The sequence below is a fragment of the Theobroma cacao genome, chromosome 2 (genome assembly GCF_053813885.1).
Source record: "Theobroma cacao isolate CCN51 chromosome 2, ASM5381388v1, whole genome shotgun sequence".
Taxonomy (NCBI): domain Eukaryota; kingdom Viridiplantae; phylum Streptophyta; class Magnoliopsida; order Malvales; family Malvaceae; genus Theobroma; species Theobroma cacao.
Genome location: NC_142640.1, coordinates 22,383,283 through 22,455,371, shown reverse-complemented (window position 1 = coordinate 22,455,371; position 72,089 = coordinate 22,383,283). Strand labels below are relative to the sequence as shown.

Here is a 72,089-nt window from a genome sequence, read left to right as displayed (position 1 = left end):
TGATTTCAACTGGAATTTTTTTACATCTTGTGTTAAAACAGATTATAATTGAATGTTTACCTCGGGAAACGTTGGGCTAAAGCCTTCATTTGACATAAAAAGATCATTTATAGTCATTCATGCGTTTAAAATCCTTATTACTCGCTTTCAATGGTTTTATAGTCTCATTATTGATTTCAAGTGGAATTTTTTTACATCTTGTGTTAAAATAGATTATAATTGAATGTGTACCTCGGGAAACGTTAAGCTAAAACCCTCTATTAATAGGAAAAGTCCATTTATTATCGCTCATACGTTCAAAAGCCTTATTACACGCTTTAAATGGTTTCCTAATCTCATTATTGATTTTGGGTTGAATTTTTTTACATTTTTTAAAACTAATTATAATTGAATGTTTACCTCGAGAAACGTGGGGCTAAAGCCCTCATTTGACATAAAAAGAGCAGTTATAGTTACTCATGCCTTCAAAATCCTTATTACTCATTTTCAATGGTTTTATAGTCTCATTATTGATTTCAAGTCGAATGTTTTTATTTTTAGTTAAAACATATTATGATTGAATGTTTACCATTCGAAACGTTAAGCTAAAACCCTCTATTAAAAGGAAATGTCCATTTATTGTCGCTCATACCTTCAAAAGCGATATTACTCGCTTTAAATGGGTTTATAATCTCATTATTGATTTCAAGCTGAATGTTTTTGAATTTTTGTTAAAACAGATTATAATTGAATGCTTACCAAGGCAAACGTGAAGCTAAAACCCTCTATTGACAAGAAAAGACCATTTACTGTCGCTCATGCCTACAAAAGCCTTATTACTCTCTTTAAATGGTTTTATAATCTCATTATTGATTTTAAATTGAATTTTTTTACAATTTAATTTAAAACAGATTATAATTGAATGTTTACCTCGATAAACGTTAAGCTAAAACCCTCTATTAATAGGAAAAGTCCATTTATTGTCACTCAAGCCTTCAAAAGCCTTATTACTCGCATTAAATGGTTTTATAATCTCATTATCGATTTCAAGTTGAATTTTTTTATATTTTTTGTTAAAGCAGATTATAATTGAATGCTTGCCTTGGGTAACATGAAGTGAAAACCCTCTATTGACAAGAAAAGTCCATTTATTGTCGCTAATGCCTTCAAAAGCCTTATTACTCGCTTTAAATGGTTTTATAATCTCATTATTGATTTTAAGGTGAACTTTTTTACATTTATTCTTAAAACAGAATATAATTGAATGTTTACCTCGGGAAACGTTAAGCTAAAACCCTCTATTAATAGGAAAAGTTTATTTATTGTCGCTCATGCCTTCAAAAGCCTTATTACACGCTTTAAATGGTTTCTAAATCTCATTGTTGATTTTAAGTTGAATTTTTTTTCATTTCTTTTAAAACTGATTATAATTGATTGTTTACCTCGGGAAACATGGGGCTAAAGCCTTCATTTGACATAAAAAGAGCATTTATAGTCACTCATGCCTTCAAAATCCTTATTACTCGCTTTCAATGGTTTTATAGTCTCATTATTGATTTCAAGTGGAATTTTTTTACATCTTGTGTGAAAACAGATTATAATTGAATTTTTACCTCGGGAAACGATAAGCTAAAACCCTCTATTAATAGGAAATGTCCATTTATTGTCGCTCATGACTTCAAAAGCCTTATTACACGCTTTAAATGGTTTCCTAATCTCATTATTGATTTTGAGTTGAATTGTTTTATATATTTTTTTAAATTTAATTATAATTGAATGTTTACCTCAGGAAACGTGGGGCTAAAGCCCTCATTTGACATAAAAAGAGCATTTATAGTCACTCATGCCTTGAAAATCCTTATTACTCGCTTTCAATGGTTTTATAGTCTCATTATTGATTTCAAGTTGAATTTTTTTATTTTTAGTTAAAACATATTATGATTGAATGTTTACCATGGGAAACGTTAAGCTAAAACCCTCTATTAACAGGAAAAGTCCATTTATTGTCGCTCATACCTTGAAAAGCCTTATTACTCGCTTTAAATGGTTTTATAATCTCATTATTGATTTCAAGTTGAATTTTTTGACATTTATGTTAAAACAGATTATAATTGAATGCTTACCTTTGGAAACTTGAAGCTAAAACCCTCTATTGATATAAAAAGAGCATTTATAGTCACTTACGCCTTCGAAAGCCTTATTACTCACTTTCAATGGTGTTATGGTCTCATTATTGATTTCAAGTTGAATTTTTTTATTTTTAGTTAAAACAAATTATGATTGAATGTTTACCATGGGAAACGTTAAGCTAAAACCCTCTATTAACAGGAAAAGTCCATTTATTGTCGCTCATACCTTGAAAAGCCTTATTACTCGCTTTAAATGGTTTTATAATCTCATTATTGATTTCAAGTTGAATTTTTTTACATTTAAGGTAAAATAGATTATAATTGAATGCTTACCTTTGGAAACTTGAAGCTAAAACCCTCTATTGATAAGAAAAGTCCATTTATCGTCACTTATGCCTTCGAAAGCCTTATTACTCGCTTTAAATGGTTTCATAATTTCATTATTAATTTTAAGTTTAATTTTTTTACTTTTTTTTAAAAATGATTATAATTGAATATTTACTTCGGGAAACGTTAAGCTAAAACCCTCTATTAATAGGAAAAGTCCATTTATTATTGCTCATGCCTTCAAAAGCCTTATTACTCGCTTTAAATGGTTTCATGATCTCATTATTGATTTTAAGTTGAATTTTTTTATATATTTTTTAAAACTGATAATAATTGAATGTTTACCTCGAGAAACTTGGGGCTAAAGCCTTCATTTGACATAAAAAGAGCATTTATAGTCATTCATGCCTTCAAAATCCTTCTTACTCGCTTTCAATGGTTTTATAGTCTCATTATTGATTTCAAGTAGAATTGTTTTACATCTTGTGTTAAAACAGATTATAATTGAATGTTTACCTCGAGAAACGTAGGGCTAAAGCCTTCATTTGACATAAAAAGAGCATTTATAGTCATTCATCCGTTCAAAATCCTTGTTACTCGCATTCAATGGTTTTATAGTCTCATTATTGATTTCAAGTGGAATTTTTTTACATCTTGTGTGAAAACAGATTATAGTTGAATGTTTACCTCAGGAAACGTTAGGCTAAAACCCTCTATTAATAGGAAATGTCCATTTATTGTCGCTCATGACTTCAAAAGCCTTATTACACGCTTTAAATGGTTTCCAAATCTCATTATTGATTTTGAGTTGAATTTTTTAATATTTTTTTTAAAACTAATTATAATTGAATGTTTACCTCGGGAAACGTGGGGTAAAGCTCTCATTTGACATAAAAAGAGCATTTATAGTCACCCATGCCTTCAAAATCCTTATAACTCGCTTTCAATGGTTTTATAGTCTCATTATTGATTTCAAGTTGAATTTTTTTATTTTTAGTTAAAACAGATTATGATTGAATGTTTACCATGGGAAACGTTAAGCTAAAACCATATATTAACAGGAAAAGTCCATTTATTGTCGCTCATACCTTGAAAAGCCTTATTACTCGCTTTAAATGGTTTTATAATCTCATTATTGATTTCAAGTTGAATTTTTTTACATTTATGTTAAAACAGATTATAATTGAATGCTTACCTTTGGAAACTTGAAGCTAAAACCCTCTATTGATAAGAAAAGTCCATTTATCGTCACTTACGCCTTCGAAAGTCTTATTACTCGCTTTAAATGGTTTCATAATTTCATTATTAATTTCAAGTTTAATTTTTTTATATTTTTTTTAAAACTAATTATAATTGAATAATTACCTTGCGAAACGTTAAGCTAAAACCCTCTATTAAAAGGAAAAGTCCATTTATTGTTGCTCATGCCTTCAAAAGCCTTATTACTCGCTTTAAATGATTTCATGATCTCATTATTGATTTTAAGTTGAATTTTTTTATATATTTTTTAAAACTGATAGTAATTGAATGTTTACCTCGAGAAACATGGGGCTAAAGCCTTCATTTGATATAAGAAGAGCATTTATAGTCATTCATGCCTTCAAAATCCTTATTACTCGCTTTCAATGGTTTTATAGTCTCATTATTGATTTCAAGTAGAATTGTTTTACATCTTGTGTTAAAACAGATTATAATTGAATGTTTACCTCGGGAAACGTAGGGCTAAAGCCTTCATTTGACATAAAAAGAGCATTTATAGTCATTCATGCGTTCAAAATCCTTGTTACTCGCATTCAATGGTTTTATAGTCTCATTATTGATTTCAAGTGGAATTTTTTTACATCTTGTGTGAAAACAGATTATAATTGAATGTTTACCTCGGGAAACGTTAAGCTAAAACCCTCTATTGATAGGAAATGTTCATTTATTGTCGCTCAAGACTTCAAAAGCCTTATTACACGATTTAAATAGTTTCCTAATCTCATTATTGATTTTGAGTTGAATTTTTTTATATTTCTTTTACAACTAATTATAATTGAATGTTTACCTCAGGAAACGTGGGGCTAAAGCCCTCATTTGATATAAAAAGAGCATTTATAGTCACTCATGCCTTCAAAATCCTTATTACTCGCTTTCAATGGTTTTATAGTCTCATTATTGATTTCAAGTTGAATTTTTTTATTTTTAGTGAAAACAAATTATGATTGAATGTTTACCATGGGAAACGTTAAGCTAAAACCCTCTATTAACAGGAAAAGTCCATTTATTGTCGCTCATACCTTGAAAAGCTTTATTACTCGCTTTAAATGGTTTTTTAATCTCATTATTGATTTCAAGTTGAATTTTTTTACATTTATGTTAAAACAGATTATAATTGAATGCTTACCTTTGGAAACTTGAAGCTAAAACCCTCTATTGATAAGAAAAGTCCATTTATCGTCACTTATGCCTTCGAAAGCCTTATTACTCGCTTTAAATGGTTTCATAATTTCATTATTAATTTTAAGTTTAATTTTTTTATATTTTTTTAAAACTGATTATAATTGAATATTTATCTCGAGAAACGTTAAGCTAAAACCCTCTATTAACAGGAAAAGTCCATTTATTATCGCTCATGCCTTCAAAAGCCTTATTACTCGCTTTAAATGGTTTCATGATCTCATTATTGATTTTAAGTTGAATTTTTTTATATATTTTTTAAAACTGATAATAATTGAATGTTTACCTCGAGAAACGTGGGACTAAAGCCTTCATTTGACATAAAAAGGGCATTTATAGTCTTTCATGCCTTCAAAATCCTTATTACTCGCTTTCAATGGTTTTATAGTCTCATTATTGATTTCAAGTAGAATTGTTTTACATCTTGTGTTAAAACAGATTATAATTGAATGTTCACCTCGAGAAACGTAGGGCTAAAGCCTTCATTTGACATAAAAAGAGCATTTATAGTCATTCATGCGTTCAAAATCCTTGTTACTCGCATTCAATGGTTTTATAGTCTCATTATTGATTTCAAGTGGAATTTTTTTACATCTTGTGTTAAAACAGATTATAATTGAATGTTTACCTCGGGAAACGTTAAGCTAAAACCCACTATTAATAGGAAATGTCCATTTATTGTCGCCCATGACTTCAAAGGCCTTATTACACGCTTTAAATGGTTTCCTAATCTCATTATTGATTTTGAGTTGAATTTTTTTATATGTTTTTTAAAACTAATTTTAATTGAATGTTTACCTCGGGAAACGTGGGGCTAAAGCCCTCATTTGACATAAAAAGAGCATTTATAGTCACTCATGCCTTCAAAATCCTTATTACTCGCTTTCAATGGTTTTATAGTCTCATTATTGATTTCAAGTTGAATTTTTTTATTTTTAGTTAAAACATATTATGAATGAATGTTTACCATGGGAAACGTTAAGCTAAAACCCTCTATTAACAGGAAAAGTCCATTTATTGTCGCTCATACCTTCAAAAGCCTTATTACTCGCTTTAAATAGTTTTATAATCTCATTATTGATTTCAAGTTGAATTTTTTTACATTTATGTTAAACATATTATAATTGAATGCTTACCTTTGGAAACTTGAAGCTAAAACCCTCGATTGATAAGAAAAGTCCATTTATCTTCACTTATGCCTTTGAAAGCCTTATTACTCGCTTTAAATGGTTTCATAATTTCATTATTAATTTTAAGTTTAATTTTTTTACGTTTTTTTAAAACTGATTATAATTGAATATTTACCTCGGGAAACGTTAGGCTAAAACCCTCTATCAATAGGAAAAGTCCATTTATTATCGCTCATTCCTTCAAAAGCCTTATTACTCGCTTTAAATGGTTTCATGATCTCATTATTGATTTTAAGTTGAATTTTTTTATATATTTTTTAAAACTGATAATAATTGAATGTTTACCTCGAGAAACGTGAGGCTAAAGACTTCATTTGACATAAAAAGAGCATTTATAGTCATTCATGCCTTCAAAATCCTTATTACTCGCTTTCAATGATTTTATAGTCTCATTGTTGATTTCAAGTAGAATTGTTTTACATCTTGTGTTAAAACAGATTTTAATTGAATGTTTACCTCGGGAAACGTGGGGCTAAAGCCTTCATTTGACATAAAAAGAGCATTATATAGTCATTCACGCGTTCAAAATCCTTATTACTCGCTTTCAATGGTTTTATAGTCTCATTATTGATTTCAAGTGGAATTTTTTTACATGTTGTGTTAAAACAGATTATAATTGAATGTTTACCTCGGGAAACGTTAAGCTAAAACCCTCTATTAATAGGAAAAGTCCATTTACTATCGCTCATACGTTCGAAAGCCTTATTACACGCTTTAAATGGTTTCCTAATCTCATTATTGATTTTGAGTTGAATTTTTTTACATTTTTTTAAAGCAATTATAATTGAATGTTTACCTTGAGAAACGTGGGGCTAAAGCCCTCATTTGACATAAAATGAGCATTTATAGTTACTCATGCCTTCAAAATCCTTATTACTCACTTTCAATGGTTTTATAGTCTCATTATTGCTTTCAAGTTGAATTTTTTTATTTTTAGTTAAAACAGATTAGGATTGAATGTTTACCATTCGAAACGTTAAGCTAAAACCCTCTATTAACAGGAAAAGTCCATTTATTGTCGCTCATACCTTCAAAAGCGATATTACTCGCTTTAAATGGGTTTATAATCTCATTATTGATTTCAAGCTGAATTTTTTTGAATTTTTGTTAAAACAGATTATAATTGAATGCTTACCAAGGCAAACGTGAAGCTAAAACCCTCTATTGACAAGAAAAGACCATTTATTGTCGCTCATGCCTACAAAAGCCTTATTGCTCGCTTTAAATGGTTTTATAATCTCATTATTGATTTTAAGTTGAATTTTTTTACAATTTTATATAAAACAGATTATAATTGAATGTTTACCTCGATAAACGTTAAGCTAAAACCCTCTATTAATAGGAAAAATCCATTTATTGTCACTCATGCCTTCAAAAGCCTTATTACTCGCATTAAATGGTTTTATAATCTCATTATCGATTTCAAGTTTAATTTTTTATATTTTTTTTAAAACTGATAATAATTGAATGTTTACCTCGAGAAACGTGGGGCTAAAGCATTCATTTGACATAAAAAGAGCATTTATAGTCATTCATGCCTTCAAAATCCTTATTACTCGCTTTCAATGGTTTTATAGTCTCATTATTGATTTCAAGTAGAATTGTTTTACATCTTGTGTTAAAACAGATTATAATTGAATGTTTACCTCGGGAAACGTGGGGCTAAAGCCTTCATTTGACATAAAAAGAGCATTATATAGTCATTCATGCGTTCAAAATCCTTATTACTCGCTTTCAATGGTTTTATAGTCTCATTATTGATTTCAAGTGGAATTTTTTTACATCTTGTGTTAAAACAGATTATAATTAAATGTTTACCTCGGGAAACGTTAAGCTAAAACCCTCTATTACTAGGAAAAGTCGATTTACTATCGCTCATACGTTTGAAAGCCTTATTACACGCTTTAAATGGTTTCCTAATCTCATTATTGATTTTGAGTTGAATTTTTTTCCATTTTTTTAAACTAATTATAATTGAATGTTTACCTCGAGAAACGTGGGGCTAAAGCCCTCATTTGACATAAAATGAGCATTTATAGTTACTCATGCCTTCAAAATCCTTATTACTCACTTTCAATCAAAAGCCTTATTACTCGCTTTCAATGGTTTCATGATCTCATTATTGATTTTAAATTGAATTTTTTTAAATTTTTTTAAAACTGATTATAATTGAATGTTTACCTCGGGAAACGTGGGGCTAAAGCCTTCATTTGACATAAAAAGAGCATTTATAGTCACTCATACCTTCAAAATCCTTATTACTCACTTTCAATGGTTTTATAGTCTCATTATTGATTTCAAGTTGAATTTTTTGATTTTTAGTTAAAACAGATTATGATTGAATGTTTACCGATGGAAACGTTAAGCTAAAACCCTCTATTAACAGGAAAAGTCTCTTTATTGTCGCTCATGCCATCAAAAGCCATATTACTCGCTTTAAATGGTTTTATAATCTCATTATTGATTTCAAGTTGAATTTTTTTGAATTTCTGTTAAAACAGATTATAATTGAATGCTTACCTTGGGAAATGTGAAGTTAAAACCTTTTATTGACAAGAAAAGTACATTTACTGTCGCTCATGCCTACCAAAGCCTTATTACTCGCTTTAAATGGTTTTATAATCTCATTATTGATTTTAAGTTTAATTTTTGTATATTTTTATTTAAAACAGATTATAATTGAATGTTTACCTCGGGAAACGTTAAGTTAAAACCCTCTATTAATAGGAAAAGTCTATTTATTGTCGCTGATGCCTTCAAAAACCTTATTACACGCTTTAAATGGTTTCCTAATCTCATTATCGATTTGAAGTTGAATTTTTGTTCATTTCTTTTAAAACTGATTATATTTGAATGTTTATCTCGGGAAACGTGGGGCTAAAGGCTTCATTTGACATAAAAAGAGCATTTATAGTCACTCATCCCTTCAAAATCCTTATTACTCGCTTTCAACAGTTTCATAGTCTCATTATTGATTTCCAGTGGAATTTTTTTACAGCTTTTGTTAAAACAGATTATAATTGAATGTTTACCTCGGGAAACGTGAAGCTAAAACCCTCTATTAATAGAAAAAGTCCATCTATTGCCGTTCATGCCTTCAAAAGGCTTATTACACGCTTTAAATGGTTTCCTAATCTCATTCTTGATTTTGAGTCGAATTCTTTTATATATTTTTTAAAACTAATTATAATTGAATGTTTACCTCGAGAAACGTGGGCCTAAAGCCCTCATTTGACATAAAAAGAGCATTTATAGTCACTCTTGCCTTCAAAATCCTTATTACTCGCTTTCAATGGTTTTATAGTCTCATTATTGATTTCAAGTTGAATTTTTTTATTTTCAGTTAAAACATATTATGAATGAATGTTTACCATGGGAAACGTTAAGCTAAAACCCTCTATTAACAAGAAAAGTCCATTTAGTGTCGCTCATACCTTCAAAAGCCTTATTACTCGCTTTAAATGGTTTTATAATCTCATTATTGATTTGAAGTTGAATTTTTTTACATTTATGTTAAAACAGATTATAATTGAATGCTTACCTTTGGAAACTTGAAGCTAAAACCCTCTATTGATAAGAAAAGTCCATTTATCGTCACTTATGCCTTCGAAAGCCTTATTACTCGCTTTCAATGGTTTCACAATTTCATTATTAATTTTAAGTTTAATTTTTTTACATTTTTTTTAAAACTGATTATAATTGAATATTTACCTCGGGAAACGTTAAGCTAAAACCCTCTATTAACAGGAAAAGTCCATTTATTATCGCTCATGCCTTCAAAAGCCTTATTACTCGCTTTAAAAGGTTTCATGATCTCATTATACATTTTAAGCTGAATTTTTTTATATATTTTTTAAAACTGATAATAATTGAATGTTTACCTCGAGAAACGTGAGGCTAAAGCCTTCATTTGACATAAAAAGAGCATTTATTGGCATTCATGCCTTCAAAATCCTTATTACTCGCTTTCAATGGTTTTATAGTCTCATTATTGATTTCAAGTGGAATTGTTTTACATCTTGTGTTAAAACAGATTATAATTGAATGTTTACCTCGGGAAACGTTAAGCTAAAGCCCTCTATTAATACGAAAAGTCCATTTACTATCGCTCATACGTTCGAAAGCCTTATTACACGATTTAAATGGTTTCCTAATCTCATTATTGATTTTGAGTTGAATTTTTTCAAATTTTTTTAAACTAATTAGAATTGAATGTTTACCTCGAGAAACGTGGGGCTAAAGCCCTCATTTGACATAAAATGAGCATTTATGGTTACTCATGCCTTCAAAATCCTTATTACTCACTTTCAATGGTTTTATGATCTCATTATTGCTTTCAAGTTGAATTTTTTTATTTTTAGTTAAAACAGATTATGATTGAATGTTTACCATTCGAAACGTTAAGCTAAAACCCTCTATTAACAGGAAAAGTCCATTCATTGTCGCTCATACCTTCAAAAGCGATATTACTCGCTTTAAATGGGTTTATAATCTCATTATTGATTTCAAGCTGAATTTTTTTGAATTTTTGTGAAAACAGATTATAATTGAATGCTTACCAAGGCAAACGTGAAGCTAAAACCCTCTATTGACAAGAAAAGACCATTTACTGTCGCTCATGCCTACAAAAGCCTTATTACTCGCTTTAAATGGTTTTATAATCTCATTATTGATTTTAAGTTGAATTTTTTTATAATCTTATTTAAAACAGATTATAATTGAATGTTTACCTCGATAAACGTTAAGCTAAAACCCTCTATTAATAGAAAAAGTCCATTTATTGTCACCCATGCCTTCAAAAACCTTATTACTCGCATTAAATGGTTTTATAATCTCATTATCGATTTCAAGTTGAATTTTTTTATATATTTTTTAAAACTGATAATAATTGAATGTTTACCTCGAGAAACGTGGGGCTAAAGCCTTCATTTGACAGAAAAAGAGCATTTATAGTCATTCATGCCTTCAAAATCCTTATTACTCGCTTTCAATGGTTTTATAGTCTCATTATTGATTTCAAGTAGAATTGTTTTACATCTTGTGTTAAAACAGATTATAATTGAATGTTTACTTCGGGAAACGTGGGGCTAAAGCCTTCATTTCACATAAAAAGAGCATTATATAGTCATTCATGCGTTCAAAATCCTTATTACTCGCTTTCAATGGTTTTATAGTCTCATTAATGATTTCAAGTGGAATTTTTTTACATCTTGTGTTAAAACAGATTATAATTGAATGTTTACCTCGGGAAACATTAAGCTAAAACCCTCTATTGACAAGAAAAGTCCATTTATTGTCGTTCATACCTTCAAAAGCAATATCACTCGCTTTAAATGGGTTTATAATCTCATTATTGATTTCAAGCTGAATTTTTTTGAATTTTTGTTAAAACAGATTATAATTGAATGCTTACCAAGGCAAACGTGAAGCTAAAACCCTCTATTGACAAGAAAAGACCATTTACTGTCGCTTATGCCTACAAAAGCCTTATTACTCGCTTTAAATGGTTTTATAATCTCATTATTGATTTTAAGTTGAATTTTTTTACAATTTTATTTAAAACAGATTATAATTGAAAGTTTACCTCGATAAACGTTAAGCTAAAACCCTCTATTAATAGGAAAAGTCCATTTATTGTCACTCATGCCTTCAAAAGCCTTATTACTCGCATTAAATGGTTTTATAATCTTATTATCGATTTCAAGTTTAATTTTTTATATTTTTTGTTAAAACAGATTATAATTGAATGCTTGCCTTGGGTAACATGAAGTTAAAACCCTCTATTGACAAGAAAAGTCCATTTATTATCGCTCGTGCCTTCAAAAGCCTTATTACTCGCATTAAATGGTTTTATAATCTCATTATCGATTTCAAGTTGAATTTTTTTATATTTTTTGTTAAAAGAGATTATAATTGAATGCTTGCCTTGGGTAACATGAAGTTCAAACCCTCTATTGACAAGAAAAGTCCATTTATTGTCGCTCGTGCCTTCAAAAGTCTTATTACTCGCTTTAAATGGTTTTATAATCTCATTATTGATTTTAAGGTGAATTTTTTTAAATTTTTTCTTAAAAACAGAATATAATTGAATGTTTACCTCAGGAAACATTAAGCTAAAACCCTCTATTAATAGGAAAAGTCTATTTATTGTTGCTCATGCCTTCAAAAGCCTTATTACACGCTTTAAATGGTTTCCTAATCTCATTATTGATTTTAAGTTGAATTTTTATTCATTTCTTTTAAAACTGATTATAATTGAATGTTTACCTCGGGAAACATGGGGCTAAAGCCTTCATTTGACATAAAAAGAGCATTTATAGTCACTCATGCCTTCAAAATCCTTATTACTTGCTTTCAATGGTTTTATAGTCTCATTATTGATTTCAAGTTGAATTTTTTTATTTTTAGTTAAAACATATTATGATTGAATGTTTACCTCGGGAAACATGGGGCTAAAGCCTTCATTTGACATAAAAAGAGCATTTATAGTCACTCATGCCTTCAAAATCCTTATTACTCGCTTTCAATGGTTTTATGGTCTCATTATTGATTTCAAGTGGAATTTTTTTACATCTTGTGTGAAAACAGATTATAATTAAATGTTTACCTCAGGAAACGTTAAGCTAAAACCCTCTATTAATAGTAAATGTCCATTTATTGTTGCTCATGACTTCAAAAGCCTTATTACACGCTTTAAATGGTTTCCTAATCTCATTATTGATTTTGAGTTGAACTTTTTTATATTTTTTTTAAAACTAATTATAATTGAATGTTTACCTTGGGAAACGTGGGGCTAAAGCCCTCATTTGACATAAAAAGAGCATTTATAGTCACTCATGCCTTCAAAATCCTTATTACTCGCTTTCAATGGTTTTATAGTCTCATTATTGATTTCAAGTTGAATTTTTTTATTTTTAGTTAAAACATATTATGATTGAGTGTTTACCATGGAAAACGTTAAGCTAAAACCCGCTATTAACAGGAAAAGTCCATTTACTGTCGCTCATACCTTGAAAAGCCTTATTACTCGTTTTAAATGGTTTTATAATCTCATTAATGATTTCAAGTTGAATTTTTTTACATTTATGTTAAAACAGATTATAATTGAATGCTTACCTTTGGAAACTTGAAGCTAAAACCCTCTATTGATAAGAAAAGTCCATTTATCGTCACTTACGCCTTCGAAAGTCTTATTACTCGCTTTAAATGGTTTCATAATTTCATTATTAATTTCAAGTTGAATTTTTTTACATTTATGTTAAAACAGATTATAATTGAATGCTTACCTTTGGAAACTTGAAGCTAAAACCCTCTATCGATAAGTAAAGTCCATTTATCGTCACTTATGCCTTCGAAAGCCTTATTACTCGCTTTAAATGGTTTCATAATTTCATTATTAATTCTAAGTTTAATTTTTTTACATTTTTTTAAAACTGATTATAATTGAATATTTACCTTGGGAAACGTTAAGCTAAAACCCTCTATTAACAGGAAAATTCCATTTATTATCGCTCATGCCTTCAAAAGCCTTATTACTCGCTTTAAATGGTTTCATGATCTCATTATTGATTTTAAGTTGAATTTTTTTATATATTTTTTAAAACTGATAATAATTGAATGTTTACCTCGAGAAACGTGGGGCTAAAGCCTTCAAATGATATAAAAAGAGCATTTATAGTCATTCATCCCTTCAAAATCCTTATTACTCGCTTTCATTGGTTTTATAGTCTCATTATTGATTTCAAGTAGAATTGTTTTACATCTTGTGTTAAAACAAATTATAATTGAATGTTTACCTCAGGAAACGTAGGGCTAAAGCCTTCATTTGATATAAAAAGAGCATTTATAGTCATTCATGCGTTCAAAATCCTTGTTACTCGCATTCAATGGTTTTATAGTCTCATTATTGATTTCAAGTGGAATTTTTTTACATCTTGTGTGAAAGCAGATTATAATTGAATGTTTACCTCAGGAAACGTTAAGCTAAAACCCTCTATTAATAGGAAATGTCCATTTATTGTCGCTCATGAGTTCAAAATCCTTATTGCACGATTTAAATGGTTTCCTAATCTCATTATTGATTTTGAGTTGAATTTTTTTATATTTTTTTTAAAACTAATTGTAATTGAATGTTTACCTCAGGAAACGTGGGGCTAAAGCCCTTATTTGATATAAAAAGAGCATTTATAGTCACTCATGCCTTCAAAATCCTTATTACTCGCTTTCAATGGTTTTATAGTCTCATTATTGATTTCAAGTTGAATTTTTTTATTTTTAGTTAAAACAAATTATGATTGAATGTTTACCATGGGAAACGTTAAGTTAAAACCCTCTATTAACAGGAAAAGTCCATTTATTGTCGCTCATACCTTGAAAAGCCTTATTACTCGCTTTAAATGGTTTTATAATCTCATTATTGATTTCAAGTTGAATTTTTTTACATTTATGTTAAAACAGATTATAATTGAATGCTTACCTTTGGAAACTTGAAGCTAAAACCCTCTATTGATAAGTAAAGTCCATTTATCGTCACTTATGCCTTCGAAAGCCTTATTACTCGCTTTAAATGGTTTCATAATTTCATTATTAATTTTATGTTTAATTTTTTTATATTTTTTTTAAAACTAATTATAATTGAATATTTACCTTGGGAAACGTTAAGCTAAAACCCTCTATTAAAAGGAAAAGTCCATTTATTGTTGCTCATGCCTTCAGAAGCCTTATTACTGGCTTTAAATGATTTCATAATCTCATTATTGATTTTAAGTTGAATTTTTTTATATATTTTTTAAAACTGATAGTAATTGAATGTTTACCTCGAGAAAGGTGGGGCTAAAGCCTTCATTTGACATAAGAAGAGCATTTATAGTCATTCATGCCTTCAAAATCCTCATTATTCGCTTTCAATGGTTTTATAGTCTCATTATTGATTTCAAGTAGAATTGTTTTACATCTTGTGTTAAAACAGATTATAATTGAATGTTTACCTCGAGAAACGTAGGGCTAAAGCCTTCATTTGACATAAAAAGAGCATTTATAGTCATTCATGCGTTCAAAATCCTTGTTAATCGCATTCAATGGTTTTATAGTCTCATTATTGATTTCAAGTGGAATTTTTTTACATCTTGTGTGAAAACAGATTATAATTGAATGTTTACCTCAGGAAACGGTAGGCTAAAACCCTCTATTAATAGGAAATGTCCATTTATTGTCGCTCATGACTTCAAAAGCCTTATTACACGCTTTAAATGGTTTCCAAATCTCATTATTGATTTTGAGTTGAATTTTTTTATTTTTAGTTAAAACAAATTATGATTGAATGTTTACCATGGGAAACGTTAAGCTAAAACCCTCTATTAACAGGAAAAGTCCATTTATTGTCGCTCATACCTTGAAAAGCCTTATTACTCGCTTTACATGGTTTTATAATCTCATTATTGATTTCAAGTTGAATTTTTTGACATTTATGTTAAAACAGATTATAATTGAATGCTTACCTTTGGAAACTTGAAGCTAAAACCCTCTATTGATAGGTAAAGTCCATTTATCGTCACTTATGCCATCGAAAGCCTTACTACTCGCTTTAAATGGTTTCATAATTTCATTATTAATTTTAAGTTTAATTTTTTTGCATTTTTTTTAAAAGTAATTATAATTGAATATTTACCTTGGGAAACGTTAGGCTAAAACCCTCTATTAAAAGGAAAAGTCCATTTATTGTTGCTCATGCCTTCAAAAGCCTTATTACTCGCTTTAAATGATTTCATGATCTCATTATTGATTTTAAGTTGAATTTTTTTATATATATTTTAAAACTGGTAGTAATTGAATGTTTACCTCGAGAAACGTGGGGCTAAAGCCTTCATTTGACATAAGAAGAGCATTTATAGTCATTCATGCCTTCAAAATCCTTATTACTCGCTTTCAATGGTTTTATAGTCTCATTATTGATTTCAAGTAGAATTGTTTTACATCTTGTGTTAAAACAGATTCTAATTGAATGTTTACCTCGGGAAATGTAGGGCTAAAGCCTTCATTTGACATAAAAAGAGCATTTATAGTCATTCATGCGTTCAAAATCCTTGTTTCTCGCATTCAATGGTTTTATAGTCTCATTATTGATTTCAAGTGGAATTTTTTTACATCTTGTGTGAAAACAGATTATAATTGAATGTTTACCTCAGGAAACGTTAGGCTAAAACCCTCTATTAATAGGAAATGTTCATTTATTGTCGCTCATGACTTCAAAAGCCTTATTACACGCTTTAAATGGTTTCCAAATCTCATTATTGATTTTGAGTTGAATTTTTTTATATTTTTTTTAAAACTAATTATAATTGAATGTTTACCTCGGGAAACGTGGGGTAACGCCCTCATTTGACATAAAAAGAGCATTTATAGTTACTCATGCCTTTAAAATCCTAATTACTCACTTTCAATGGTTTTATAGTCTCATTATTGATTTCAAGTTGAATTTTTTTATTTTTAGTTAAAACAAATTATGATTGAATGTTTACCGTGGGAAACGTTAAGCAAAAACCCTCTATTAACAGGAAAAGTCTATTTATTGTCGCTCATACCTTGAAAAGCCTTATTACTCGCTTTAAATGGTTTTATAATCTCATTATTGATTTCAAGTTGAATGTTTTTACATTTATGTTAAAACAGATTATAATTGAATGCTTACCTTTGGAAACTTGAAGCTAAAACCCTCTATTGATAAGAAAAGTCCATTTATCGTCACTTATGCCTTCGAAAGCCTTATTACTCGCTTTAAATGGTTTCATAATTTCATTATTAATTTTAAGTTTAATTTTTTTATATTTTTTTTAAACTGATTATAATTGAATATTTACCTTGGGAAACGTTAAGCTAAAACCCTCTATTAACAGGAAAAGTCCATTTATTATTGCTCATGCCTTCAAAAGCCTTATTACTCGCTTTAAATGATTTCATGATCTCATTATTGATTTTAAGTTGAATTTTTTTATATATTTTTTAAAACTGATAATAATTGAATGTTTACCTCGAGAAACGTGGGGCTAAAGCCTTCATTTGACATAAAAAGGGCATTTATAGTCATTCATGCCTTCAAAATCCTTATTACTCGCTTTCAATGGTTTTATAGTCTCATTATTGATTTCAAGTAGAATTGTTTTACATCTTGTGTTAAAACAGATTATAATTGAATGTTTACCTCGAGAAACGTAGGGCTAAAGCCTTTATTTGACATAAAAAGAGCATTTATAGTCATTCATGCGATCAAAATCCTTATTACTCGCATTCAATGGTTTTATAGTCTCATTATTGATTTCAAGTGAAATTTTTTTACATCTTGTGTGAAAACAGATTATAATTGAATGTTTACCTCGGGAAACGTTAAGCTAAAACCCTCTATTAATGGGAAATGTCCATTTATTGTCGCTCATGACTTCAAAAGCCTTATTACACGCTTTAAATGGTTTCCAAATCTCATTATTGATTTTGAGTTGAATTTTTTTATATTTTTTTTAAAACTAATTATAATTGAATGTTTACCTCAGGAAACGTGGGGTAACGCCCTCATTTGACATAAAAAGAGCATTTATAGTCACCCATGCCTTTAAAATCCTTATTACTCGCTTTCAATGGTTTTATAGTCTCATTATTGATTTCAAGTTGAATTTTTTTATTTTTAGTTAAAACAGATTATGATTGAATGTTTACCGTGGGAAACGTTAAGCAAAAACCCTCTATTAACAGGAAAAGTCTATTTATTGTCGCTCATACCTTGAAAAGCCTTATTACTCGCTTTAAATAGTTTTATAATCTCATTATTGATTTCAAGTTGAATTTTTTTACATTTATGTTAAAACAGATTATAATTGAATGCTTACTTTTGGAAACTTGAAGCTAAAACCCTCTATTGATAAGAAAAGTCCATTTATCGTCACTTATGCCTTCGAAAGCCTTATTACTCGCTTTAAATGGTTTCATAATTTCATTATTAATTTTAAGTTTAATTTTTTTATATTTTTTTTAAACTGATTATAATTGAATATTTACCTTGGGAAACGTTAAGCTAAAACCCTCTATTAACAGGAAAAGTCCATTTATTATTGTTCATGCCTTCAAAAGCCTTATTACTCGCTTTAAATGATTTCATGATCTCATTATTGATTTTAAGTTGAATTTTTTTATATATTTTTTAAAACTGATAATAATTGAATGTTTACCTCGAGAAACGTGGGGCTAAAGCCTTCATTTGACATAAAAAGGCCATTTATAGTCATTCATGCCTTCAAAATCCTTATTACTCGCTTTCAATGGTTTTATAGTCTCATTATTGATTTCAAGTAGAATTGTTTTACATCTTGTGTTAAAACAGATTATAATTGAATGTTTACCTCGAGAAACGTAGGGCTAAAGCCTTTATTTGACATAAAAAGAGCATTTATAGTCATTCATGCGTTCAAAATCCTTATTACTCGCATTCAATGGTTTTATAGTCTCATTATTGATTTCAAATGGAATTTTTTTACATCTTGTGTGAAAACAGATTATAATTGAATGTTTACCTCGGGAAACGTTAAGCTAAAACCCTCTATTAATGGGAAATGTCCATTTATTGTCGCTCATGACTTCAAAAGCCTTATTACACGCTTTAAATGGTTTCCTAATCTCATTATTGATTTTGAGTTGAATTTTTTTATATTTTTTTTAAAACTAATTATAATTGAATGTTTGCCTCAGGAAACGTGGGGCTAAAGCCCTCATTTGATATAAAAAGAGCATTTATAGTCACTCATACCTTCAAAATCCTTATTACTCGCTTTCAATGGTTTTATAGTCTCATTATTGATTTCAAGTTGAATTTTTTTATTTTTAGTTAAAACATATTATGATTGAATGTTTACCATGGGAAACGTTAAGCTAAAACCCTCTATTAACAGGAAAAGTCCATTTATTGTCGCTCATACCTTTAAAAGCCTTATTACTCGCTTTAAATGGTTTTATAATCTCATTATTGATTTCAAGTTGAATTTTTTGACATTTATGTTAAAACAGATTATAATTGAATGCTTACCTTTGGAAACTTGAAGCTAAAACCCTCTATTGATAAGAAAAGTCCATTTATCGTCACTTACGCCTTCGAAAGCCTTATTACTCGCTTTAAATGGTTTCATAATTTCATTATTAATTTTAAGTTTAATTTTTTTATATTTTTTTTAAACTGATTATAATTGAATATTTACCTTGGGAAACGTTAAGCTAAAACCCTCTATTAACAGGAAAAGTCCATTTATTATTGTTCATGCCTTCAAAAGCCTTATTACTCGCTTTAAATGATTTCATGATCTCATTATTGATTTTAAGTTGAATTTTTTTATATATTTTTTAAAACTGATAATAATTGAATGTTTACCTCGAGAAACGTGGGGCTAAAGCCTTCATTTGACATAAAAAGGCCATTTATAGTCATTCATGCCTTCAAAATCCTTATTACTCGCTTTCAATGGTTTTATAGTCTCATTATTGATTTCAAGTAGAATTGTTTTACATCTTGTGTTAAAACAGATTATAATTGAATGTTTACCTCGAGAAACGTAGGGCTAAAGCCTTTATTTGACATAAAAAGAGCATTTATAGTCATTCATGCGTTCAAAATCCTTATTACTCGCATTCAATGGTTTTATAGTCTCATTATTGATTTCAAATGGAATTTTTTTACATCTTGTGTGAAAACAGATTATAATTGAATGTTTACCTCGGGAAACGTTAAGCTAAAACCCTCTATTAATGGGAAATGTCCATTTATTGTCGCTCATGACTTCAAAAGCCTTATTACACGCTTTAAATGGTTTCCTAATCTCATTATTGATTTTGAGTTGAATTTTTTTATATTTTTTTTAAAACTAATTATAATTGAATGTTTACCTCAGGAAACGTGGGGCTAAAGCCCTCATTTGATATAAAAAGAGCATTTATAGTCACTCATGCCTTCAAAATCCTTATTACTCGCTTTCAATGGTTTTATAGTCTCATTATTGATTTCAAGTTGAATTTTTTTATTTTTAGTTAAAACATATTATGATTGAATGTTTACCATGGGAAACGTTAAGCTAAAACCCTCTATTAACAGGAAAAGTCCATTTATTGTCGCTCATACCTTTAAAAGCCTTATTACTCGCTTTAAATGGTTTTATAATCTCCTTATTGATTTCAAGTTGAATTTTTTGACATTTATGTTAAAACAGATTATAATTGAATGCTTACCTTTGGAAACTTGAAGCTAAAACCCTCTATTGATAAGAAAAGTCCATTTATAGTCACTTACGCCTTCGAAAGCCTTATTACTTGCTTTAAATGGTTTCATAATTTCATTATTAATTTTAAGTTTAATTTTTTTACATTTTTTTTAAAACTAATTATAATTGAATATTTACCTTGGGAAACGTTAGCCTAAAACCCTCTATTAAAAGGAAAAGTCCATTTATTGTTGCTCATGCCTTCAAAAGCCTTATTACTCGCTTTAAATGATTTCATGATCTCATTATTGATTTTACGTTGAATTTTTTTAGATATATTTTAAAACTGATAGTAATTGAATGTTTACCTCGAGAAACGTGGGGCTAAAGCCTTCATTTGACATAAGAAGAGCATTTATAGTCATTCATGCCTTCAAAATCCGTATTACTCGCTTTAAATGGTTTTATAGTCTCATTATTGATTTCAAGTAGAATTGTTTTACATCTTGTGTTAAAACAGATTATAATTGAATGTTTACCTCGGGAAACGTAAGGCTAAAGCCTTCATTTGACATAAAAAGAGCATTTATAGTCATTCATGCGTTCAAAATCCTTGTTACTCGCATTCAATGGTTTTATAGTCTCAGTATTGATTTCAAGTGGAATTTTTTTACATCTTGTGTGAAAATAGATTATAATTGAATGTTTACCTCGGGAAACGTTAAGCTAAAACCCTCTATTAATAGGAAATGTCCATTTATTGTCGCTCATGACTTCAAAAGCCTTATTACACGCTTTAAATGGTTTCCTAATCTCATTATTGATTTTGAGTTGAATTTTTTTATATTTTTTTTAAAACTAATTATTATTGAATGTTTACCTCAAGAAACGTGGGGCTAAAGCCCTCATTTGATATAAAAAGAGCATTTATAGTCACACATGGCTTCCAAATACTTATTACTCGCTTTCAATGGTTTTATAGTCTCATTATTGATTTCAAGTTGAATTTTTTTATTTTTAGTTAAAAGAAATTATGATTGAATGTTTACCATGGGAAACGTTAAGCTAAAACCATCTATTAACAGGAAAAGTCCATTTATTGTCGCTCATACATTCAAAAGCCTTATTACTCGCTTTAAATGGTTTTATAATCTTATTATTGATTTCAAGTTGAATTTTTTTACATTTAATTTAAAAGAGATTATAATTGAATGCTTACCTTTGGAAACTTGAAGCTAAAACCCTCTATTGATAAGAAAAGTCCATTTATCGTCACTTATGCCTTCGAAAGCCTTATTACTCGCTTTAAATGGTTTCATAATTTCATTATTAATTTTAAGTTTAATTTTTTTACATTTTTTTTAAAATTGATTATAATTGAATATTTACCTCGGGAAACGTTAAGCTAAAACCCTCTATTAATAGGAAAAGTCCATTTATTATTGCTCATGCCTTTAAAAGCCTTATTACTCGCTTTTAATGGTTTCATGATCTCAATATTGATTTTAAGTTGAATTTTTTTATATATTTTTTAAAACTGATAATAATTGAATGTTTACCTCGAGAAACGTGGGGCTAAAGCCTTCATTTGACATAAAAAGGGCATTTATAGTCATTCATTCCTTCAAAATCCTTATTACTCGTTTTCAATGGTTTTATAGTCTCATTATTGATTTCAAGTAGAATTGTTTTACATCTTGTGTTAAAACAGATTATAATTGAATGTTTACCTTGGGAAACGTAGGGCTAAAGCCTTCATTTGACATAAAAAGAGCATTTATAGTCATTCATGCGTTCAAAATCCTTATTACTCGCATTCAATGGTTTTATAGTCTCATTATTGATTTCAAGTGGAATTTTTTTACATCTTGTGTTAAAACAGATTATAATTGAATGTTTACCTCAGGAAACGTTAAGCTAAAACCCTCTATTAATAGGAAATGTCCATTTATTGTCGCTCATGACTTCAAAAGCCTTATTACACGCTTTAAATGGTTTCCTAATCTCATTATTGATTTTGAGTTGAATTTTTTTATATTTTTTTTAAAACTAATTATAATTGAAAGTTTACCTCGGGAAACGTGGGTTAAAGGCCTCATTTGACATAAAAAGAGCATTTATAGTCACTCATGCCTTCAAAATCCTTATTACTCGCTTTCAATGGTTTTATAGTCTCATTATTGATTTCAAGTTGAATTTTTTTATTTTTAGTTAAAACAGATTATGATTGAATGTTTGCCATGGGAAACGTTAAGCTAAAACCCTCTATTAACAGGAAAAGTCCATTTATTGTCGCTCATAGCTTGAAAAGCCTTATTACTGGCTTCAAATGGTTTTATAATCTCATTATTGATTTCAAGTTGAATTTTTTTACATTTATGTTAAAACAGATTATAATTGAATGCTTACCTTTGGAAACTTGAAGCTAAAACCCTCTATTGATAAGAAAAGTCCATTTATCGTCACTTATGCCTTCGAAAGCCTTATTACTCGCTTTAAATGGTTTCATAATTTCATTATTAATTTTAAGTTTAATTTTTTTATCTTTTTTTTAAAACTGATTATAATTGAATATTTATCTCGAGAAACGTTAAGCTAAAACCCTCTATTAACAGGAAAAGTCCATTTATTATCGCTCATGCCTTCAAAAGCCTTATTACTCGCTTCAAATGGTTTCATGATCTCATTATTGATTTTAAGTTGAATTTTTTTATATATTTTTTAAAACTGATAATAATTGAATGTTTACCTCGAGAAACGTGGGACTAAAGCCTTCATTTGACATAAAAAGGGCATTTATAGTCATTCATGCCTTCAAAATCCTTATTACTCGCTTTCAATGGTTTTATAGTCTCATTATTGATTTCAAGTAGAATTGTTTTACATCTTGTGTTAAAACAGATTATAATTGAATGTTTACCTCGAGAAACGTAGGGCTAAAGCCTTTATTTGACATAAAAAGAGCATTTATAGTCATTCATGCGTTCAAAATCCTTATTACTCGCATTCAATGGTTTTATAGTCTCATTATTGATTTCAAATGGAATTTTTTTACATCTTGTGTGAAAACAGATTATAATTGAATGTTTACCTCGGGAAACGTTAAGCTAAAACCCTCTATTAATGGGAAATGTCCATTTATTGTCGCTCATGACTTCAAAAGCCTTATTACACGCTTTAAATGGTTTCCTAATCTCATTATTGATTTTAAGTTGAATTTTTTTATATATTTTTTAAAACTGATAATAATTGAATGTTTACCTCGAGAAACGTGGGACTAAAGCCTTCATTTGACATAAAAAGGGCATTTATAGTCATTCATGCCTTCAAAATCCTTATTACTCGCTTTCAATGGTTTTATAGTCTCATTATTGATTTCAAGTAGAATTGTTTTACATCTTGTGTTAAAACAGATTATAATTGAATGTTTACCTCGAGAAACGTGGGGCTAAAGCCTTCATTTGACATAAAAAGGCCATTTATAGTCATTCATGCCTTCAAAATCCTTATTACTCGCTTTCAATGGTTTTATAGTCTCATTATTGATTTCAAGTAGAATTATTTTACATCTTGTGTTAAAACAGATTATAATTGAATGTTTACCTCGAGAAACGTAGGGCTAAAGCCTTTATTTGACATGAAAAGAGCATTTATAGTCATTCATGCGTTCAAAATCCTTATTACTCGCATTCAATGGTTTTATAGTCTCATTATTGATTTCAAATGGAATTTTTTTACATCTTGTGTGAAAACAGATTATAATTGAATGTTTACCTCAAGAAACGTTAAGCTAAAACCCTCTATTAATGGGAAATGTCCATTTATTGTCGCTCATGACTTCAAAAGCCTTATTACACGCTTTAAATGGTTTCCTAATCTCATTATTGATTTTGAGTTGAATTTTTTTATATTTTTTTTAAAACTAATTATAATTGAAAGTTTACCTTGGGAAACGTGGGTTAAAGGCCTCATTTGACATAAAAAGAGCATTTATAGTCACTCATGCCTTCAAAATCCTTATTACTCGCTTTCAATGGTTTTATAGTCTCATTATTGATTTCAAGTTGAATTTTTTTATTTTTAGTTAAAACAGATTATGATTGAATGTTTGCCATGGGAAACGTTAAGCTAAAACCCTCTATTAACAGGAAAAGTACATTTATTGTCGCTCATAGCTTGAAAAGCCTTATTACTCGCTTCAAATGGTTTTATAATCTCATTATTGATTTCAAGTTGAATTTTTTTACATTTATGTTAAAACAGATTATAATTGAATGCTTACCTTTGGAAACTTGAAGCTAAAACCCTCTATTGATAAGAAAAGTCCATTTATCGTCACTTATGCCTTCGAAAGCCTTATTACTCGCTTTAAATGGTTTCATAATTTCATTATTAATTTTAAGTTTAATTTTTTTATATTTTTTTTAAACTGATTATAATTGAATATTTACCTTGGGAAACGTTAAGCTAAAACCCTCTATTAACAGGAAAAGTCCATTTATTATTGTTCATGCCTTCAAAAGCCTTATTACTCGCTTTAAATGATTTCATGATCTCATTATTGATTTTAAGTTGAATTTTTTTATATATTTTTTAAAACTGATAATAATTGAATGTTTACCTCGAGAAACGTGGGACTAAAGCCTTCATTTGACATAAAAAGGGCATTTATAGTCATTCATGCCTTCAAAATCCTTATTACTCGCTTTCAATGGTTTTATAGTCTCATTATTGATTTCAAGTAGAATTGTTTTACATCTTGTGTTAAAACAGATTATAATTGAATGTTTACCTCGAGAAACGTAGGGCTAAAGCCTTTATTTGACATAAAAAGAGCATTTATAGTCATTCATGCGTTCAAAATCCTTATTACTCGCATTCAATGGTTTTATAGTCTCATTATTGATTTCAAATGGAATTTTTTTACATCTTGTGTGAAAACAGATTATAATTGAATGTTTACCTCGGGAAACGTTAAGCTAAAACCCTCTATTAATGGGAAATGTCCATTTATTGTCGCTCATGACTTCAAAAGCCTTATTACACGCTTTAAATGGTTTCCTAATCTCATTATTGATTTTAAGTTGAATTTTTTTATATATTTTTTAAAACTGATAATAATTGAATGTTTACCTCGAGAAACGTGGGACTAAAGCCTTCATTTGACATAAAAAGGGCATTTATAGTCATTCATGCCTTCAAAATCCTTATTACTCGCTTTCAATGGTTTTCTAGTCTCATTATTGATTTCAAGTAGAATTGTTTTACATCTTGTGTTAAAACAGATTATAATTGAATGTTTACCTCGAGAAACGTGGGGCTAAAGCCTTCATTTGACATAAAAAGGCCATTTATAGTCATTCATGCCTTCAAAATCCTTATTACTCGCTTTCAATGGTTTTATAGTCTCATTATTGATTTCAAGTAGAATTGTTTTACATCTTGTGTTAAAACAGATTATAATTGAATGTTTACCTCGAGAAACGTAGGGCTAAAGCCTTTATTTGACATAAAAAGAGCATTTATAGTCATTCATGCGTTCAAAATCCTTATTACTCGCATTCAATGGTTTTATAGTCTCATTATTGATTTCAAATGGAATTTTTTTACATCTTGTGTGAAAACAGATTATAATTGAATGTTTACCTCGGGAAACGTTAAGCTAAAACCCTCTATTAATGGGAAATGTCCATTTATTGTCGCTCATGACTTCAAAAGCCTTATTACACGCTTTAAATGGTTTCCTAATCTCATTATTGATTTTGAGTTGAATTTTTTTATATTTTTTTTAAAACTAATTATAATTGAATGTTTACCTCAGGAAACGTGGGGCTAAAGCCCTCATTTGATATAAAAAGAGCATTTATAGTCACTCATGCCTTCAAAATCCTTATTACTCGCTTTCAATGGTTTTATAGTCTCATTATTAATTTCAAGTTGAATTTTTTTATTTTTAGTTAAAACATATTATGATTGAATGTTTACCATGGGAAACGTTAAGCTAAAACCCTCTATTAACAGGAAAAGTCCATTTATTGTCGCTCATACCTTTAAAAGCCTTATTACTCGCTTTCAATGGTTTTATAATCTCATTATTGATTTCAAGTTGAATTTTTTGACATTTATGTTAAAACAGATTATAATTGAATGCTTACCTTTGGAAACTTGAAGCTAAAACCCTCTATTGATAAGAAAAGTCCATTTATCGTCACTTACGCCTTCGAAAGCCTTATTACTCGCTTTAAATGGTTTCATAATTTTATTATTAATTTTAAGTTTAATTTTTTTATATTTTTTTTAAACTGATTATAATTGAATATTTACCTTGGGAAACGTTAAGCTAAAACCCTCTATTAACAGGAAAAGTCCATTTATTATTGTTCATGCCTTCAAAAGCCTTATTACTCGCTTTAAATGATTTCATGATCTCATTATTGATTTTAAGTTGAATTTTTTTATATATTTTTTAAAACTGATAATAATTGAATGTTTACCTCGAGAAACGTGGGACTAAAGCCTTCATTTGACATAAAAAGGGCATTTATAGTCATTCATGCCTTCAAAATCCTTATTACTCGCTTTCAATGGTTTTATAGTCTCATTATTGATTTCAAGTAGAATTGTTTTACATCTTGTGTTAAAACAGATTATAATTGAATGTTTACCTCGAGAAACGTAGGGCTAAAGCCTTTATTTGACATAAAAAGAGCATTTATAGTCATTCATGCGTTCAAAATCCTTATTACTCGCATTCAATGGTTTTATAGTCTCATTATTGATTTCAAATGGAATTTTTTTACATCTTGTGTGAAAACAGATTATAATTGAATGTTTACCTCGGGAAACGTTAAGCTAAAACCCTCTATTAATGGGAAATGTCCATTTATTGTCGCTCATGACTTCAAAAGCCTTATTACACGCTTTAAATGGTTTCCTAATCTCATTATTGATTTTGAGTCGAATTTTTTTATATTTTTTTTAAAACTAATTATAATTGAATGTTTACCTCAGGAAACGTGGGGCTAAAGCCCTCATTTGATATAAAAAGAGCATTTATAGTCACTCATGCCTTCAAAATCCTTATTACTCGCTTTCAATGGTTTTATAGTCTCATTATTGATTTCAAGTTGAATTTTTTTATTTTTAGTTAAAACATATTATGATTGAATGTTTACCATGGGAAACGTTAAGCTAAAACCCTCTATTAACAGGAAAAGTCCATTTATTGTCGCTCATACCTTTAAAAGCCTTATTACTCGCTTTAAATGGTTTTATAATCTCATTATTGATTTCAAGTTGAATTTTTTGACATTTATGTTAAAACAGATTATAATTGAATGCTTACCTTTGGAAACTTGAAGCTAAAACCCTCTATTGATAAGAAAAGTCCATTTATAGTCACTTACGCCGTCGAAAGCCTTATTACTCGCTTTAAATGGTTTCATAATTTCATTATTAATTTTAAGTTTAATTTTTTTACATTTTTTTTAAAACTAATTATAATTGAATATTTACCTTGGGAAACGTTAGCCTAAAACCCTCTATTAAAAGGAAAAGTCCATTTATTGTTGCTCATGCCTTCAAAAGCCTTATTACTCGCTTTAAATGATTTCATGATCTCATTATTGATTTTACGTTGAATTTTTTTAGATATATTTCAAAACTGATAGTAATTGAATGTTTACCTCGAGAAACGTGGGGCTAAAGCCTTCATTTGACATAAGAAGAGCATTTATAGTCATTCATGCCTTCAAAATCCGTATTACTCACTTTAAATGGTTTTATAGTCTCATTATTGATTTCAAGTAGAATTGTTTTACATCTTGTGTTAAAACAGATTATAATTGAATGTTTACCTCGGGAAACGTAAGGCTAAAGCCTTCATTTGACATAAAAAGAGCATTTATAGTCATTCATGCGTTCAAAATCCTTGTTACTCGCATTCAATGGTTTTATAGTCTCAGTATTGATTTCAAGTGGAATTTTTTTACATCTTGTGTGAAAACAGATTATAATTGAATGTTTACCTCGGGAAACTTTAAGCTAAAACCCTCTATTAATAGGAAATGTCCATTTATTGTCGCTCATGACTTCAAAAGCCTTATTACACGCTTTAAATGGTTTCCTAATCTCATTATTGATTTTGAGTTGAATTTTTTTATATTTTTTTTAAAACTAATTATTATTGAATGTTTACCTCAAGAAACGTGGGGCTAAAGCCCTCATTTGATATAAAAAGAGCATTTATAGTCACTCATGGCTTCAAAATCCTTATTACTCGCTTTCAATGGTTTTATAGTCTCATTATTGATTTCAAGTTGAATTTTTTTATTTTTAGTTAAAACAAATTATGATTGAATGTTTACCATGGGAAACGTTAAGCTAAAACCATCTATTAACAGGAAAAGTCCATTTATTGTCGCTCATACATTCAAAAGCCTTATTACTCGCTTTAAATGGTTTTATAATCTCATTATTGATTTCAAGTTGAATTTTTTTACATTTAATTTAAAACAGATTATAATTGAATGCTTACCTTTGGAAACTTGAAGCTAAAACCCTCTATTGATAAGAAAAGTCCATTTATCGTCACTTATGCCTTCGAAAGCCTTATTACTCGCTTTAAATGGTTTCATAATTTCATTATTAATTTTAAGTTTAATTTTTTTACATTTTTTTTAAAACTGATTATAATTGAATATTTACCTCGGGAAACGTTAAGCTAAAACCCTCTATTAACAGGAAAAGTCCATTTATTATTGCTCATGCCTTTAAAAGCCTTATTACTCGCTTTTAATGGTTTCATGATCTCAATATTGATTTTAAGTTGAATTTTTTTATATATTTTTTAAAACTGATAATAATTGAATGTTTACCTCGAGAAACGTGGGGCTAAAGCCTTCATTTGACATAAAAAGGGCATTTATAGTCATTCATTCCTTCAAAATCCTTATTACTCGTTTTCAATGGTTTTATAGTCTCATTATTGATTTCAAGTAGAATTGTTTTACATCTTGTGTTAAAACAGATTATAATTGAATGTTTACCTTGGGAAACGTAGGGCTAAAGCCTTCATTTGACATAAAAAGAGCATTTATAGTCATTCATGCGTTCAAAATCCTTATTACTCGCATTCAATGGTTTTATAGTCTCATTATTGATTTCAAGTGGAATTTTTTTACATCTTGTGTTAAAACAGATTATAATTGAATGTTTACCTCAGGAAACGTTAAGCTAAAACCCTCTATTAATAGGAAATGTCCATTTATTGTCGCTCATGACTTCAAAAGCCTTATTACACGCTTTAAATGGTTTCCTAATCTCATTATTGATTTTGAGTTGAATTTTTTTATATTTTTTTTAAAACTAATTATAATTGAAAGTTTACCTCGGGAAACGTGGGTTAAAGGCCTCATTTGACATAAAAAGAGCATTTATAGTCACTCATGCCTTCAAAATCCTTATTACTCGCTTTCAATGGTTTTATAGTCTCATTATTGATTTCAAGTTGAATTTTTTTATTTTTAGTTAAAACAGATTATGATTGAATGTTTGCCATGGGAAACGTTAAGCTAAAACCCTCTATTAACAGGAAAAGTCCATTTATTGTCGCTCATAGCTTGAAAAGCCTTATTACTGGCTTCAAATGGTTTTATAATCTCATTATTGATTTCAAGTTGAATTTTTTTACATTTATGTTAAAACAGATTATAATTGAATGCTTACCTTTGGAAACTTGAAGCTAAAACCCTCTATTGATAAGAAAAGTCCATTTATCGTCACTTATGCCTTCGAAAGCCTTATTACTCGCTTTAAATGGTTTCATAATTTCATTATTAATTTTAAGTTTAATTTTTTTATATTTTTTTTAGAACTGATTATAATTGAATATTTATCTCGAGAAACGTTAAGCTAAAACCCTCTATTAACAGGAAAAGTCCATTTATTATTGCTCATGCCTTCAAAAGCCTTATTACTCGCTTCAAATGGTTTCATGATCTCATTATTGATTTTAAGTTGAATTTTTTTATATATTTTTTAAAACTGATAATAATTGAATGTTTACCTCGAGAAACGTGGGACTAAAGCCTTCATTTGACATAAAAAGGGCATTTATAGTCATTCATGCCTTCAAAATCCTTATTACTCGCTTTCAATGGTTTTATAGTCTCATTATTGATTTCAAGTAGAATTGTTTTACATCTTGTGTTAAAACAGATTATAATTGAATGTTCACCTCGAGAAACGCAGGGCTAAAGCCTTCATTTGACATAAAAAGAGCATTTATAGTCATTCATGCGTTCAAAATCCTTGTTACTCGCATTCGATGGTTTTATAGTCTCATTATTGATTTCAAGTGGAATTTTTTTACATCTTGTGTTAAAACAGATTATAATTGAATGTTTACCTCGGGAAACGTTAAGCTAAAACCCACTATTAATAGGAAATGTCCATTTATTGTCGCCCATGACTTCAAAAGCCTTATTACACGCTTTAAATGGTTTCCTAATCTCATTATTGATTTTGAGTTGAATTTTTTTATATGTTTTTTAAAACTAATTTTAATTGAATGTTTACCTCGGGAAACGTGGGGCTAAAGCCCTCATTTGACATAAAAAGAGCATTTATAGTCACTCATGCCTTCAAAATCCTTATTACTCGCTTTCAATGGTTTTATAGTCTCATTATTGATTTCAAGTTGAATTTTTTTATTTTTAGTTAAAACATATTATGAATGAATGTTTACCATGGGAAACGTTAAGCTAAAACCCTCTATTAACAGGAAAAGTCCATTTATTGTCGCTCATACCTTCAAAAGCCTTATTACTCGCTTTAAATAGTTTTATAATCTCATTATTGATTTCAAGTTAAATTTTTTTACATTTATGTTAAACATATTATAATTGAATGCTTACCTTTGGAAACTTGAAGCTAAAACCCTCTATTGATAAGAAAAGTCCATTTATCGTCACTTATGCCTTCGAAAGTCTTATTACTCGCTTTAAATGGTTTCATAATTTCATTATTAATTTTAAGTTTAATTTTTTTACGTTTTTTTAAAACTGATTATAATTGAATATTTACCTCGGGAAACGTTAGGCTAAAACCCTCTATCAATAGGAAAAGTCCATTTATTATCGTTCATTCCTTCAAAAGCCTTATTACTCGCTTTAAATGGTTTCATGATCTCATTATTGATTTTAAGTTGAATTTTTTTATATATTTTTTAAAACTGATAATAATTGAATGTTTACCTCGAGAAACGTGAGGCTAAAGCCTTCATTTGACATAAAAAGAGCATTTATAGTCATTCATGCCTTCAAAATCCTTATTACTCGCTTTCAATGATTTTATAGTCTCATTGTTGATTTCAAGTAGAATTGTTTTACATCTTGTGTTAAAACAGATTATAATTGAATGTTTACCTCGGGAAACGTGGGGCTAAAGCCTTCATTTGACATAAAAAGAGCATTATATAGTCATTCATGCGTTCAAAATCCTTATTACTCGCTTTCAATGGTTTTATAGTCTCATTATTGATTTCAAGTGGAATTTTTTTACATCTTGTGTTAAAACAGATTATAATTGAATGTTTACCTCGGGAAACGTTAAGCTAAAACCCTCTATTAATAGGAAAAGTCCATTTACTATCGCTCATACGTTCGAAAGCCTTATTACACGCTTTAAATGGTTTCCTAATCTCATTCTTGATTTTGAGTTGAATTTTTTTACATTTTTTTAAAGCAATTATAATTGAATGTTTACCTTGAGAAACGTGGGGCTAAAGCCCTCATTTGACATAAAATGAGCATTTATAGTTACTCATGCCTTCAAAATCCTTATTACTCACTTTCAATGGTTTTATAGTCTCATTATTGCTTTCAAGTTGAATTTTTTTATTTTTAGTTAAAACAGATTAGGATTGAATGTTTACCATTCGAAACGTTAAGCTAAAACCCTCTATTAACAGGAAAAGTCCATTTATTGTCGCTCATACCTTCAAAAGCGATATTACTCGCTTTAAATGGGTTTATAATCTCATTATTGATTTCAAGCTGAATTTTTTTGAATTTTTGTTAAAACAGATTATAATTGAATGCTTACCAAGGCAAACGTGAAGCTAAAACCCTCTATTGACAAGAAAAGACCATTTATTGTCGCTCATGCCTACAAAAGCCTTATTGCTCGCTTTAAATGGTTTTATAATCTCATTATTGATTTTAAGTTGAATTTTTTTACAATTTTATATAAAACAGATTATAATTGAATGTTTACCTCGATAAACGTTAAGCTAAAACCCTCTATTAATAGGAAAAATCCATTTATTGTCACTCATGCCTTCAAAAGCCTTATTACTCGCATTAAATGGTTTTATAATCTCATTATCGATTTCAAGTTTAATTTTTTATATTTTTTTTAAAACTGATAATAATTGAATGTTTACCTCGAGAAACGTGGGGCTAAAGCATTCATTTGACATAAAAAGAGCATTTATAGTCATTCATGCCTTCAAAATCCTTATTACTCGCTTTCAATGGTTTTATAGTCTCGTTATTGATTTCAAGTAGAATTGTTTTACATCTTGTGTTAAAACAGATTATAATTGAATGTTTACCTCGGGAAACGTGGGGCTAAAGCCTTCATTTGACATAAAAAGAGCATTATATAGTCATTCATGCGTTCAAAATCCTTATTACTCGCTTTCAATGGTTTTATAGTCTCATTATTGATTTCAAGTGGAATTTTTTTACATCTTGTGTTAAAACAGATTATAATTAAATGTTTACCTCGGGAAACGTTAAGCTAAAACCCTCTATTACTAGGAAAAGTCGATTTACTATCGCTCATACGTTTGAAAGCCTTATTACACGCTTTAAATGGTTTCCTAATCTCATTATTGATTTTGAGTTGAATTTTTTTCCATTTTTTTAAACTACTTATAATTGAATGTTTACCTCGAGAAACGTGGGGCTAAAGCCCTCATTTGACATAAAATGAGCATTTATAGTTACTCATGCCTTCAAAATCCTTATTACTCACTTTCAATCAAAAGCCTTATTACTCGCTTTCAATGGTTTCATGATCTCATTATTGATTTTAAATTGAATTTTTTTATATTTTTTTAAAACTGATTATAATTGAATGTTTACCTCGGGAAACGTGGGGCTAAAGCCTTCATTTGACATAAAAAGAGCATTTATAGTCACTCATACCTTCAAAATCCTTATTACTCACTTTCAATGGTTTTATAGTCTCATTATTGATTTCAAGTTGAATTTTTTGATTTTTAGTTAAAACAGATTATGATTGAATGTTTACCGATGGAAACGTTAAGCTAAAACCCTCTATTAACAGGAAAAGTCTCTTTATTGTCGCTCATGCCATCAAAAGCCATATTACTCGCTTTAAATGGTTTTATAATCTCATTATTGATTTCAAGTTGAATTTTTTTGACTTTCTGTTAAAACAGATTATAATTGAATGCTTACCTTGGGAAATGTGAAGTTAAAACCTTTTATTGACAAGAAAAGTACATTTACTATCGCTCATGCCTACCAAAGCCTTATTACTCGCTTTAAATGGTTTTATAATCTCATTATTGATTTTAAGTTTAATTTTTATATATTTTTATTTAAAACAGATTATAATTGAATGTTTACCTCGGGAAACGTTAAGCTAAAACCCTCTATTAATAGGAAAAGTCTATTTATTGTCGCTGATGCCTTCAAAAGCCTTATTACACGCTTTAAATGGTTTCCTAATCTCATTATCGATTTGAAGTTGAATTTTTGTTCATTTCTTTTAAAACTGATTATATTTGAATGTTTATCTCGGGAAACGTGGGGCTAAAGGCTTCATTTGACATAAAAAGAGCATTTATAGTCACTCATCCCTTCAAAATCCTTATTACTCGCTTTCAACAGTTTCATAGTCTCATTATTGATTTCAAGTGGAATTTTTTTACAGCTTTTGTTAAAACAGATTATAATTGAATGTTTACCTCGGGAAACGTGAAGCTAAAACCCTCTATTAATAGAAAAAGTCCATCTATTGCCGTTCATGCCTTCAAAAGGCTTATTACACGCTTTAAATGGTTTCCTAATCTCATTCTTGATTTTGAGTCGAATTCTTTTATATATTTTTTAAAACTAATTATAATTGAATGTTTACCTCGGGAAACGTGGGCCTAAAGCCCTCATTTGACATAAAAAGAGCATTTATAGTCACTCTTGCCTTCAAAATCCTTATTACTCGCTTTCAATGGTTTTATAGTCTCATTATTGATTTCAAGTTGAATTTTTTTATTTTCAGTTAAAACATATTATGAATGAATGTTTACCATGGGAAACGTTAAGCTAAAACCCTCTATTAACAAGAAAAGTCCATTTAGTGTCGCTCATACCTTCAAAAGCCTTATTACTCGCTTTAAATGGTTTTATAATCTCATTATTGATTTGAAGTTGAATTTTTTTACATTTATGTTAAAACAGATTATAATTGAATGCTTACCTTTGGAAACTTGAAGCTAAAACCCTCTATTGATAAGAAAAGTCCATTTATCGTCACTTATGCCTTCGAAAGCCTTATTACTCGCTTTCAATGGTTTCACAATTTCATTATTAATTTTAAGTTTAATTTTTTTACATTTTTTTTAAAACTGATTATAATTGAATATTTATCTCGGGAAACGTTAAGCTAAAACCCTCTATTAACAGGAAAAGTCCATTTATTATCGCTCATGCCTTCAAAAGCCTTATTACTCGCTTTAAAAGGTTTCATGATCTCATTATTCATTTTAAGCTGAATTTTTTTATATATTTTTTAAAACTGATAATAATTGAATGTTTACCTCGAGAAACGTGAGGCTAAAGCCTTCATTTGACATAAAAAGAGCATTTATTGGCATTCATGCCTTCAAAATCCTTATTACTCGCTTTCAATGTTTTTATAGTCTCATTATTGATTTCAAGTGGAATTGTTTTACATCTTGTGTTAAAACAGATTATAATTGAATGTTTACCTCGGGAAACGTTAAGCTAAAGCCCTCTATTAATAGGAAAAGTCCATTTACTATCGCTCATACGTTCGAAAGCCTTATTACACGATTTAAATGGTTTCCTAATCTCATTATTGATTTTGAGTTGAATTTTTTCAAATTTTTTTAAACTAATTAGAATTGAATGTTTACCTCGAGAAACGTGGGGCTAAAGCCCTCATTTGACATAAAATGAGCATTTATGGTTACTCATGCCTTCAAAATCCTTATTACTCACTTTCAATGGTTTTATGATCTCATTATTGCTTTCAAGTTGAATTTTTTTATTTTTAGTTAAAACAGATTATGATTGAATGTTTACCATTCGAAACGTTAAGCTAAAACCCTCTATTAACAGGAAAAGTCCATTCATTGTCGCTCATACCTTCAAAAGCGATATTACTCGCTTTAAATGGGTTTATAATCTCATTATTGATTTCAAGCTGAATTTTTTTGAATTTTTGTGAAAACAGATTATAATTGAATGCTTACCAAGGCAAACGTGAAGCTAAAACCCTCTATTGACAAGAAAAGACCATTTACTGTCGCTCATGCCTACAAAAGCCTTATTACTCGCTTTAAATGGTTTTATAATCTCATTATTGATTTTAAGTTGAATTTTTTTATAATCTTATTTAAAACAGATTATAATTGAATGTTTACCTCGATAAACGTTAAGCTAAAACCCTCTATTAATAGAAAAAGTCCATTTATTGTCACCCATGCCTTCAAAAACCTTATTACTCGCATTAAATGGTTTTATAATCTCATTATCGATTTCAAGTTGAATTTTTTTATATATTTTTTAAAACTGATAATAATTGAATGTTTACCTCGAGAAACGTGGGGCTAAAGCCTTCATTTGACAGAAAAAGAGCATTTATAGTCATTCATGCCTTCAAAATCCTTATTACTCGCTTTCAATGGTTTTATAGTCTCATTATTGATTTCAAGTAGAATTGTTTTACATCTTGTGTTAAAACAGATTATAATTGAATGTTTACTTCGGGAAACGTGGGGCTAAAGCCTTCATTTCACATAAAAAGAGCATTATATAGTCATTCATGCGTTCAAAATCCTTATTACTCGCTTTCAATGGTTTTATAGTCTCATTAATGATTTCAAGTGGAATTTTTTTACATCTTGTGTTAAAACAGATTATAATTGAATGTTTACCTCGGGAAACATTAAGCTAAAACCCTCTATTGACAAGAAAAGTCCATTTATTGTCGTTCATACCTTCAAAAGCAATATTACTCGCTTTAAATGGGTTTATAATCTCATTATTGATTTCAAGCTGAATTTTTTTGAATTTTTGTTAAAACAGATTATAATTGAATGCTTACCAAGGCAAACGTGAAGCTAAAACCCTCTATTGACAAGAAAAGACCATTTACTGTCGCTTATGCCTACAAAAGCCTTATTACTCGCTTTAAATGGTTTTATAATCTCATTATTGATTTTAAGTTGAATTTTTTTACAATTTTATTTAAAACAGATTATAATTGAAAGTTTACCTCGATAAACGTTAAGCTAAAACCCTCTATTAATAGGAAAAGTCCATTTATTGTCACTCATGCCTTCAAAAGCCTTATTACTCGCATTAAATGGTTTTATAATCTCATTATCGATTTCAAGTTTAATTTTTTATATTTTTTGTTAAAACAGATTATAATTGAATGCTTGCCTTGGGTAACATGAAGTTAAAACCCTCTATTGACAAGAAAAGTCCATTTATTATCGCTCGTGCCTTCAAAAGCCTTATTACTCGCATTAAATGGTTTTATAATCTCATTATCGATTTCAAGTTGAATTTTTTTATATTTTTTGTTAAAAGAGATTATAATTGAATGCTTGCCTTGGGTAACATGAAGTTCAAACCCTCTATTGACAAGAAAAGTCCATTTATTGTCGCTCGTGCCTTCAAAAGTCTTATTACTCGCTTTAAATGGTTTTATAATCTCATTATTGATTTTAAGGTGAATTTTTTTAAATTTTTTCTTAAAAACAGAATATAATTGAATGTTTACCTCAGGAAACATTAAGCTAAAACCCTCTATTAATAGGAAAAGTCTATTTATTGTTGCTCATGCCTTCAAAAGCCTTATTACACGCTTTAAATGGTTTCCTAATCTCATTATTGATTTTAAGTTGAATTTTTATTCATTTCTTTTAAAACTGATTATAATTGAATGTTTACCTCGGGAAACATGGGGCTAAAGCCTTCATTTGACATAAAAAGAGCATTTATAGTCACTCATGCCTTCAAAATCCTTATTACTTGCTTTCAATGGTTTTATAGTCTCATTATTGATTTCAAGTTGAATTTTTTTATTTTTAGTTAAAACATATTATGATTGAATGTTTACCTCGGGAAACATGGGGCTAAAGCCTTCATTTGACATAAAAAGAGCATTTATAGTCACTCATGCCTTCAAAATCCTTATTACTCGCTTTCAATGGTTTTATGGTCTCATTATTGATTTCAAGTGGAATTTTTTTACATCTTGTGTGAAAACAGATTATAATTAAATGTTTACCTCAGGAAACGTTAAGCTAAAACCCTCTATTAATAGTAAATGTCCATTTATTGTCGCTCATGACTTCAAAAGCCTTATTACACGCTTTAAATGGTTTCCTAATCTCATTATTGATTTTGAGTTGAACTTTTTTATATTTTTTTTAAAACTCATTATAATTGAATGTTTACCTTGGGAAACGTGGGGCTAAAGCCCTCATTTGACATAAAAAGAGCATTTATAGTCACTCAAGCCTTCAAAATCCTTATTACTCGCTTTCAATGGTTTTATAGTCTCATTATTGATTTCAAGTTGAATTTTTTTATTTTTAGTTAAAACATATTATGATTGAGTGTTTACCATGGAAAACGTTAAGCTAAAACCCGCTATTAACAGGAAAAGTCCATTTATTGTCGCTCATACCTTGAAAAGCCTAATTACTCGTTTTAAATGGTTTTATAATCTCATTAATGATTTCAAGTTGAATTTTTTTACATTTATGTTAAAACAGATTATAATTGAATGCTTACCTTTGGAAACTTGAAGCTAAAACCCTCTACTGATAAGAAAAGTCCATTTATCGTCACTTATGCCTTCGAAAGCCTTATTACTCGCTTTAAATGGTTTCATAATTTCATTATTAATTTTAAGTTTAATTTTTTTACATTTTTTTTAAAACTGATTATAATTGAATATTTATCTCGGGAAACGTGAAGCTAAAACCCGCTATTAATAGGAAAAGTCCATTTATCGCTCATGCCTTCAAAAGCCTTATTACTCGCTTTAAATGGTATCATGATCTCATTATTGATTTTAAGTTGAATTTTTTTATATATTTTTTAAAACTGATAATAATTGAATGTTTACCTCGAGAAACGTGAGGCTAAAGCCTTCATTTGACATAAAAAGAGCATTTATTGTCATTCATGCCTTCAAATCTTTATTACTCGCTTTCAATGGTTTTATAGTCTCATTATTGATTTCAAGTGGAATTTTTTTACATCTTGTATTAAAACAGATTATAATTGAATGTTTACCTCGGGAAACGTTAAGCTAAAACCCTCTATTCATAGGAAAAGTCCATTTATTATCGTTCATAAGTTCAAAAGCCTTATTACACGCTTTAAATGGTTTCCTAATCTCATTATTGATTTTGAGTTGAATTTTTTCACAATTTTTTAAACTAAATGTAATTGAATATTTGCCTCGAGAAACGTGGGGCTAAAGCCCTCATTTGACATAAAAAGAGCATTTATAGTCTCATTATCGCTTTCAAGTTGAATTTTTTTATTTTTAGTTAAAACAGATTATGATTGAATGTTTCCCATTCGAAACGTTAAGCTAAAACCCTCTATTAACAGGAAAAGTCCATTTATTGTCGCTCATACCTTCAAAAGCGATATTACTCGCTTTAAATGGGTTTATAATCTCATTATTGATTTCAAGCTGAATTTTTTTGAATTTTTGTTAAAACAGATTATAATTGAATGCTTACCAAGGCAAACGTGAAGCTAAAACCTTCTATTGACAAGAAAAGACCATTTACTGTCGCTCATGCCTACAAAAGCCTTATTACTCGCTTTAAATGGTTTTATAATCTCATTATTGATTTTAAGTTGAATTTTTTTACAATTTTATTTAAAACAAATTATAATTGAATGTTTACCTCGATAAACGTTAAGCTAAAACCCTCTATTAATAGGAAAAGTCCATTTATTGTCACTAATGCCTTCAAAAGCCTTATTACTCGCATTAAATGGTTTTACAATCTCATTATCGATTTCAAGTTGAATTTTTTTATATATTTTTTGAAACTGATAATAATTGAATATTTACCTCGAGAAACGTGGGGCTAAAGCCTTCATTTGACATACAAAGAGCATTTATAGTCATTCATGCCTTCAAAATCCTTATTACTCGCTTTCAACGGTTTTATAGTCTCATTATTGATTTCAAGTAGAATTGTTTTACATCTTGTGTTAAAACAGATTATAATTGAATGTTTACCTCGGGAAACGTAGGGCTAAAGCCTTCATTTGACATAAAAAGAGCATTATATAGTCATTCATGCGTTCAAAATCCTTATTACTCGCTTTCAATGGTTTTATAGTCCCATTATTGATTTCAAGTTGAATTTTTTTACATCTTGTGTTAAAACAGATTATAATTGAATGTTTACCTCGGGAAACGTTAAGCTAAAACCCTCTATTAATAGGAAAAGTCCATTTACTATCGCTCATACGTTCGAAAGCCTTATTACACGCTTTAAATGGTTTCCTAATCTCATTATTGATTTTGAGTTGAATTTTTTTACATTTTTTTAAACTAATTATAATTGAATGTTTACCTCGAGAAACGTGGGGCTAAAGCCCTCATTTGACATAAAATGAGCATTTATAGTTACTCATGCCTTCAAAATCCTTATTACTCACTTTCAATGGTTTTATAGTCTCATTATTGCTTTCAAGTAGAATTTTTTTATTTTTAGTTAAAACAGATTATGATTGAATGTTTACCATTTGAAACGTTAAGCTAAAACCCTCTATTAACAGGAAAAGTCCATTTATTGTCGCTCATACCTTCAAAAGCGATATTACTCGCTTTAAATGGGTTTATAATCTCATTATTGATTTCAAGCTGAATTTTTTTGAATTTTTGTTAAAAAAGATTATAATTGAATGGTTACCAAGGCAAACGTGAAGCTAAAACCCTCTATTGACAAGAAAAGACCATTTACTGTCGCTCATGCCTACAAAAGCCTTATTACTCGCTTTAAATGGTTTTATAATCTTATTATTGGTTTTAAGTTGAATTTTTTTACAATTTTATTTAAAACAGATTATAATTGAATGTTTACCTCGATAAACGTTAAGCTAAAACCCTCTATTAATAGGAAAAGTCCATTTATTGTCACTCATGCCTTCAAAAGCCTTATTACTCGCATTAAATGGTTTTATAATCTCATTATCGATTTCAAGTTTAATTTTTTCATATATTTTTTAAAACTGATAATAATTGAATGTTTACCTCGAGAAACGTGGGGCTAAAGCCTTCATTTGACATACAAAGAGCATTTATAGTCATTCATGCCTTCAAAATCCTTATTACTCGCTTTCAATGGTTTTGTAGTCTCATTGTTGATTTCAAGTAGAATTATTTTACATCTTGTGTTAAAACAGATTATAATTGAATGGTTACCTCGGGAAACGTGGGGCTAAAGCCTTCATTTGACTAAAAAAGAGCATTATATAGTCATTCATGCGTTCAAAATCCTTATTACTCGCTTTCAATGGTTTTATAGTCTCATTATTGATTTCAAGTGGAATTTTTTTACATCTTGTGTTAAAACAGATTATAATTGAATGTTTACCTCGGGAAACGTTAAGCTAAAACCCTCTATTAATAGGAAAAGTGCATTTACTATCGCTCATACGTTCGAAAGCCTTATTACACACTTTAAATGGTTTCCTAATCTCATTATTGATTTTGAGTTGAATTTTTTTACATTTTTTTAAACTAATTATAGTTGAATGTTTACCTCGAGAAACGTGGGGCTAAAGCCCTCATTTGACATAAAATGAGCATTTATAGTTACTCATGCCTTCAAAATCCTTATTACTCACTTTCAATGGTTTTATAGTCTCATTATTGCTTTCAAGTTGAATTTTTTTATTTTTAGTTAAAACAGATTATGATTGAATGTTTACCATTTGAAACGTTAAGCTAAAACCCTCTATTAACAGGAAAAGTCCATTTATTGTCGCTCATACCTTCAAAAGCGATATTACTCGCTTTAAATGGGTTTATAATCTCATTATTGATTTCAAGCTGAATTTTTTTGAATTTTTGTTAAAAAAGATTATAATTGAATGGTTACCAAGGCAAACGTGAAGCTAAAACCCTCTATTGACAAGAAAAGACCATTTACTGTCGCTCATGCCTACAAAAGCCTTATTACTCGCTTTAAATGGTTTTATAATCTTATTATTGGTTTTAAGTTGAATTTTTTTACAATTTTATTTAAAACAGATTATAATTGAATGTTTACCTCGATAAACGTTAAGCTAAAACCCTCTATTAATAGGAAAAGTCCATTTATTGTCACTCATGCCTTCAAAAGCCTTATTACTCGCATTAAATGGTTTTATAATCTCATTATCGATTTCAAGTTTAATTTTTTCATATATTTTTTAAAACTGATAATAATTGAATGTTTACCTCGAGAAACGTGGGGCTAAAGCCTTCATTTGACATACAAAGAGCATTTATAGTCATTCATGCCTTCAAAATCCTTATTACTCGCTTTCAATGGTTTTATAGTCTCATTGTTGATTTCAAGTAGAATTGTTTTACATCTTGTGTTAAAACAGATTATAATTGAATGGTTACCTCGGGAAACGTGGGGCTAAAGCCTTCATTTGACTAAAAAAGAGCATTATATAGTCATTCATGCGTTCAAAATCCTTATTACTCGCTTTCAATGGTTTTATAGTCTCATTATTGATTTCAAGTGGAATTTTTTTACATCTTGTGTTAAAACAGATTATAATTGAATGTTTACCTCGGGAAACGTTAAGCTAAAACCCTCTATTAATAGGAAAAGTGCATTTACTATCGCTCATACGTTCGAAAGCCTTATTACACACTTTAAATGGTTTCCTAATCTCATTATTGATTTTGAGTTGAATTTTTTTACATTTTTTTAAACTAATTATAGTTGAATGTTTACCTCGAGAAACGTGGGGCTAAAGCCCTCATTTGACTTAAAATGAGCATTTATAGTTACTCATGCCTTCAAAATCCTTATTACTCACTTTCAATGGTTTTATAGTCTCATTATTGCTTTCAAGTTGAATTTTTTTATTTTTAGTTAAAACAGATTATGATTGAATGTTTACCATTCGAAACGTTAAACTAGAACCCTCTATTAACAGGAAAAGTCCATTTATTGTCGCTCGTACCTTCAAAAGCGATATGACTCGCTTTAAATGGGTTTATAATCTCATTATTGATTTCAAGCTAAATTTTTTTGAATTTTTGTTAAAACAGATTATAATTGAATGTTTACCAAGGCAAACGTGAAGCTAAAACCCTCTATTGACAAGAAAAGACCATTTACTGTCGCTCATGCCTACAAAAGCCTTATTACTCGCTTTAAATGGTTTTATAATCTCATTATTGATTTTAAGTTGAATTTTTTTACAATTTTATTTAAAATAGATTATAATTGAATGTTTACCTCGATAAACGTTAAGCTAAAACCCTCTATTAATAGGAAAAGTCCATTTATTGTCACTCATGCCTTGAAAAACCTTATTACTCGGATTAAATGGTTTTATAATCTCATTATCGATTTCAAGTTGAATGTTTTTATATATTTTTTAAAACTGATAATAATTGAATGTTTACCTCGAGAAACGTGGGGCTAAAGCCTTCATTTGACATAAAAAGAGCATTTATAGTCACTCATACGTTCAAAATCCTTATTACTCGCTTTCAATGGTTTTATAGTCTCATTATTGATTTCAAGTGGAATTTTTTTACATCTTGTGTTAAAACAGATTATAATTGAATGTTTACCTCGGGAAACGTTAAGCTAAAACCCTCTATTAATAGGAAAAGTCCATTTACTATCGCTCATACGTTCGAAAGCCTTATTACACGCTTTAAATGGTTTCCTAATCTCATTATTGATTTTGAGTTGAATTTTTTTACATTTTTTTAAACTAATTATAATTGAATGTTTACCTCGAGAAACGTGGGGTAAAGCCCTCATTTGACATAAAATGAGCATTTATAGTTACTCATGCCTTCAAAATCCTTATTACTCACTTTTAATGGTTTTATAGTCTCATTATTGCTTTCAAGTTGAATTTTTTTATTTTTAGTTAAAACAGATTATGATTGAATGTTTACCATTCGAAACGTTAAGCTAAAACCCTCTATTAACAGGAAAAGTCCATTTATTGTCGTTCATACCTTCAAAAGCAATATTACTCGCTTTAAATGGGTTTATAATCTCATTATTGATTTCAAGCTGAATTTTTTTGAATTTTTGTTAAAAAAGATTATAATTGAATGGTTACCAAGGCAAACGTGAAGCTAAAACCCTCTATTGACAAGAAAAGACCATTTACTGTCACTCATGCCTACAAAAGCCTTATTACTCGCTTTAAATGATTTTATAATCTCATTATTGATTTTAAGTTTAATTTTTTTACAATTTTATTTAAAACAGATTATAATTGAATGTTTACCTCGATAAATGTTAAGCTAAAACCCTCTATTAATAGGAAAAGTCCATTTATTGTCACTCATGCCTTCAAAAGCCTTATTACTCGCATTAAATGGTTTTATAATCTCATTATCGATTTCAAGTTTAATTTTTTATATTTTTTTGTTAAAACAGATTATAATTGAATGCTTGCCTTGGGTAACATGAAGTTAAAACCCTCTATTGACAAGAAAAGTCCATTTATTGTCGCTCGTGCCTTCGAAAGCCTTATTACTCGCATTAAATGGTTTTATAATCTCATTATTGATTTCAAGTTGAATTTTTTTATATTTTTTGTTAAAACAGATTATAATTGAATGCTTGCCTTGGGTAACATGAAGTTAAAACCCTCTATTGACAAGAAAAGTTCATTTATTGTTGCTCGTGCCTTCAAAAGCCTTATTAGTCGCTTTAAATGGTTTTATAATCTCATTATTGATTTTAAGGTGAATTTTTTTACATTTTTTCTTAAAAACAGAATATAATTGAATGTTTACCTCGGGAAACATTAAGCTAAAACCCTCTATTAATAGGAAAAGTCTATTTATTGTTGCTCATGCCTTCAAAAGCCTTATTACACGCTTTAAATGGTTTCCTAATCTCATTATTGATTTTAAGTTGAATTTTTTTTCATTTCTTTTAAAACTGATTATAATTGAATGTTTACCTTGGGAAACATGGGGCTAAAGCCTTCATTTGACATAAAAAGAGCATTTATAGTCACTCATGCCTTCAAAATCTTTATTACTCGCTTTCAATGGTTTTATGGTCTCATTATTGATTTCAAGTGGAATTTTTTTACATCTTGTGTGAAAACAGATTATAATTAAATGTTTACCTCGAGAAACATTAAGCTAAAACCCTCTATTAATGGTAAATGTCCATTTATTGTCGCTCATGACTTCAAAAGCCTTATTACACGCTTTAAATGGTTTCCTAATCTCATTATTGATTTTGAGTTGAACTTTTTTATATTTTTTTTAAAACTAATTATAATTGAATGTTTACCTCGGGAAACGTGGGGCTAAAGCCCTCATTTGACATAAAAAGAGCATTTATAGTCACTCATGCCTTCAAAATCCTTATTACTTGCTTTCAATGGTTTTATAGTCTCATTATTGATTTCAAGTTGAATTTTTTTATTTTTAGTTAAAACATATTATGATTGAATGTTTACCATGGGAAACGTTAAGCTAAAACCCGCTATTAACAGGAAAAGTCCATTTATTGTCGCTCATACCTTGAAAAGCCTTATTACTCGCTTTAAATGGTTTTATAATCTCATTATTGATTTCAAGTTGAATTTTTTTACATTTATGTTAAAACAGATTATAATTGAATGTTTACCTTTGGAAACTTGAAGCGAAAACCCTCAACTGATAAGAAAAGTCCATTTATCGTCACTTATGCCTTCGAAAGCCTTATTACTCGCTTTAAATGGTTTCATAATTTCATTATTAATTTTAAGTTTAATTTTTTTGCATTTTTTTTAAAACTGATTATAATTGAATATTTACTTGGGGAAACGTTAAGCTAAAATCCTCTATTAACAGGAAAAGTCCATTTATTATCGCTCATGCCTTCAAAAGCCTTATTACTCGCTCTAAATGGTTTTGTAATCTCATTATTGATTTCAAGTTGAATTTTTTTACATTTATGTTAAAACAGATTATAATTGAATGCTTACCTTTGGAAACTTGAAGCTAAAACCCTCTATTGATAAGAAAAGTCCATTTATCGTCACTTACGCCTTCGAAAGCCTTATTACTCGCTTTAAATGGTTTCATAATTTCATTATTAATTTTAAGTTTAATTTTTTTACATTTTTTTTAAAACTCATTATAATTAAATATTTACCTCGGGAAACGTTAAGCTAAAACCCTCTATTAATAGGAAAAGTCCATTTATTATCGCTCATGCCTTCAAAAGCCTTATTACTCGCTTTAAATGGTTTCATGATCTCATTATTGATTTTAAGTTGAATTTTTTTATATATTTTTTAAAACTGATAATAATTGAACGTTTACCTCGAGAAACGTGAGGCTAAAGCCTTCATTTGACATAAAAAGAGCATTTATGGTCATTCACGGCTTCAAAGTCCTTATTACTCGCTTTCAATGGTTTTATAGTCTCATTATTGATTTCAAGTGGAATTTTTTTACATCTTGTGTTAAAACAGATTATAATTGAATGTTTACCTCGGGAAACGTTAAGCTAAAACCCTCTATTAATAGGAAAAGTCTATTTATTATCGTTCATACGTTCAAAAGCCTTATTACACGCTTTAAATGGTTTCTTAATCTCATTATTGATTTTGAGTTGAATTTTTTTACAATTTTTTAAACTAATTGTAATTGAATATTTGGCTCGAGAAACGTGGGGCTAAAGCCCTCATTTGATATAAAAAGAGCATTTATAGTTACTCATGCCTTCAAAACGCTTGTTACTCACTTTCAATGGTTTTATAGTCTCATTATCGCTTTCAAGTTGAATTTTTTTATTTTTAGTTAAAACAGATTATGATTGAATGTTTACCATTCGAAACGTTAAGCTAAAACCCTCTATTAACAGGAAAAGTCCATTTATTGTCGCTCATACCTTCAAAAGCGATATTACTCGCTTTAAATGGTTTTATAGTCTCATTATCGATTTCAAGTTGAATTTTTTTGAATTTTTGTTAAAATAGATTATAATTGAATGCTTACCTTGGGAAACGTGAAGCGAAAACCCTTTATTGACAAGAAAAGTCCATTTACTGTCGCTCATGCCTACCAAAGCCTTATTACTCGCTTTAAATGGTTTTATAATCTCATTATTGATTTTAAGTTGAATTTTTGTACATTTTTCTTTAAAACAGATTATAATTGAATGTTTACCTCGGGAAACGTTAAGCTAAAACCCTCTATTAATAGGAAAAGTCTATTTATAGTCGTTGATTCCTTCAAAAGCCTTATTACACGCTTTAAATGGTTTCCTAATCTCATTATTGATTTGAAGTTGAATTTTTGTTCATTTCTTTTAAAACTGATTATAATTGAATATTTACCTCTGGAAACGTGGGGCTAAAGCCTTCATTTGACATAAAAAGAGCATTTATAGTCACTCATGCCTTCAAAATCCTTATTACTCACTTCCAATGGTTTTATAGTCTCATTACTGATTTCAAGTTGAATTTTTTTACATTTTTAGTTAAAACAGAATATGATTGAATGTTTACCACGGGAAACGTTAAGCTAAAACCCTCTATTAATAGGAAAAGTCCATTTATTGTCACTCATGCCTTTAGAAGCCTGATTACTCGCTTTAAATGGTTTTATAATCTCATTATTGATTTCAAGTTGAATTTTTTTACATTTTTCTTCAAACCGATTATAATTGAATGCTTACCTTGGGAAACGTGAAACTAAAACCCACTGTTGATAAGAAATGTCCATTTATCGTCACTTATGCCTTCGAAAGCCTTATTACTCGCTTTTAAATGGTTTCATAATTTCATTATTAATTTAAAGTTGAATTTTTTTACATTTTTTTTAAAACAGATTATAATTGACTGTTTACCTCGGGAAATGTTAAGCTAAAACCCTCTATTAACAGGAAAAGTCCATTTATTATCGGTCATGCCTTCAAAAGCCTTATTACTCGCTTTAAATGGTTTCATGATCTCAGTATTGATTTTAAATTGAATTTTTTTATATTTTTTTAAAACTGATTATAATTGAATGTTTACCTCGGGAAACGTGGGGCTAAAGCCTTCATTTGACATAAAAAGAGCATTTATAGTCACTCATGCCTTCAAAATCCTTATTCGTCACTTTCAATGGTTTTATAGTCTCATTATTGATTTCAAGTGGAATTTTTTTACATCTTGTGTTAAAACAGATTATAATTGAATGTTTACCTCGGGAAATGTTAAGCTAAAACCCTCTATTAATAGGAAAAGTCCATTTATTATCGCTCATCCCTTCAAAAGCCTTATTACACGCTTTAAATGGTTTCCTAATCTCATTATTGATTTTGAGTTGAATTTTTTTACATTTTTTTAAAACTAATTATAATTGAATGTTTACCTCGGGAAACGTGCGGCTAAAGCCCTCATTTGACATAAAAAGAGCATTTATAGTTACTCATGCCTTCAAAATCTTTATTACTCACTTTCAATGGTTTTATAGTCTCATTATTGCTTTCAAGTTGAATTTTTTTATTTTTAATTAAAACATATTATGAATGAATGTTTACCATTGGAACGTTAAGCTAAAACCCTCTATTAACAGGAAAAGTCCATTTATTGTCGCTCATACCTTCAAAAGCGATATTGCTCGCTTTAAATGGTTTTATAATCTCATTATTGATTTCAAGCTGAATTTTTTTGAATTTTTGTTAAAACATATTATAATTGAATGCTTACCAAGGGAAACGTGAAGTTAAAACCCTCTATTGACAAGAAAAGTCCATTTATTGTCGCTCATGCCTTCAAAAGCCTTATTACTCGCTTTAAATGGTTTTACAATCTCATTATTGATTTTAAGGTGAACTTTTTTACAGTTTTTCTTAAAACAGAATATAATTGAATGTTTACCTCGGGAAACGTTAAGCTAAAACCCTCTATTAATAGGAAAAGTCTATTTATTGTCGCTCATACCTTCAAAAGCCTTATTACACGCTTTAAATGGTTTCCGAATCTCATTATTGATTTTAAGTTGAATTTTTTTTCGTTTCTTTTAAAACTGATTATAATTGAATGTTTACCTCGAGAAACATGGGGCTAAAGCCTTCATTTGACATAAAAAAAGCATTTATAGTCACTCATGCCTTCAAAATCCTTATTACTCGCTTTCAATGGCTTTATAGTCTCATTATTGATTTCAAGTGGAATTTTTTTACATCTTGTGGTAAAACAGATTATAATTGAATGTTTACCTCGGGAAACATTAAGCGAAAAACCCTCTATTAATAGGAAAAGTCCATTTATTGTCGCTAATGCCTTCAAAAGCCTTATTACACGCTTTAAATGGTTTCCTAATCTCATTATTGATTTTGAGTTGAATTTATTTACAATTTTTTTTAAAACTAATTATAATTGAATGTTTACCTCGGGAAACGTGGGGCTAAAGCCCTCATTTGATATAAAAAGAGCATTTATAGTCACTCATACCTTCAAAATCCTTATTACTCACTTTCAATGGTTTTATATTCTCATTATTGATTTCAAGTTCAATTTTTTTATTTTTAGTTAAAGCAGATTATGATTGAATGCTTACCAGTGGAAACGTTAAGCTAAAACTCTCTATTAACAAGAAAAGTCCCTTTATTGTCGTTCATGCCTTCAAAAGCCATATTACTCGCTTTAAATGGTTTTATAATCTCATTATTGATTTCAAGTTGAATTTTTTTGAATTTTTGTTAAAACAGATTATAATTGAATGCTTACGTTGGGAAACGTGAAGCTAAAACCCTTTATTGACAAGAAAAGTCCATTTACTGTCGCTCATGCCTACCAAAGCCTTATTACTCGCTTTAAATGGTTTTATAGTCTCATTATTGATTTTAAGTTGAATTTTTATACATTTTTATTTAAAACAGATTATAATTGAATGTTTACCTTGGGAAACGTTAAGCTAAAACCCCCTATTAATAGAAAAAGTCTATTTATTGTCGCTGATGCCTTCAAAAGCCTTATTACACTCTTTAAATGGTTTCCTAATCTCATTATTGATTTAAAGTTGATTTTTTGTTCATTTCTTTTAAAACTGATTATAATTGAATGTTTACCTCGGGAAACGTGGGGCTAAAGGCTTCATTTGACATGAAAAGAGCATTTATAGTCACTCATGCCTTCAAAATCCTTATTACTCGCTTTCAATAGTTTCATAGTCTCATTATTGATTTCAAGTGGAATTTTTTTACATGTTTTGTTAAAACAGATTATAATTGAATGTTTACCTCGGGAAACATTAAGCTGAAACCCTCTATTAATAGGAAATGTCCATTTATTGTCGCTCATCCCTTCAAAAGCCTTATTACACGCTTTAAATGGTTTCCTAATCTCATTATTGATTTTGAGTTGAATTTTTTTATATTTTTTTTAAAACTAATTATAATTGAATGTTTACCTCGGGAAACTTGGGGCTAAAGCCCTCATTTGACATAAAAAGAGCATTTATAGTCACTCAAGCCTTCAAAATCTTTATTACTTACTTTCAATGGTTTTATAGTCTCATTATTGATTCCAAGTTGAATTTTTTTATTTTTAGTTAAAACAGATTATGATTCAGTGTTTACCATGGGAAACGTTAAGCTAAAACCATCTATTAACAGGAAAAGTTCATTTTATGTCGCTCATACCTTCAAAAGCCTTATTACTCGCTTTAAATGGTTTTATAATCTCATTATTGATTTTAAGTTGAATTTTTTTACATTTTTGTTAAAACAAATTATAATAAAATGCTTACCTTGGGAAACGTGAAGCTAAAAGCCTCTATTGATAAGAAAAGTTCATTTATCGTCACTTATGCCTTCGAAAGCCTTATTACTCGCTTTAAATGGTTTCATAATTTCATTATTAATTTTAAGTTTAATTTTTTTACATTTTTTTTAAAACTGATTATAATTGAATATTTACCTCGGGAAACGTTAAGCTAAAACCCTCTATTAACAGGAAAAGTCCATTTATTATCGCTCATGCCTTCAAAAGCCTTATTACTCGCTTTAAATGGTTTCATGATCTCATTATTGATTTTAAGTTGAATTTTTATATATATTTTTTAAAACTGATAATAATTGAATGTTTACCTCGGGAAACGTGGGGCTAAAGCCTTCATTTGACATAAAAAGTGCATTTATAGTCATTCATGCCTTCAAAATCCTTATTACTCACTTTCAATGGTTTTATAGTCTCATTATTGATTTCAAGTGGAATTTTTTTACATCTTGTGTTAAATAGATTATAATTGAATGTTTACCTCGGGAAACGTTAAGCTAAAACCCTCTATTAATAGGAAAAGTCCATTTATTATCGCTCATCCCTTCAAAAGCCTTATTACACGCTTTAAATGTTTTCCTAATCTCATTATTGATTTTGAGTTGAATTTTTTTACATTTTTTTAAAATTAATTATAATTGAATGTTTACCTTGGGAAACGTGGGGCTAAAGCCCTCATTTGACATAAAAAGAGCATTTATAGTTACTCATGCCTTTAAAATCCTTATTACTCACTTTCAGTGGTTTTATAGTCTCATTATTGCTTTCAAGTTGAATTTTTTTATTTTTAATTAAAACAGATTATGATTGAATGTTTACCATTGGAAACGTTAAGCTAAAACCCTCTATTAACAGGAAAAGTCCATTTATTGTCGCTCATACCTTCAAAAGCGATATTACTCGCTTTAAATGGTTTTATAATCTCATTATTGATTTGAAGCCGAATTTTTTTGAATTTTTGTTAAAACAGATTATAATTGAATGCTTACCAAGGGAAACGTGAAGCTAAAACCCTTTATTGACAAGAAAAGACCATTTACTGTCGCTCATGCCTACAAAAGCCTTATTACTCGCTTTAAATGGTTTTATAATCTCATTATTGATTTTAAGTTGAATTTTTTTACAATTTTATTTAAAACAGATTATAATTGAATGTTTACGTCGGGAAACGTTAAGCTAAAACCCTCTATTAACAGGAAAAGTCCATTTATTATCACTCATGCCTTCAAAAGCCTTATTACTCGCATTAAATGGTTTTATAATCTCATTATCGATTTCAAGTTGAATTTGTTTATATTTTTTGTTAAAACAGATTATAATTGAATGCTTGCCTTGGGTAACATGAAGTTAAAACCCTCTATTGACAAGAAAAGTCCATTTATTGTCGCTCATGCCTTCAAAAGCTCTATTACTCGCTTTAAATGGTTTTATAATCTCATTATTGATTTTAAGGTAACCTTTTTTACATTTTTTCTTAAAACAGAATATAATTGAATGTTTACCTCGGGAAACGTTAAGCTAAAACCCTCTATTAATAGGAAAAGTCTATTTCTTGTCGCTCATGCCTTTAAAAGCCTTATTACACGCTTTAAATGGTTTCCGAATCTCATTATTGATTTTAAGTTGAATTTTTTTTTATTTCTTTTAAAACTGATTATAATTGAATGTTTACCTCGAGAAACATGGGGCTAAAGCCTTCATTTGAGATAAAAAGAGCATTTATAGTCACTCATACCTTCAAAATCCTTATTACTCGCTTTCAATGGTTTTATAGTCTCATTATTGATTTCAAGTTGAATTTTTTTACATCTTGTGTTAAAACAGATTATAATTGAATGTTTACCTCAAGAAACGTTAAGCTGAAACCCTCTATTAATAGGAAATGTCCATTTATTGTCGCTCATCCCTTCAAAAGCCTTATTACACGCTTTAAATGGTTTCCTAATCTCATTATTGATTTTGAGTTGAATTTTTTTATATTTTTTTTAAAACTAATTATAATTGAATGTTTACCTCGGGAAACATGAGGCTAAAGCCCTCATTTGACATAAAAAGAGCATTTATAGTCACTCATGCCTTCAAAATCCTTATTACTCGTTTTCAATGATTTTATAGTCTCATTATTGATTTCAAGTTGAATTTTTTTATTTTTAGTTAAAACAGATTATGATTGAATGTTTACCATGGGAAACGTTAAGCTAAAACCCTCTATTAACAGGGAAAGTCCATTTATTATCGCTCATGCCTTCAAAACCCTTATTACTCGCTTTAAATAGTTTTATAATCTCATTATTGATTTCATGTTGAAGTTTTTTACATTTTTTCTTAAAACAGATTATAATTGAATGCTTACCTTGGGAAACATGAAGCTAAAACCCTCTATTGATAAGAAAAGTCCATTTATCGTCACTCATGCCGTCGAAAGCCTTATTACTCGCTTTAAATGGTTTCATAATTTCTTTATTGATTTTAAGTTGAATTTTTTTACGTTTTTTTTTAAAATAGATTATAATTGAATGTTTACCTCAAAAAACGTTAAGCTAAAACCCTCTATTAACAAGAAAAGTCCATTTATTATCGCTCATGCCTTCAAAAGCCTTATTACTCGCTTTAAATGGTTTCGGGATTTCATTATTGATTTTAAGTTGAAATTTTTTACATTTTTTTAAAAACTGATTATAATTGAAGGTTTACCTCAGGAAACGTGGGGCTAAAGCCTTCATTTGACATAAAAAGAGCATTTATAGTCACTCATGCCTTCAAAATCCTTATTACTCACTTTCAATGGTTTTATAGTCTCATTACTGATTTCAAGTTGAATTTTTTTACATTTTTAGTTAAAACAGAATATGATTGAATGTTTACCATGGGAAACGTTAAGCTAAAACCCTCTATTAATAGGAAAAGTGCATTTATTGTCGCTCATGCCTTTAAAAGCCTGATTACTCGCTTTAAATGGTTTTATAATCTCATTATTGATTTTAAGTTGAATTTTTTTACATTTTTCTTCAAACAGAATTCTTACCTTGGGAAACGTGAAACTAAAACCCACTATTGATAAGAAATGCCCATTTATCGTCACTTATGCCTTCGAAAGCCTTATTACTCGCTTTAAATGGTTTCATGATCTCATTATTCATTTTTGTCACGACCCGGTACTCCCCTCGAGCCCGTGACAATCGTCGCGGTGTCCCGATAGACACTTATTGCCCAGAATGTCAACCCGAAACCCCGCAAGGCTTTACTATCAGTTTCTCTGTTCCCTTGTGAGCAACCATTGTCAAATATCGTGTTCTAAAAGATTTTAAGCTGTTTCCAACTTAAAACAAATAAAATATTAATTTTTCGTCTCACAGGGGTAATTTGGTCATTTTTCTCAAAAATTTCGAAACTGGCTAAAACGTAATATACAAGTACAAAACACACAATTCATATTCAAAATGAGTTTAAAAGTCTAAAATCTTCATTTAAAACGAAATTATGGTTATTTGAATATAATAAGAAAATAAAAAAATATTAAGTAAAATATTCTATTTTCTTATAAAACAATATTTATAGAGTTATACGTGAATAATTTTTATAGCGTAAAAGCTAAATAAATTTATACATACTTAAATACAGTAAGCCAAAATATTTAATTTAATTTACAATAACAAGAGTGCCCCCGAATAAACAAAAGTAAAGAGGACTGTGAACCTACGGTTTGGAAAATGCAGATCCCACTGTAGTCCTCGATGAGATCAGCTATCTACAGTCTATACTGAACCTGAAATGGGTGGAAATGAGGGTGGTGAGATTATAAAATCCCAATGAGTAAACAGACATCATCATAAACATCTAGAGTTGAGTACATGGAGACAATAAAGTAAATCATCATAAACTGGGTTATACAATTAGAACACATCTCGTTCAAAATACGTAAAAAGGCTTATGAATCTCATAAAAATCTAGGCTTGTGCCATAAATCTATTCTCGGGGACACCTTGGCCAAGGCATCCTACCGAGACCGCCAAGGCTATTAAAATTCACATTTCACATAAATCATGTTTTTGTTTTGAAAACATAGCCGTTCCTTGGCATTGGCTGAATTCCCCCTCACGTGGTGGTTTAGCGTGAAGTGAACCCTAAACTTTATCCCAGGAGATACCCTACGCGCCTCTCCATTCAAGGTAAGAATATAATGGGGTTTACCGTGCCCCTCTAAAAGGCTGGTCCACAGAAACCCCCTACTGCAGTGATTAATTAATATATAATCCACCATATAATAAAACTCAATAACATGATATGGCAATTTTGCAATTCGTAATTTTTCAAGGTAACCAAACAATTCGCATTTCAATACAATCGTCAACTAGCCAATCATGCTCGATTTATCATAAGCCAGTTAATTTAAACAATCAAATTGCCACAATTAACAGTCTCCGTGTACTCTATTTTTCAAAATCACTATTAATTTGAAAACAATTTATAATTTAATTTCATTGAAACTCATTTATTCATAAAACATGAAAATTTATCTTTTTAAATTCCTTTTTCCATAGAATTCATGAAAGCATCTAAAAACCACCCTAGATAATTAAAATGACAGTAAGTTTACTCACAATGTCTAGAATGCAGACTTTCAAAGCACTCTGTCTACTGGTCCTCGGATGCAATTTCCTTGCCTTTATCGGAGGACTCACCACCTTGACACAGTACAAAATCGAGAGTTTCACCAAGTTGGTACTAAATCAAAATTAAACTAATTTAGACTACCAATGCATGATATGGAATGCAAAAATGCACTGGTAACTATCTAAACCCGGTATTGGCCTAATTCGTCTCATCACCCGATTAAATTCCTAACGGGTCCATTTAAACTCCAATTTAATTCTTTTCAGTTTCTATACCTCAATTGCACCCAAATTAACTTAATGTCCCTCAGTGTGGTGCAAATTATCAGTCCCAACAGTAAATTACGAAAATACCCCTAATGGGTAAAAATTCTTATTTTTGCTCCGAAAATTCCCATTATTTTTCTAGGCTCATAATTCATTATTCCTTAACCAATTCTCCTAGAATAAAATCAAACTCATCCTCACTCACTACATGGTAAATTCAGCCATTAATGGTTGGGGGAGAAAATAAATTCTTTTCTAAAATTCCCATTTTGTCCCCAAGTGGCAAATGACCATTTTGCCCCTAATTAGTGAAAATTCCGATTTGACTCCAAATTGATCCTCAAACTCCAAATTACCATTTTAAGTTATCCATGAACTGTGAAACTCTTAATCTCACCTTAAAATTCCTATTTGATCTAGTTCGAGGATTAAATAAACTTTGTTGTACCTCTAGGTACAATATCGACTTTTGTAAATTTTTCGAGACTCTCCTAGCATGCAATCATGCTATCATCACATGTAAGTCATGAATAGTATTTTATAAGGTCGGGCTTTACAGCACTACCCCCCTTAAAATAAAATTTTGACCTCAAAATTTCACTTACCTGATTCGAATAAAAGATGTGGATATTGGTTTCTCATCTGGCTCTCGACTTCCCACGTCATCTCCTCCATTCGAGCATTCTTCCACAATACTTTCACCATTGGAATGCTCTTGTTCCTTAGCACTCGATCCTTTCGATCTAGAATACGTACAGGCTTCACCTCGAACTTCAAATCCTCATGCAACTCAATGGGAGGTGTCTCTAAAATGTGGGAGGGATCGGGAACATACTTTTTCAACATCGAGACGTGGAAGACATTATGAATCCGATCTAACTCTGGGGGTAATTCAAGTCTGTAAGCCACTGGCCCAATCCTTTCAATGATACGAAAGGGTCCAATGTATCTTGGATTGAGCTTTCCCCTCTTCGCGAATCGAATCACACCTTTCATTATCAAATAAAACACCATAATTTATCATGATAGTATAATCAATAAGATTTAATACTTCAAAGTATTCAAATTATTACCTTTCCAAGGAGAAACCTTAAGAAAAACTTTATCATCGATCTCAAACTTCAAGGCTTTTCTCCGTTTATCTGCATAGCTCTTCTGCCTATCCTGGGCTACCTTTAGTCTCTCTCGTATAACCTTGATCTTGTCATTAGTTAGCTCGATCAATTCCACACTCACTAACTTCCTTTCACCTATTTCATCCCAACAGAGTGGAGTACGACATTTTCTTCCATATAAAGCTTCGTACGGTGCCATACCAATGCTAGACTGAAAGCTATTGTTGTAAGCAAATTCCACCAATGGCAAATGTCTGTCCTAACTCCCAATAAAGTCAATGACACAAGCCCATAACATATCCTCCAATGTCTGAATAGTTCTCTCAGATTGACCATCTGTATGTGGATGAAAGGCAGTACTAAATCTCAATTTAGTTCCAAGAGCTTCTTGAAATTTCGGCCAAAATCGAGAAGTAAATCGAGGGTCTCGATCTGACACAATAGAAATTGGGACTCCGTGTAATCTCACAATCTCATCTATATAAAGTCTTGCCAGCCTCTCAATAGAATACGTGCTATGGATAGCCAAGAAATGGGCGGACTTAGTCAATCTATCCACAATCACCCAAATAGCATCCTTCCCACTTTGTGTCTGTGGTAAACCCAATACAAAGTCCATAGTCACATGTTCCCACTTCCATTCAGGAATCGATAAAGGCTGAAGAGTACCTGACGATTTTTGATGCTCCGCCTTGATCTGTTGGCATGTGAGACATTTCGCTACAAACTCTGCTATGTCTCGTTTCATACCCGGCCACTAATAACTTTCTTTAATAGTCCGATACATCTTGGTGCTTCCGGGATGTAAAGCGTAGGCGGAAGAATGAGCTTCCTCCAAAATAGCTCGTCTCAACTGATCATCCTTAGGGACACAAATTCGGTCTCTAAGCATCAAAGTACCATCATCGCTGAGTCTAAACTCACTAGCTTCTCCATCTTGCAGCTTTTGAACTTCCTGTTTCAACCAATCATCATAGTTCTACAATTCTCTGATCTGATTCAACAATGAAGGTCTCACGACGAAACTAGCAAGTAGGGTTCCATCCTCACCATTATTCAACTGGATCCCTAGAGATTTCATCTCAAGTAACATCGAAAAATAAGAACTCCGAAGTGTTGCTAACGACGATGAGGATTTACGACTTAAAGTATCCGCTACAACATTTGTTTTTCCCGGATGATAATCAATCACTAAGTCATAATCCTTAATCAACTCCAACCATCGTCTCTGTCTCAAGTTAAGCTCTTTCTGGGTGAGCAAATACTTCAAACTTTTATGATCAGAAAAAATTCGACAACGTTCACCATATAAATAATGTCTCCAAATCTTCAATGCGAATACTACTGCTACTAACTCCAAGTCATGAGTAGGGTAATTCGTCTCGTGCTTCTTCAACTGTCGGGAAGCATAAGCTATTACCTTCTCGTCCTGCATCAACACACACCCTAATCCCAACTTAAATGCATCGCTATATACCACAAATTCTTTTCCATTAACAGGAAGTGTTAAAACGGGAGCAGAGGTTAACCGGTTCTTTAGCTCCTAAAATCGATTCTCACAAACATCATCCCACTCAAACTTAACTCCTTTACGAGTCAGACGAGTCAGAGGAGCTGCTATCAAAGAAAATCCCTGAACAAATCTCCGATAATAACCGGCTAAGCCAAGGAAACTACGAATCTTTGTAACCGTTCTTGGTTGCTCCCATTGCAAGATTGCCTCTATCTTCTTAGAATCGACATAAATTCCAGCTCCGGACACCACATGTCCCAAGAAAACCACTTCCTTCAACCAGAATTCACATTTAGAGAACTTGGCATAGAGTTGTCTCTCGCGCAAAGTTTGCAACACAATGCGCAAATGGGCAGCATGTTCATCATCATTCTTCGAATAAACCAGGATGTCATCGATGAATACTATCACAAACTTATCCAAGTATGGATGGAACACCCTGTTCATAAGATCCATAAAAACTGTCGGGGCATTAGTCAAACCAAACGGCATCACCAGAAACTCATAATGCCCATAACGCGTCCTGAAGGCAGTCTTAGGTACATCCTGCTCCTTAATCCTCAACTGATAGTATCCAGATCTCAAATCAATCTTAGAGAATACCATAGCACCTCGTAATTGATCAAAAAGATCATCTATCCGGGGTAAAGGGTATTTATTCTTGATGGTCACTCGATTCAGCTGACGGTAATCGATACACAATCGAAGAGTGCCATCCTTCTTCTTTACAAATAGGACTGGTGCTCCCCAAGGAGAAATGCTAGGGCGAATGAAACCTTTATCCACCAAATCTTGCAACTGGACTTTCAGTTCCTTCAACTCTGCTAGAGCCATTCTATATGGAGGAATAGAAATAGGTGCAGTACCCGAAAGTAAATTAATAGGGAACTCAAGCTCTCGATCAGGAGGTAGTCCCGATAAATCATGAGAAAATACATCAGGAAACTCACTTACTATTGGGACATCCTCTAACTTAGGTTCCCCCTTTGAAGTATCGATCACGTATGCCAAATAAGCCGGATACCCTTTTTGCACTAATTTCGAAGCTTTGATGGCTGAGATTACACAAGATGGTAATACTCGACGTTCCCCTACAAACACAATCTCTGCACCCTCCGAATTCCGAAGAACAACTTCTTTTCAGAAACAATCCACGTTCGCCCGATGTGCAGTTAACCAGTCCATACCCAATATTAAATCAAAATCCAAGATCTCTAGAGGAATTAAGTCACCCCTAAATTCTTCCTCACTTACCCTTACCTCACAGTCTCTATAACAAGTATTTCTAATCAACTGTTCTCCTAGAGGGGTATGCACTACAATTTCTCCCTCTAATGGTGACAGGTTTCTATCAGCAATTGATGCAAATGTCGTACTCACATAAGATCTATCTGAGCCAGAATCTATCAAAACATAAGCATCTTTATCAAATAAAGACATAGTACCTGTCACTGCTCCAGGTCGGACCCGTGCCTCATCTTCCGTCACAGCAAAAACTCTTGTCGCGGTACGAGTCTGTGGTCTCGAAGGTGGATGTGACGGGGTATTACTCTCCACACCGGACCGTATGGTTACTCCCTGTCTCGGTGGTAACCCTGAAGAATCTCTCCTCTGTATATCAGTGCGAGCTGGTGAAGATGATGTAGCTACAGTGGCTCGTCCTAACTGTGGGCAATTACTCCTAATGTGACCCGTCTGTCCACATTGGAAACATCTTGTTGGCCCTCTACATAGCCCACTATGATAATTCCCACAATTTCTGCATCTGTCAGAACCTCCAAAACTCTTCCCAGAACCAGTCATAGCAGATCTGCTAAACCTCGAAAGTCTCTACTGTGATGGTGGAAATGGAGGTCGAGGAGATGTCACGGAAACAGAAGTAGTGCTCCCTGAAGTCGTTGAGTCCTTGCCTCTTTTTACTGGCTGACTAGAAGACATACCAGGATTCCTCCTTTTTGCAAACTCAGTCCGAATCCTCCTATTCTCAGTCGCGAGCTTCTCAGCCCGTAAAGCCATCTGTACCACCTCCTTATGTGGCTCCCTACCAGTCACTGTCATTCACTCTCTAATCTCATTACGGAGCCCTTCCTCGAAATAGCTGGCCTGATCTTGCTTAGATTTCACCAGATCCGGCACATATAACATCAACTCGTTAAAACGAGTCTCGTACTCCTCTACAGTTAGCTTTCCCTGTTTCAAACTCAGAAATTCTCTATTCTTTTCTTTCTGATGGAAATAAGTGAAATACTGACCATCGAATTCCCTGAGAAAATCAAACCATGTCTGAGGAGTAGCGGAACGGGACTTCACCGAATTCCACCAAGTATGAGCCCTCTTCTCTAATAATCTCGTAGCCACCATCAGCTTCATGTCGTCGTCTAATCTCATATCAGAGAGAGTCTCTAAAACTTGATTAATCCAGTCCTTTGCCACAGTGGCATCCAACTCACCCGTGAAAGACACACAACCGAGCTATCTAGCCTCCTTTAGCTTCTTGGAAATGGATACATCTTGTACCGGTGGTGGAACTAAAGGAGTAACTGGTGGTACTATAGGTGAAACTTGACCAGTCGGAGCTCCACCAGCCATTGCGGTAAAGAAAGCTGTCAATGCCTGTGCTGCCTCAGTAGGCATGGTGGGAATACCCGTAAGTGGCAGAGGAGATGGAGGATGTGGAGGACTATCGGCCTGCTCAGCAGCAGGTGCTGCCCTAAGGGTAGATGCAGTTGATTCCTCCTCTACTGTATTTGGCTGATGACGTTGGGAACGACCTCTTCCCCTCCCAACCGATCTAGTGAGAGGTGGGCATCCGCGTCGATGAGGCATTGTAATCTATAAAAAATACGAGCAAGTTTAGGTAACCTTAGGCTCTATATGCAGATGCATGCATTCTATTCAACCTAACCTAACTTAACTTAATCCGGGGCCACACTGATATTGTAAATTTTTAAAACAACTTTAAAACTAAAAACTTTGATCTTTAAAACCAAAAGCTCTGATACCAATCGAATTGTCACGACCCGGTACTCCCCTAGAGCCCGTGACAACCGTCGCGGTGTCCCGGTAGACACTTATTACCCGGAATGTCAACTCGAAACCCCGCAAGGCTTTACTATCAGTTACTCTGTTCCCTTGTGAGCAACCATTGTCAAATATCGTGTTTTAAAAGATTTTAAGCTGTTTCCAACTTTAAACAAATAAAATATTAACTTTTCGTCTCACAGGGGTAATTTGATCATTTTTCTCAAAAATTTCAAAACTGGCTAAAACGTAATATACAAGTACAAAACACACAATTCATATTCAAAATGAGTTTAAAAGTCTAAAATCTTCATTTAAAATGAAATTATGGTTATTTGAATATAATAAGAAAATAAAAGAAATATTAAGTAAAATATTCTATTTTCTTATAAAACAATATTTATAGAGTTATACGTGAATAATTTTTATAGCGTAAAAGCTAAATAAATTTATACATACTTAAATACAGTAAGCCAAAATATTTAATTTAATTTACAATAACAAGAGTGCCCCCGAATAAACAAAAGTAAAGAGGACTGTGAACTTACGGTTTGGAAAATGCAGATCCCACTGTAGTCCTCGATGAGATCAGCTATCTACAGTCTATACTGAACCTGAAATGGGTGGAAATGAGGGTGGTGAGATTATAAAATCCCAATGAGTAAACAGACATCATCATAAACATCTAGAGTTGAGTACATGGAGACAATAAAGTAAATCATCATAAACTGGGTTATACAATTAGAACACATCTCATTCAAAATACGTAAAAAGGCTTATGAATCTCATAAAAATCTAGGCTTGTGCCATAAATCCATTCTCAAGGACACCTTGGCCGAGGCATCCTACCAAGACCGCCAAGGCTATTAAAATTCACATTTCACATAAATCATGTTTTTGTTTTGAAAACATAGCCGTTCCTTGGCGTTGGCTGAGTTCCCCCTCACGTGGTGGTTTAGCGTGAAGTGAACCCTAAACTTTACCCCAGGAGATACCCTACGCGCCTCTCCATTCAAGGTAAGAATATAATGGGGTTTACAGTGCCCCTCTAAAAGGCTGGTCAACAGAAACCCCCTATTGCAGTGATTAATTAATATATAATCCACCATATAATAAAACTCAATAACATGATATGGCAATTTTGCAATTCGTAGTTTTTCAAGGTAACCAAACAATTCGCATTTCAATACAATTGTCAACTAGCCAATCATGCTCGATTTATCATAAGCCAGTTAATTTAAACAATCAAATTGCCACAATTAACAGTCTTCGTGTACTTTATTTTTCAAAATCACTATTAATTTGAAAACAATTTATAATTTAATTTCATTGAAACTCATTTATTCATAAAACATGAAAATTTATCTTTTTAAATTCCTTTTTCCATAGAATTCATGAAAACATCTAAAAACCACCCTAGATAATTAAAATGACAGTACGTTTACTCACAATGTCTAGAATGCAGACTTTCAAAGCGCTCTGTCTACTGGTCCTCGGATGCAATTTTCTTGCCTTTATCGGAGGACTCACCACCTTGACACAGTACAAAATCGAGAGTTTCACCAAGTTGGTACTAAATCAAAATTAAACTAATTTAGACTACCAATGCATGATATGGAATGCAAAAATGCACTGGTAACTATCTAAACCCGGTATTGACCTAATTCGTCTCATCACCCGATTAAATTCCTAACGGGTCCGTTTAAACTCCAATTTAATTCTTTTCAGTTTCTATACCTCAATTGCACCCAAATTAACTTAATGTCCCTCAGTGTGGTGCAAATTATCAGTCCCAACAGCAAATTATGAAAATACCCCTAATGGGTAAAAATTCGTATTTTTGCTCCGAAAATTCCCATTATTTTTCTAGGCTCATAATTCATTATTCCTTAACCAATTCTCCTAGAATAAAATCAAACTCATCCTCACTCACTACATGGTAAATTCAGCCATTAATGGTTGGGGGAGAAAATAAATTCTTTTCTAAAATTCCCATTTTGTCCCCAAGTGGCAAATGACCATTTTACCCCTAGCTAGTGAAAATTCTGATTTGACTCCAAATTACCATTTTAAGTCATCCATGAACTGTGAAACTCTTAATCTCACCTTAAAATTCCTATTTGATCTAGTTCGAGGATTAAATAAACTTTGTTGTACCTCTAGGTACAATACCGACTTTTGTAAATTTTTCGGGACTCTCCTAGCATGCAATCATGCTATCATCACATGTAAGTCATGAATAGTATTTTATAAGGTCAGGCTTTACAATTTTAAATTGAATTTTTTTATATTTTTTTAAAAACTGATTATAATTGAATGTTTACCTTGGGAAACGTGGGGCTAAAGCCTTCATTTGACATAAAATGACCATTTATAGTCATTCATGCCTTCAAAATCCTTATTACTCGCTTATAATGGTTTTATAGTCTCATTATTGATTTCAAGTGGAATTTTTTTACATCTTATGGTAAAACAGATTATAATTGAATGTTTACATCGGGAAACGTTAAGCGAAAACCCTCTATTAATAGGAAAAGTCCATTTATTGTCGCTCATGCCTTCAAAAGCCTTATTACACGCTTTAAATGGTTTCCTAATCTCATTATTGATTTTGAGTTGAATTTTTTTACTTTTTTTTAAAACTAATTATAATTGAATGTTTACCTCGGGAAACCTGGGGCTAAAGCCCTCATTTGACATAAAAAGAGCATTTATAGTCACTCATGCCTTCTAAATTCTTATTACTCACTTTCAATGGTTTTGTAGTCTCATTATTGATTTCAAGTTGAATTTTTTTATTTTTTGTTAAAACTGATTGTGATTGAATGTTTACGAGTGGAAACGTTAAGCTAAAACCCTCTATTAATAGGAAAAGTCTATTTATTGTCGCTCATGCCTTCAAAAGCCATATTACTCGCTTTAAATGGTTTTATAATCTCATTATTGATTTCAAGTTGAATTTTTTTGAATTTTTGTTAAAACAGATTATAATTGAATGCTTACCTTGGGAAACGTGAAGCTAAAACCCTTTATTGACAAGAAAAGTCCATTTACTGTCGCTCATGCCTACAAAAGCCTTATTACTCGCTTTAAATGGTTTTATAATCTCATTATTGATTTTAAGTAGAATTTTTGTACATTTTTATTTAAAACAGATTATAATTGAATGTTTACCTCGGGAAACGTTAAGCTAAAACCTTCTATTAATAGGAAAAGTCTATTTATTGTCACTGATGCCTTCAAAAGCCTTATTACACGCTTTAAATGGTTTCCTAATCTCATTATTGATTTGAAGTTGAATTTTTGTTCATTTCTTTTAAAACTGATCATAATTGAATGTTTACCTCAAGAAACGTGGGGCTAAAGCCTTCATTTGACATAAAAAGATCATTTATAGTCATTCATGCCTTCAAAATCCTTATTACTCGCTTTCAATAGTTTCATAGTCTCATTATTCATTTCAAGTGGAATTTTTTTACATCTTTTGTTAAAACAGATTATAATTGAATGTTCACCTCGGGAAACGTTAAGCTAAAACCCTCTATTAATAGGAAAAGTCCATTTATTGTCGCTCATGCCTTCGAAAGGCTTATTACACGCTTTAAATTATTTCCTAATCTCATTATTGATTTTGAGTTGAATTTTTTTATATATTTTTTAAAACTAATTATAATTGAATGTTTACCTCGGGAAACCTGGGCCTAAAACCCTCATTTGACATAAAAAGAGCATTTACAGTCACTCATGCCTTCAAAATCCTTATTACTCGCTTTCAATGGTTTCCTAATCTCATTATTGATTTTGAGTTGAATTTTTTTACATTTTTTTTCAAACTAATTATAATTGAATGTTTACCTCGGGAAACCTGGGCCTAAAACCCTCATTTGACATAAAAAGAGCATTTACAGTCACTCATGCCTTCAAAATCCTTATTACTCGCTTTCAATGGTTTTATAGTCTCATTATTGATTTCAAGTCGAATTTTTTTATTTTTAGTTAAAACAGATTATGATTGAATGTTTACCATGGGAAACGTTAAGCTAAAACCCTCTATTAATAGGAAAAGTCCATTTATTATCGCTCATGCCTTCAAAAGCCTTATTACTCGCTTTAAATGGTTTTATAATCTCATTATTGATTTCAAGTTGAATGTTTTTACATTTTTATTTAAAATAGATTATAATTGAATGTTTACCTCGGGAAACGTTAAGCTAAAACCCTCTATTAATAGGAAAAGTCCATTTATTGTCGCTCATACCTTGAAAAGCCTAATTACTCGCATTAAATGGTTCTATAATCTCATTACCGATTTCAAGTTGAATTGTTTTACATTTTTTGTTAAAACAGATTATAATTGAATGCTTGCCTTGGGTAACATGAAGGTAAAACCCTTTATTGACAAGAAATGTCCATTTATTGTCGCTCATGCCTTCAAAACCCTTATTACTCGCTTTAAATGGTTTTATAATCTCAGTATTGATTTTACGGTGAATTTTTTTACATTTTTCTTAAAACAGAATATAATTGAATGTTTACCTCGGGAAACGTTAAGTTAAAACCCTCTATTAATAGGAAAAGTCTATTTATTGTCGCTCATGCCTTCAAAAGCCTTATTAAACTCTTTAAATGGTTTCCTAATCTCATTATTGATTTTAAGTTGAATTTTATTTCATTTCTTTAAAACTGATTATAATTGAATGTTTACCTCGGGAAACGTGAGGCTAAAGCCTTCATTTGACATAAAAAAAGCATTTATAGTCACTTATGCCTTCAAAATCCTTATTACTCGCTTTCAATGGTTTTATAGTCTCATTATTGATTTGAAGTGGAATTTTTTTACATCTTTTGTTAAAACAGATTATAATTGAATGTTTACCTCGGGAAACGTTAAGCTAAAACCCTCTATTAATAGGAAAAGTTCATTTATTGTCGCTCATGCCTTCAAAAGTCTTATTACACGCTTTAAATGGTTTTCTAATCTCATTATTGATTTTGAGTTGAATGTTTTTACATTTTTTTAAAACCAATTATAATTGAATGTTTACCTCAGGAAACGTAAGGTAAAGCCCTCGTTTGACATAAAAAGAGCCTTTACAGTCACTCATGCCTTCAAAATCCTTATTACTCGCTTTCAATAGTTTTATAGTCTCATTATTGATTTCAAGTTGATTTTTTTTACATTTTCAGTTAGAACAGATTATAATTGAATGTTTACCTCGAGAAACGTTAAGCTAAAACCCTCTATTAACAAGAAAAGTCCATTTATTGTCGCTCATGCCTACAAAAGCCTTATTACTCGCTTTAAATGGTTTTATAATCTAATTATTGATTTCAAGTTGAATTTGTTTACATTTTTTGTTAAAACAGATTATAATTCAATGCTTACCTTGGGAAACATGAAGCTGAAACCCTCTATTGATAAGAAAAGTCCATTTCTCGTCACTCATGCCTTCGAAAGCCTTATTACTTGCTTTAAATGGTTTCATAATTTCATTATTGATTTTAAGTTGAATTTTTTTACTTTTTTTAAAAACAGATTATAATTGAATGTTTACCTTGGGAAACGTTAAGCTAAAACCCTCTATTAACAGGAAAAGTCCATTTATTATCGCTTATGCCTTCAAAAGCCTTATCAGTCGCTTTAAATGGTTTCATGATCTCATTATTGATTTTAAGTTGAATTTTTTTATATTTTTTTTAAAACTGATTATAATTGAATGTTTACCTCGGGAAACGTGGGGCTAAAGCCTTCATTTGACATAAAAAGAGCATTTATAGTAACTCAAGCCTTCAAAATCCTTATTACTCGCTTTCAATGGTTTTATAGTCTCATTATTGATTTCAAGTTCATTTTTTTTACATTTTCAGTTAAAACAGATTGTAATTGAATGTTTTCCTCGGGAAACGTTAAGGTAAAACCCTCTATTAACAGGAAAAGTCCATTTATTGTCTCTCATACCTTCAAAAGCCTTATTACTCGCTTTAAATGGTTTTGTAATCTCATTATTGATTTCAAGTTGAATTTTTTTACATTTTTTTTAAAACAGATTATAATTGAATGTTTATCTCGAAAAACGTTAAGCTAAAACCCTCTATTAACAAGAAAAGTCCATTTATTATCGCTCATGCCTTCAAAAGCCTTATTACTCGCTTTAAATGGTTTCAGGATTTCATTATTGATTTTAAGTTGAAATTTTTTACATTTTTTTAAAAACTGATTATAATTGAATGTTTACCTCGGGAAACGTGGGGCTAAGGCCTTCATTTGACATAAAAAGAGCATTTATAGTCATTAATGCCTTCAAAATCCTTATTGCTCACTTTCAATGGTTTTATAGTCTCATTACTGATTTCAAGTTGAATTTTTTTTACATTTTTAGTTAAAACAGAATATGATTGAATGTTTACCATGGGAAACGTTATGCTAAATCCCTCTATTAACAAGAAAAGTCCGTTTATTGTCGCTCATGCCTTTAAAAGCTTGATTACTCGCTTTAAATGGTTTTATAATCTCATTATTGATTTCAAGTTGAATTTTTTTACATTTTTGTTAAAACAGACTATAATTGAATGCTTACCTTGGGAAACGTGAAACTAAAACCCTCTATTGAGAAGAAATGTCTATTTATCGTCACTTATGCCTTCGAAAGCCTTATTTCTCGCTTTAAATGGTTTCATAATTTCATTATTAATTTTAAGTTGAATTTTTTTACATTTTTTCTAAAACAGATTATAATTGAATGTTTACCTCAGGAAACGTTAAGCTAAAACCCTCTATTAACAGGAAAAGTCCATTTATTATCGCTCATGCCTTCAAAAGCCTTATTACTCGCTTTAAATGGTTTCATGATCTCATTATTGATTTCAAGTTGAATTTTTTTATATTTTTTTTAAAATTGAATATAATTGAATGTTTATCTCAGGAAACGTGGGGCTAAAGCCTTCATTTGACATAAAAAAGCCATTTATAGTCACTCATGCCTTCAAAATCCTTATTACTCGCTTTCAATAGTTTTATAGTCTCATTACTGATTTCAAGTGGAATTTTTTTACATCTTTTGTTAAAACAGATTATAATTGAATGTTTACCTCGGGAAACGTTAAGCTAAAACCCTCTATTAATAGGAAAAGTCCATTTATTGTCTCCCATGCCTTCAAAAGCCTTATTACACGCTTTCAATTGTTTCCTAATCTCATTATTGATTTTGAGTTGAATTTTTTTACATTTTTTTTAAAACTAATTATAATTGAATGTTTACCTCGGGAAACCTGGGCCTAAAACCCTCATTTGACATAAAAAGAGCATTTACAGTCACTCATGCCTTCAAAATCCTTATTACTCGCTTTCAATGGTTTTATAGTCTCATTATTGATTTCAAGTCGAATTTTTTTATTTTTAGTTAAAACAGATTATGATTGAATGTTTACCATGGGAAACGTTAAGCTAAAACCCTCTATTAATAGGAAGAGTCCATTTATTATCGCTCATGCCTTCAAAAGCCTTATTACTCGCTTTAAATGGTTTTATAATCTCATTATTGATTTCAAGTTGAATGTTTTTACATTTTTATTTAAAATAGATTATAATTGAATGTTTACCTTGAGAAACGTTAAGCTAAAACCCTCTATTAATAGGAAAAGTCCATTTATTGTCGCTCATGCCTTGAAAAGCCTTATTACTCGACTTAAAGGGTTTTATAATCTCATTACCGATTTCAAGTTGAATTGTTTTACATTTTTTGTTGAAACAGATTATAATTGAATGCTTGCCTTGGGTAACACGAAGCTAAAACCCTTTATTGACAAGAAATGTCCATTTATTATCGCTCATGCCTTCGAAACCCTTATTACTCGCTTTAAATGGTTTTATAATCTCATTATTGATTTTACGGTGAATTTTTTTACATTTTTCTTAAAACAGAATATGATTGAAAGTTTACCTCGGGAAACATTAAGTTAAAACCCTCTATTAATAGGAAAAGTCTATTTATTGACGTTCATGCCTTTAAAAGCCTTATTACACGCTTTAAATGGTTTCCTAATCTCATTATTGATTTTAAGTTGAATTTTATTTCATTTCTTTAAAACTGATTATAATTGAATGTTTACCTCGGGAAACGTGAGGCTAAAGCCTTCATTTGACATAAAAAAAGCATTTATAGTCACTTATGCCTTCAAAATCCTTATTACTCGCTTTCAATGGTTTTATAATCTCATTATTGATTTCAAGTGAAATTTTTTTACATTTTTTGTTAAAACAGATTATAATTGAATGTTTACCTCGGGAAACGTTAAGCTAAAACCCTCTATTAATAGGAAAAGTTCATTTATTGTCGCTTATGCCTTCAAAAGTCTTATTACACGCTTTAAATGGTTTTCTAATCTCATTATTGATTTTGAGTTGAATGTTTTTAAATTTTTTTAAAACTAATTATAATTGAATGTTTACCTCGGGAAACGTATGGCTAAAGCCCTCGTTTGACATAAAAAGAGCATTTACAGTCACTCATGCCTTCAAAATCCTTATTACTCGCTTTCAATAGTTTTATAGTCTCATTATTGATTTCAAGTTGATTTTTTTTACATTTTAAGTTAAAATAGATTATAATTGAATGTTTACCTCGAGAAACGTTAAGCTAAAACCCTCTATTAACAGGAAAAGTCCATTTGTTGTCGCTCATGCCTACAAAAGCCTTATTACTCGCTTTAAATGGTTTTATAATCTCATTATTGATTTCAAGTTGAATTTGTTTACATTTTTTGTTAAAACAGATTATCATTTAATGCTTACCTTGGGAAACATGAAGCTGAAACCCTCTATTGATAAGAAAAGTCCATTTATCGTCACTCATGCCTTCGAAAGCCTCATTACTCGCTTTAAATGGTTTCATAATTTCATTATTGATTTTAAGTTGAATTTTTTTACCTTTTTTTAAAAACAGATTATAATTGAATGTTTACCTCGAAAAACGTTAAGCTAAAACCCTCTATTAACAAGAAAAGTCCATTTATTATCGCTCATGCCTTCAAAAGCCTTATTACTCGCTTTAAATGGTTTCAGGATCTCATTATTGATTTTAAGTTGAATTTTTTTACATTTTTTTTAAAATTGATTATAATTGAATGTTTACCTCGGGAAACATGGGGCTAAAGCCTTCATTTGACATAAAAAGAGCATTTATAGTCACTCATGCCTTCAAAATCCTTATTACTCGCTTTCTATGGTTTTATAGTCTCATTATTGATTTGAAGTTGAATTTTTTTACATTTTTCGTTAAAACAGAATATGATTGAATGTTTACCACGGGAAACGTTAAGCTAGAAACCTCTATTAACAGGAAAAGTCCATTTATTGTCACTCATACCTTCAAAAGCCTTATTACTCGCTTTAAATGGTTTTATAAACTCATTGTTGATTTCAAGCTGAATTGTTTTACATTTTTGTTAAAACAGACTATAATTGAATGCTTACCTTGGGAAACGTGAAGCTAAAACCCTCTATTGATAAGAAAAGTCAATTTATCGTCACTCATGCCGTCGAAAGCCTTATTACTCGCTTTAAATGGTTTACTAAATTCTTTAGTGATTTTAAGTTTAATTTTTTTACATTTTTTTAAAACAGATTATAATTGAATGTTTACCTCGAAAAACGTTAAGCTAAAACCCTCTATTAAGAAGAAAAGTCCATTTATTATTGCTCATGCCTTCAAAATCCTTATTACTCGCTTTAAATGGTTTCAAGATTTCATTATTGATTTTAAGTTGAAATTTTTTACATATTTTTAAAAACTAATTATAATTAAACGTTTACCTCGGGAAACGTGGGGCTAAAGCCTTCATTTGACATAAAAAGAGCATTTATAGTCACTCATGCTTTCAAAATCCTTATTACTCACTTTCAATGGTTTTATACTCTCATTATTGATTTCAAGTGGAATTTGTTTACATCTTGTGGTAAAACAGATTATAATTGAATGTTTACATTGAGAAACGTTAAGCAAAAACCCTCTATTAATAGGAAAAATCCATTTCTTGTCGTTCATGCCTTCAAAAGCCTTATTACTCGCTTTAAATGGTTTCCTAATCTCATTTTTGATTTTAAGTTGAATTTTATTTCATTTCTTTTAAAACTGATTATAATTGAATGTTTACCTTGGGAAACGTGAGGCTAAAGCCTTCATTTGACATAAAAAGAGCATTTATAGTCACTTATGCCTTCAAAATCCTTATTACTCGCTTTCAATGGTTTTATAGTCTCATTATTGATTTCGAGTGGAATTTTTTTACATCTTTTGTTAAAACAGATTATAATTGAATGTTTACCTTGGGAAACGTTAAGCTAAAACCCTCTATTAATAGGAAAAGTCCATTTATTGTCGCTCATGCTTTCAAAAGTCTTATTACACGCTTTAAATGGTTTTCTAATCTCATTATTGATTTTGAGTTGAATTTTTTTACATTTTTTTAAAACTAATTATAATTGAATGTTTACCTCGGGAAACGTATGGCTAAAGCCCTCATTGGACATAAAAAGAGCATTTATAGTCACTCATGCCTTCAAAATCCTTATTACTCGCTTTCAATGGTTTTATAGTCTCATTATTGATTTCAAGTTGATTTTTTTTACATTTTCAGTTAAAACGGATATAATTGAATGTTTACCTCGGGAAAGGTTAAGCTAAAACCCTCTATTAACAGGAAAAGTCCATTTATTGTCGATCATGCCTACAAAAGCTTTATTACTCGCTTTAAATGGTTTTATAATCTCATTATTGATTTCAAGTTGAATTTGTTTACATTTTTTGTTAAAACAGATTATAATTTAATGCTTACCTTGGGAAACATGAAGCTAAAACCCTCTATTGATAAGAAAAGTCCATTTATCGTCACTCATGCCTTCGAAAGCCTTATTACTCGCTTTAAATGGTTTCATAATTTCATTATTGATTTTAAGTTGAAT

At 30.2% G+C, this 72,089-nt stretch overlaps 1 long non-coding RNA gene across 1 annotated transcript; it reads right to left on the bottom strand.

The window, feature by feature from the left end:
* Positions 1–54,256: 54,256 nt before the first annotated feature.
* Positions 54,257–56,284, bottom strand: LOC148764149 (uncharacterized). Its single transcript, XR_016024847.1, has 3 exons — positions 56,086–56,284; positions 55,202–55,285; positions 54,257–54,366 (listed from the first exon to the last, which is right to left on the bottom strand). It is a non-coding gene; the product is annotated as an uncharacterized LOC148764149 (long non-coding RNA).
* Positions 56,285–72,089: the final 15,805 nt, after the last annotated feature.